Source organism: Choloepus didactylus, chromosome 21 (assembly GCF_015220235.1).
Source record: "Choloepus didactylus isolate mChoDid1 chromosome 21, mChoDid1.pri, whole genome shotgun sequence".
Classification (NCBI taxonomy): domain Eukaryota; kingdom Metazoa; phylum Chordata; class Mammalia; order Pilosa; family Megalonychidae; genus Choloepus; species Choloepus didactylus.
The window spans coordinates 7,524,726-7,596,814 of record NC_051327.1 but is presented as its reverse complement, the minus strand read 5'-3'; the positions used below and the strand labels follow the sequence as shown (position 1 = coordinate 7,596,814).

At 36.4% G+C, this 72,089-nt stretch overlaps 2 protein-coding genes and 1 pseudogene across 2 annotated transcripts; all 3 read left to right on the top strand.

Moving 5' to 3' along the window:
- Positions 1–7,856: 7,856 nt before the first annotated feature.
- On the top strand, positions 7,857–8,145 carry LOC119518029 (annotated as a pseudogene).
- Positions 8,146–14,819: 6,674 nt separating this feature from the next.
- Positions 14,820–19,015, top strand: LOC119517961 (olfactory receptor 8H1-like). The gene is made up of 2 exons (XM_037815053.1): positions 14,820–15,754; positions 18,997–19,015. The coding sequence occupies exons 1-2, from the start codon at positions 14,820–14,822 to the stop codon at positions 19,013–19,015; spliced, it is 954 nt and encodes a 317-aa protein (XP_037670981.1).
- Positions 19,016–37,302: 18,287 nt separating this feature from the next.
- On the top strand, positions 37,303–43,969 carry LOC119518075 (olfactory receptor 8H1-like). Its single transcript, XM_037815152.1, has 2 exons — positions 37,303–37,317; positions 43,001–43,969. Exon 2 carries the CDS (start codon positions 43,001–43,003, stop codon positions 43,967–43,969), a length of 969 nt encoding a protein of 322 aa, XP_037671080.1. The 5' UTR covers positions 37,303–37,317.
- Positions 43,970–72,089: the final 28,120 nt, after the last annotated feature.

The window sequence follows — 72,089 nt, the reverse complement described above, 5'->3', positions numbered from 1 at the left end:
GGATGATTACATTTTTGTGAATGAAGAGAAAAATCCTCTTAAAGAGTATTCTGAGGAAATGGAGATCTCTACTGTTTAAATGATCTGACCAATGTTTTAAAATTAGTGGATGACATAATAAAGACAATAATTTGGGGATTCAACTACACAGGCAAAAAGACTTTTTAAATATTATTCCTTTCTCCAACTTTGTTTTTCAAATTACTTGTGGTATCCTCACAGCTGCTATGTAGAGTATGATTTATATCAGTATTTTTCATTGTAAGTGTAAATCGAAAAATAAAAACCTTTAGCTTCCTCCACTATGTATTATAGCTATATGATATCTATCATGATTCCTTTGAAATACAGGGATCATCATATTTTATTTCAATTCTTTTGTCCCTTAACTCATAGATAAATTCCACTTACTACCCAGACTTATATCCTTTTTTAATCACACTAGTGCATTCCTTTGCAACAATAACAAAACACACAAAAAGCATGTAAATTCACCTTTTGTTTCCTGTGGCAATAACTCTTATGTGATTTTTATTTGCATTGAATTATTTTTCCAACCATAATTAGTGTATTATTATTCAGAAACTAAAATATATTTAATAATTTGGTGAATTTTTTAAAAAAATTTACAAAATGTAATTGGAAATGCATCTCAGTGATATTGATGGGCCTGATTTATTTTTCTTTATTTGCAGTAGTCAACCTATCCATGGACAAATTTCTTACTACTAGAATAATGCAGATTTCAGCATCCTTAAATTTTATCATGTTGGAACAAAGATGAGAATAGAACTGTGTTTCCTTTTTTTAATAGTAACATCACTCATTTTTTTTTAACACAATCCCCATAATCTGTCAACATTTTCATACTCATTCACCATCAATGGATCTTTTAATAATTAATTAAATATGATCATACCCTTTATCCTTTTTGTTGAAGGCAAATCTGGCCTTCTCTGTATCTTCAAATGGAATTTTTAAGAGTAAAAATCTAGAGGCATTCACTATCTTGGTTTCTTAAAGGGGGCTGCTTTAGTGAGAGCTACTAAATGACAATTTAAAAAGCTTGTTGAAATTTCACTTACTTAAATCTTCTTTAAAAAATAAAATCTGACTTCTGCCTTCAATTTAAGAGGCAGGAATCTAGAAAGAGATTTGCTTCCACTCTTACAGCACATAAAACTAGATATTCTACAAAATCACAAATTTACTGGGACCCATCAGATAGCTAAGGACATTAGACAACTGAACAACACAAGCAGTGAGTAACCAGTAACAGCAGGTACTTCTAGTAGAGGGTGAAGCATCTAGAGCCATATCCTCTCTTTGGTGCAGGTGAAAACTGAAGACCTAAAGTTTAGAGTGGATTAGACATTGTGAATCTTTGACAAAAAAGAGAGCATCTTGGGAGAAAAACTGGAAGTTTAATGTCATACTTTGACCTAAAAGAATTTATATATGAAACCAAAAAAGGCAAAAAGCCTAGCCATGATTTAAGGCCCTTTGACTGAAGAATTAAATATTAAAGAAGGTCTCATGAAGAACAATATATCCAAGTTTTACCTTTGTTTTGGGTACACAGGTTTTTACTCATGGAGGTTACCACCATATATAGGCTGGTTATACCTTTCCTATTTTGTAAATTTTGAAGGGGAAGGTGGGAAGGAACACCAGAATGCATTTTATGATAGATGTGAACATGAAAACTGCTTTCCTGGAAACTCCTTTTTGTTCATGTATGCATTGAAAAGTCTTTGAGTACCCTCAGGGATACACAGACATATGTTGGGATACACAGACATATGTTGGAATACTGTGGACTAGATTTACATTATAAATAAGAGCATATCTAACACAGATATTTGAGGTGGTCTCATTTAATGGCTGCCAGTATTAGGGATTCATTAGGGAAACTCAGCCCCAGCACTGGCTCCAGGCCATTTGATAGGGAAAACATGATGTTTAGACTTTGGCTTTGGCCAAGTTACACCTCTCTGGGCCTCAGTCATCTGAGACAGTGACAAACGAGAACTGACATTTTTTTCAGGCCTTATGATTATTAAACTGCTTAATCTTATATAAGATTTAAGATATTTGGGTGGGATAATAGGAAAAGTAAATGAGTGGATACTTATATAAATTTAGTATAGGTTCTAGCACATACATGCTCAGTTGTATAAGCTATTCATATAATTTTCTGGCCAGGAGGCTCATTTTCTTTCTTGTATTTGTAGGAGTTCTCATGTGGCTTTAGACCCTATAGTTTGCATGAAGATAGGAGATTTTGTCATACCATTAGAAAGAGAAAGTTCATAAGAAATATGCATATAATTTCAGAATGGTAATCACATACACAGTTGGGCAATCACATACACAGTTGAGCAATCACATACACATTACTGGAATATAGAATTCCATAATGCACCAAGAAATTTGTTAGGTGCCTCCAGTGGTTTAAAATAATTGTTTCCCTGGTTAGGATTAAGAAAAGAATTTCCTGATGATATGCCATAGAGATTAATTGTTTGCATCTTGTACCTTCCATAGTTGTTTTATTTATATATTTTTTACTTTTTTTATTCCATACAGAATAATTGTTATTTGGGGAATTCAAGGTACCCATTCCCAAGAGCTTAATTAAGTTATAAAGTTTTAACTATATGTACACACTCTGAATACTTAAGGACCATAGGTTTGTTAGCTAAAACAAACCTATGTTTGTCTTAGCTGTCCATCAGTTTTATTAGCTAAAAGTAGATTCACGTTACTTGAAAATGGAAATGAATACATTTTCTGAGCAAAATGTATTCTAAAAGTAGGTCTAACTCAGCTCTTCTAATTAGAGAACTCTTAGAGTCCAAATTGTGGTGCACTTATGGCATGAAATACTTCTTTTGGCATTAAGAGATAATCTGTGGAAAATTGGGACAATATCATCTGAACACCACACATTAGAGAACATCTATCACTGTGAGAAAGAATACAGACTAAAAATGAAGGTATATCTTTTCTTATTCTTTCCGTCTTTCTGCCCCTTTCCTCCTTCTTCCACATCAATTTTTTTCTTGAAATCTAGTAAAATTGACCATGGAGATGCTCCCTAAATGCCATCTTAATTCTGAAGGTTGAAGTAATATATACATGAACTGGTCATGGGGAGTCAGGCCCATGTGAACTCTCACTGCTTGAGAAAGGAAATGTATTCTCTTGAGCTTTCTATTGTGTTTACCACAAATTAGTTCCCTACTATTGGCCTAGAAATTTGTAAGATTAGTTTCAAAGTTTATATTCCTCTTTTATCTCTGGGGCAGGGAAATAATGCACATACATTTTGATTAAGTAGAAGAGAAAACCTAACATAAGACCACTCTTTATTCCCATTTCTTTAAATTTAGTCCAATATATGGGAAAAAAATTCCATGTTGCATGACTTCAAGTCAAGTTTTTCTTCACTCCACTTTCATTGCACACATGTATGAACCAGTTGTGTAATCATCTTGCAATCTAAGATATCACACTCCCCAACAATGGGATTGCAGAGAACCTCACCTGGGTAAATTTATGTTACCATTAGAATCAACTAAAACAAAGTGTGTATTATATAGTATCACAAGAGGTGTAGCACTGATTGGACAGAGCTTATTAAGTTTACCAGGGAACAGGTGTCAATTTCCATGTGGCCATAAAGCATGTCATTGACTATATTTCTTGTCCATCAAACTGCCTAACATAATAGAATATTTCAATTAATTCTATTGTGGTAGTAATTGTGGAATCCCATGTAAAGTTTTTCTTGATGCTAAAATTATTTTTGATCAGTGAGCTGCACTGAGGTATTTCACATTTGGAATAACTTGAAAATTGTATTTTTTTTATAACTCATAAAAACAGGGTTTAGTATCAATATTACATTTCCTGAAGTTAATATAAAATCACCTTTTCTCCATTAGCTTTTCCCTAGGTGATAGGCAAAAAATTTTGTGTTTTTCCTGAACCTGAAATATAGTAGCAAATGGAGAAAGGAAACTGCAGCATTCTGTCAGAGTTCATTCTCCGGGATTATCAGAGCTCCTCAAACTGAGCGCCTTCCTCTCCCTGGTGTTCCTTTTCATCTATGGAGTCACAGTGATGGGCAATCTGGGAATGATCACAGTGATCCAGGTCAGCTCTCAGCTTCATGCCCATCATCTCTGCAATCCTGAGGATCCAGTCTGCAGTGGGCAGGCAGAAATCTGTCTTCATCTGTGCATCCCACCTCCTGGGTGGAACTGTTTTCTAAGAGTCCCTGATTTTCATGTATCTACAGCCTGATAACATGTCTCCCTGATCCAGGCACAGGTGGCATCTGTGTTCTACACCATTGTAATGCCAATGCTGAATCCACTGATCTATATTTTGAGGAACAAAGATGTGAGAAATACTCTCCTGAGAGTCATACCTAGAAAAGTATTTCCATGACATCTATGCATCTTACAATTAAAACAAATCTGGATGGCTTTATGCCTTCAATTACTCCAATAAATGGGGAAATATTACAGTAACTTCACACGGCAAAAGAAATTAAATGATTACTTAGCAACCTCCAATTTGGTATACAATCTTATTGATGTGTATTGAACACTGAATCACTATAATAGGAAGTCATTTAGGCACATCAATTATTTAGAGCATGGCTATATGGATGTAAGTAAATGGGCATATTAGCAGGTTGGATCACTTCAGTGAGGTACAAACCATTGAATAATACAGAGACGTCTCTTGATAATGTGAGGTCATTTTGCTAAGACAGTTAAAATTTTGATCATTTATCTGTGATTAAACATGATTTTGTTTTTTAATTACATAGAAAAACAATCTGTTTAAAAAGTAGTGTATGTTCTCCATTAAAAGCAGCAGAGCTTAATTTCTGAGTAAATATACTATGTCTCTCTAACTTTAAACTTAACTAACAAATATGTAGGTGTGCGTGCCTGTGTGTAGATAAATGAAGCACTAGCTATAGCACATTTCCTTCAGTAGTTTAGAAATAGATAGATAGTTGTTTTCCAAATTTGGCAGAAGGCTTCTGGCAATAATAAATCTACAGCATGAAAAAAACTAAAAAAGGATATTTGCAGGGCTTAATAAATACTTTTAAATGTAAACCCAGATGATTAACTCTCCTACATATTGTTAGAAAATCTTTCAGTACTGTGTTTACTATGCATGAATCATTTGTAGCAAAAGAATGAGTTGAGACAGTATATTTAAGATGTAAATTTAAAAGAATCAAAGATTAATTTGATGTGGTTCTTTTAAAATCAAATGAGTCTATGTAGAATGTTTCTTTCTCTACAATAAAACTATTAAGAGAAGGGTTTGTTTATTCTTATCTATTCTTCAGAGCATCTAGCAAAGTATCACACATAAATATGCAAATAAATATTGATTGTATTTTGGCATCATGAGGAGGTACTTATAGATGCATACATTTATACCTACCTGCTAATTAACAATAGTTTTCTTTGTTTTTTCCTAGCTTGTGGAAGCACAGTGATAATGGATTAAGGCCAAAGACTCTATTGATTCATGTTTATATTTTTCATTGGTATTTGGACAACCATATACATATTGGGATTTAGAAGATACTAGTTCAGATGAAAATTTTATTTCTAGAATTGTCTTCCAAACATTCATTGTGTACATATTAAACATGGCATAGTGATTTACAGATATATCTCCTCTCAAATGGTGCATTTTCTAAAGGATTTAGTTAGGGAAACAAGACAAAACAAAATTATACTTTGTATGTACGACTTTATTTAATTGTAGTAAGCTGGGTAGGAAGTTTTCATATCTCATATTAAAACAAAACTATAAAGAGAAATCAGTCTTCAGTACCTTATATGACAAGATCTATGTTTGTGTGTGTGTGTGTGTATGTGTGTGTGTGTATCTTTTGCTTAATTGATAGGGTCAGATTTGAATAAAAGAAATAGACAGTCTCACACTACTTCAGAATTCAAAAGCTAATTTTATTTTTACTAGCAAAATTAAGAAAATATTAAAGAAATTAAATGATTACAATTAAATGACTAGCTCAAACATTAAAGCAATAGAACAAATGTAAAAGAATAAGATACATCACCATTCGGACAGCAGCATCCGCGGGTTTAAAAAGCAGGAGTCCGAGAAGCCTTTCACTCTACGGCGCTCCCTGGAGCCCTGAAAGAGAATTCATCAGCCACACAAAGTGCCTCCACCTTGCAGGAGAAGGTTTCAGGGGATCCAAGAGGGGTTTTCCCTTTTGAAGCCCAAAATACATCTGTCATAATTAAGAGTGTTGCCTTGAAGTTGAAACTGACCAGACTTCATGTCTCCAAGGCAAGACTCCCTGATGACATTGTTGGTGTTATTTAGGATGCTTTGTTTCTAAGGATATGGACTACTAGGTTTTATGTACATGTTTCCATGGACCTCTATTATTTAGATGTTATATAATACCCTTTAGGCGAGGCCACAAGGACATGCTCTGCAGCACCCCTGCTCCCCAGCATGTAAGCTCCCAGAATCCTTCACTTATGTAGCTAAATGGTATATATGTGTGTATAGTTTCTCTTATTTATATTACAGCTTCAAGCCTCATTTTACAATGTAATATTTTATATTATAAACTGTTCTAATATAGTGGACATCTTATCAAATGCTATGGCCTTATTGTAGGGATATACTGAGGCTACTCTTCATATATTAACTCACTAATTTTATAAACCTGTATTTTCTTTCCTTCCAATCATAGTGTCTGTTTAAGATTGGTTACCACGAAGACTTTTCTTCATGATTATTGAAAATCATTAAAGCAGTTATATTTTATGAATTTCTTTTTCTACAAGGTATTTTCATTTATTCTTTCTAAATATAATGTTCATTTAAAAATAATTACATAAAAATAATTAGGTAAAGCAGCATGGCTTCCACACCTTATTCCTATTTATCCTTTTTCTAATTTGTATGTGTTTTGCTTTTTGCAATTGCATTGAATATGTATTCATCTATAGATAATTTCTAGTAGCTTGCACAGTTGTATACTTTATATTAATACAGTGATATATTTAGTTGTTCTTTTAAAATTATTAATGTCTATAGTTATTTGCCCATAATAAGATTTAGTACTATAATTTATTCATCCAAATTATGTCCATATTTACTCCTCTCAGTGTACCCTTATACTTGTCTCTAGTCTACCACTCATTATCTTTTCTAGCTGCTTTCTCTGCACTTTACCTCTTGCCCCCAGGAATATACATCTTCCTAGTATGAGTCATGAGTTTCTTTGCCACTCCTATTTCTCTCACCTGATTTCCTGAAGGCTCTTGCTCTTTCTCACACAATTGACCAAATCTGTAATATTTGGGACTATGTTCACAGCAATAAATATCATGTTTGATATATGACAGATGTATTTTCTTTTTTAACATGTTGAGGAAAGGCACTCACCTTAAAACATGTTTGATGTAACAGGCTTTAAAATTAAGACAATTATTTTTGTTCAGTTTAAGATATATTTTATATCAACTAAAAAAAACAAAGATTACTTCTCTTAACTAGTAAAATTTTTTTGAAAATTTTTTTGAAAATTATTAAAGGAATTCCCCCAAAACAAGAATCTAATGAAAATAAAATAAATGAAATGAAATTAACTTTTTGATATCATGTGGATGCAGACTTACTCTTAAATCCATACACAACAATCAGAGGTCCATTTAAAAATGAATTCAAGGGAGTTGTAGGTGTCTTCTAGTCCAAGTGCCCCAGCCTCGGGCGTCTTCTTCTGAATCCCCTCCCCTCTCTTGGTGCTACAAGCAGCAGACCATTCATCAGGGGTTTTGTATCTGAGACCTAAAAGGTTTTTACCCAAGATGATGAATACTGACACGGGTGCCATTGGCTGAAAATCAGGTGGAACTGGAGGAAAAAACATGACTTATTAATCAAGTGTTGAAACTCCAACACACACTTGAAGTTCTCTCAGCAAGAGTAGATGCAATTAAGGAAGAAAATCTGAAGCTAAAATCAGAAAACCAAGTTCTTGGACAATATATAGAAAACCTCCTGTCAGCTTCTAGTGTTTTTCAAACAACTAATACAAAAAGCAAAAGAAAGTAAGGGATTGATATCCTTTCTGTTGTATGGAATCGCTGCTGATTTTTTTTCTTTAAAATTTGAATAGATTCCAAAAGTTGTAGTACCTTTGTTTGTGGTTTCATTGAATATTTATGAAGATAATGGCAAATCTAGGCAAAAATTAAGAGCTCTAAAAGTATAAATGGAGACTTCTATGAGTTTGTATGTTATCTTAGGTCTATGAAAATGCATAAATGTATTGATTATAGAGACTTTATAATTAGAATTGCATATATGAATGAAAACTTGAAAATGAGTGCTTTATCAAATTTGCTTTGATTTATAAGTTTAACACTGTCTTTTATTAAAGGCTTTGTAAAAAATGATACAAAAATAGCTACCATTTTGTAAAAAAGTGACCAAAATTATGCATTGAATACACAGTGTTATATACCCTGCTCACCATCTTGTGCCTCTTTTCCATTTGCCTTTTCCTTCCCAGTTCCCCTCTCCTAAGGATAAAAAGTTGGTTCCACATTTGTAAAAGTAATTTGAGTAATTAATGATTTATGAATTTAACCTGAACTCATTGTTGAGCTTAACCAAAATAAGTTTCTCAACTAGGACCTGTCATTTGTTATATTTAGTAACAAGATAGGACTGTTAGTTCCTCTTTGCTGAATTGAAAACAGAGGCTATAAAAATGATTGTTCTTTGAAACTGTGAAGTTTCAAATTGGGATATTTGTTGTTCAAAACTTCCTTCTGCACAAAATGACCACTTGATATCTACAAAGATGAGCTCTGGTTGTGTGTGTGTTTGTGTGTGTGTGTGTTTGTTTGAAATAGAAAATCTCAGGGAACATAGAAATACAATGAAAAAAGTACTTGATAAACAGTAACCAACTCCAAATGTTTTCACTCCAGATTTGTTAATACCTGACATAGATTAGGACTTTTGGGGAATATATATGAAAGTGGATTAAGGCTGACTAACTTCCTGTAAGACAAATTTGGAAGAGAACAGTTACAAAGTGTTTGGTCTCTTAAGGTTTATTTATGGTGCCCAGAAGATCAAGTTTGCAAAAACCCTTAAGAGTATGTTAGGATCAGAATAATGAATAAAATGGGAGGATTTTATATATGTACTGTCTGATAATTTTTCTCAGTATTTAATCTCATTAGTTCTTGAATTTTCTGTAAATCCAACTACTTGATTTTTAGAATTTTGGGCATCCTTTTATTAGCATTTTTTTTTTGTTAAGGGAATTTTGCAGAAGTAATGTTAAAATGTTAGTTATAATAGGAAGACAGATTCTAATACAGCTTGTGGTTTTAGATTTGGGCCACTTTTAATCATGGGATAATAATCTTATGTTTGTATTGGTGCAAGTAAAATTCAATAAATGACTTTAGCTGTATGAATATTTAATAATCATACTACAAACATTTTGCATCTCTTTTGTGACCTAATTTACAAACATTTGAAAATTGTGTTGTGATTCTGCTTTGTTGTTTAATAAAAAGCTGTTTCAGAGAAAAAAATGAACTCAAGAATAATAGCTGATAATAAGAAAAAGTAGTACAGAAAAATGAAGATTTTGCATTGGATATTTGCCTTGCAAGATATGGAAAGGGTGGGGAGGGTGGATAGAGAGCTATCTAAAAATAGCTAAAGATACCATATAAGAAAGGAGGCACAAGAAGGAAAAATATATTTTAATAAAGAAAGTAGAAATATTTATTCAAATGAAATATAAATAAATTATAGAAAATATAACTTTTTTAAGTGGAACAAATTCCTCTAAAAAGTTAAGTATTATCAGAGTAAATCAAAATACAAAATCCAATATAAAATAATTCTTAACACAATTTTTACTAAGATATAGTGATGCAAATCATAGGGTCAAATGGCACAAAGTAACTAATTGTATAGAATGTTGTTTTAACTGTTCCATTTACCTGAGCCTCATTTCCTTTGGGTAATTTTATGGATCTCTACTTCATTTCTTCCAGGTTGCCAAAATGTGACCTATCACTGAAAAGTCTCTGAAAATTATTTTTTAACAGAATAAGCCCAAATGTCTGCATGTGCACCCTCCCCTTAGTTTTTCTCCTTAGCACTTATTCTCAACATACATATTCTTCATCACTTACCACCACCCCCTTCCCCTGACACCTAATATAACATCACTCTTGTTAGACCTCACTGTTACTCACCTGCACAGCACACACCTTGCCCAGGGCATTTGCACTGGTGTCCCCCTTGTCTGGAAAACTTTCCTCCCATGTACAAGAGTTAGGGGACAAACTCTTCCCCTTTCATGTCTTTGATCAAATGCTATCTATTTTATTGAGGCATGCCCTGGACACTCTATTTCCATTTGCTTCCTCATGCCCTTGTGCTAGAACTTCTTATCCACTCTCCTATCTTAAAATTTCTTTCTCTTTCTAAGTAGTACTTTTCACACTCAAACGTGGCATACCACTTGTTTCTGTGTATTTTTCTGTTTCTCTCAGATAGAATATAGCCCTGTGGACAATGCCCTGTACATTGCAGGCATTCAGTAAAATGTTTTCTGAATAAACAAATAACATGCAATGACATGTTTGTACATAATTTTTCTAGTGTGTAATTAATCCAACAAATAAAACACATTTTGGGATTATAATCTCTGAATAATATACGTGAGAAGGCTGAAATTGCATATCAACATTTAAACCTTACTTTCTCAGCATCTGTGAGTTTCTTATACAAATTTATTTCAAATAATTCATGTATTTCAGTAAGTTTCCAAAGTTTAATATAAAGGAATCATATTTTCTAACAATGTATTTTAATTCTCAATTAATTTTCAAAATATAAAAACTGAAATTCTGTTCAACTTGATAATTAAAAACACTTAAAGCTAAAAACACAATCCTAAGTTATACTTGATCAAATGTAAAATAAAAATTTGATTCTAGACTATTTATATAATGGATAACAATAAAAGTAATACATAACACTGAACATACAATAAAAATTAAGTGGTGCTCAGATGAATAATGGAAACATTAAATTCCTGTATTCTTAAACAGGAAACATAAATAAATCACATAATTAATTATATGATGATGCTAGAGAAAGAAAAAGGAGTTAAATCTTAAAAAGTAGAGAAAATAAAGTGATGAAACTAAAATAGCATTAATGAATTAGAAAGCCAAAAACTGATTACATTTATCAAACAAAGAAACAAATTCAATAGAACCATAGAACCATTCTTTAATAACCACCCCCAACCCCCAAGGGGCGGAAAAAAAAAAAAAACAGGATGTATTCTATGAGAGGAGGGAGAAACAGACAGAGACAAAAACTTCAGAAATAGATGTAGGGACCTAGGATATGAAACTATATCATCATTTAAATCAGAAGAGATTGACAATCTGTGGCCAAACTTTTGCTTCTGCCCTGACAGAGTAAGTGGCACAAGAATTTCCATGATATTGTAGCTAATTCTAAACCTGGACAAAACGCATATAAATTTTGCTTTCAGGCATCAGACAACAGGCCAGAAAGTTCAGTTATTCATGAGATTCTGGAATTATATGAGAAGAGACTTATGTTTAACTTGTCTTTCTAGATAGCTGAGCAAGGAAGTAAAGAGTACAAGCAGAGTATAAAGGTCTAGTCTTGTAAAACTAAGCAGACAGAAATTGGAGTTTCCAGCACTTGAAGAAGTAGAACATTCAAGACAGGGAACCAGAAGGAAGTGCCCCAAATGTCTGTGTAGGGTTTCCCTGTAGGTCCTAGGCTGAAGAATGGGCTGCATATGTGCAGGTGGGGCTGAAAAGGCTTAGCCAAGAGACACTGCCACAGGGCCAAGAGCAGAATACAACTACAGAGCTCATTAAGTACTTGGAGAAGTTGGAGTTACAACCAGCCATTATGAAGAATATCTCTATATAATTGACTCAGGCATGAAACTGAGAAAAAAAAAGCCATAAATTAGAAGGACCATGCCCTGGAGTGAGGGTCATATACTAAGTATAAGGAGAAAACCAAACATATCTTCCTTATCAAAAAGAAAATAAATCTGAGATGTTTAAAAAATACACTATTAGTAATTTATGGCTTGCCAGAATAAAACTGAAGAAACTTTAAAGGAAGACAACATAGTCAAAACAGTTAATAAGAAATCACTCCCAAAATACAGTATATAATTAAAAAATTCACTAAACATACAACAAAGCAAAAAAAAAAAAGAGATATAAAACATTTGAATAAAGGTGTTTATAATAACATATTTTAAGATGATTGAGAATGGAAAGGTAACATACCTGAAATGAAAAGTTATCTGTGAGAACTAAATATCCATTCATCACCTGGTGCACACTCCTAGAGGAAAGTTTGTGATGGGGCAACATCCAATGCTTAATACATGAAACTGTGAGGTTTTACAAAAGGCTGATTTAACTTAGGTCAAGTAGTATTATAATTACTTAGTGATAATGTCAGGATAAAGTTACTGAAAATACTGTAGGATAAAATTATGCAAATATGTAAGTAGACATATAAATAAGCATCTGTTCCAGTTTGCTAATGCTGCCGGAATGCAAAATACAAGAAACGGATTAGCTTTTATAAAGGGTGTTTATTTGGTTACAAAGGCACAGTCTTAAGGCCATAAATTGTCCAAGCTAGGGGATAAACATGAATATACCTTCACTAGAGAAAAGGGTTGGCATCCGGAAAACCTCTGTTGCCTGGAAAGGCATGTGGCTGGCATCTGCTCTGGGGTCTGCTTTCAAAATGGCTTTCTTCTCTCAGCTTCAGCAATGTGCTCCTTCTGTCTGAGCTCTAGTAAATCAATCAAGGTACACCCTGAATGGGTGGGGCCACACCTCCATGAAAATTATCTAATCAGTGTTATCACCTACAGTTGGGTGGGTCACATTCCATGGAAACAAGGTTCTGACCTAATCTACATGAATATGTCTTTTGGCAGGACATAATACATCCAAACTAGCACAGCATCATATACATAAAGGAAAATAATTGGAGGAAAATACATGTAAAGATTAACAGTTATGAATTATTTTCATTTTCTTTCTTGAATTTTGTTGTACTCTAATTTTTGTGTAATAAACTAGTTTTGCTCCTATGATAGTGTTACACCTTTTAAAAAAATGTTTCATTGTGAAAAATGTGCTAATCCCTCCTTGTGGTTAACAATCTGGCCTTTCAGTCACAGAGTAATTAAGTATTTCTCTAGAAATACCTTCCTTGTTACCCAGACAACAAATTAGAGCATCACAAAGGAATAGCAAACAATCATGCTCAAAATTATGAGGTGCCTAAGGAATAAGGAACTCTGGTACAAACCTAACATGGATACATTAGTCCTTGAGCTTTTATCCTTGGAAACATGCCTAGCAATAATTCTTGGAAATTAGTTCCCAGAGATGACCAAAGGTTTCATCAGCAGTCCGCAATATAAAAGGTGCCATGGCTTTGTCAGGATGAAAGGCAAGGGTTACTTTACCCTACTTTTATACACAGTAGCTCCGTGGTATACTGCTGAGACATAATTTCCAGGTAAGCTTTCCATTCAAGAAGAACCTGAACAAAATTTTTAGGTTGATTTATTTTATGTCAGGTTAAAACAAAAATGCATGCAAGAAAAATTAAAATTCATTTATTTTAAAGGGACCAAACATTCTGACCTAGGAATTTGGTTCTCTGTATATAAATTACATATTTTATTTGTGTGAAAAATTTGAGGTTGACAAATTTCTAGACAGATGATTTTGGAAGAAACTTTTCCACCACCTTTTGCTCATGGTTAGTATTATTGTCAAAATTAAAGGGTTTTATTTCAAATCAAATAAAATGGGTGTGTTATTAAAAGAACATACATATGCATATACATATCATTTAGACCTAAGGAAAGCCAGGACTTGTAGAAATGGAAATACAGAATTGATGGAATCTGGGTCCACAAGCAGTGTACATAAATTGGAAGTATAATTTTGGAAGAATTTTTATTTTGAATGGTCAATTTTGGAAAACAACTTATCTTTCAGAAATTAAAATGTGTGATCTTAATTTTAACACAATCAAATAAAGCCCTATAAGGTTGATATCTATGATTAGAGATTTGTGTTAAATAAAATTGGATACAAAATAAAAGTAAATGACTCATTAAAACTTTTCCTGTCATTGGGTATTATAAAACAAATATTTTCTCAGTTTTGTTGAAATTAACTGTACACAGTTAGATAATGTTATGAACATGTTCTCTGAACTCCACATATCTCTGTAGAATGACAGAATCAACATTTAATGGCTTTGACTCTCTGGATAAGTTACTTAAACATTTTCTGCCCTTTTTCTCATCTAAAAATGAGGATAATAGTAACACCTATGGTATAATATTTTCAGGTGAGTTAAATGTATTAATGAAGGCAAGCATTTATAACCCTGACAGTTCAGTCCAATTATGTAATATACATGGACTTCTATTACAGAATATTCAAATGATGACTTATAGCTATTTATATTAACATTAAGATTTTTTCAGAGATATTTTGAAAATTATACTTTGTTAACAATTTCTAGAAGAACTAAATAATTTTTTTAAATGCCAGGTCATTCATATAAACAAAAAACTTTTTCAAGCCATTCATGCTAAATATCAGCTTTGACTTCCGAACAGTTTACAACAGTTGAACACTATGCGAAGTAGGAATAACACAAATGTGCTTGATTTCATTCTTGTGGGATTGACAGACTCTGAGGTGATCCAGCAGGTCCTCTTTATGTTATTTCTCTTGATATACTTGATTACCATGTTGGGAAATGCAGGGATGATACTGATAATTCGCCTGGATCTCCAGCTTCACACCCCCATGTATTTTTTCCTCAGTCACCTGTCATTCCTTGACCTCTGTTACTCTACGGCCATCACACCTAAAACCCTAGAGAATTTATTGAATTCTAACAAGTATATTTCATTCATGGGCTGCTTCACCCAGATGTCTTTTTTTTTCTTCCTGGGTGTCACTGAATTTTTCCTTCTCTCTTCAATGGCCTATGACCGCTATGTAGCTATCTGCAATCCTCTGACTTACCCAGTTGTCATGTCCAGGAGATTCTGCGGAGCCCTCATCACTGGGTCCTATGTGATTGGCTTTACTGAATCATTAGTCAATGTTGTTTACATGAACAGTTTGCATTTCTGTAAATCCACTGTAATCCACCACTTTTTCTGTGACACAATCCCAATTTTAGCCCTGTCCTGCACTGACACTCGTGACACTGAAATTATGATACTCATTTTTAGTTGTTTCAATGTTATGGTGTCTCTTATCACAATCTCTGTGTCCTATGGGTCCATTCTGTCTACTATCATGAAAATTAATTCCACTTCAGGAAAACGCAAAGCCTTCTCTACTTGTGCCTCCCACTTCCTGGGAGTCACTATCTTTTACAGCACTACGATTTTTACTTATTTAAAACCAAAGCAGTCCTACTCCTTGGGAAGGGATCAAGTGGCCTCTGTGTTTTATACAATAGTGATCCCCATGCTGAATCCACTCATTTACAGTCTTAGGAACAAAGAGGTGAAAAATGCTCTCATTAGAATCATGCAGAAGAGAGAAGGCTCCAGGCAATTCAAAGGACAGTGATGCTGTTCATTTAACCTCATCTTTTCTTTCTGTCATATTTGCATATTTACTTGGACTCTGTCTAAGATAAATTAATATTTTAGTTTATATTTCTGTTGAGCCATCTTTTACTTGGCCAAACATGATCTTGAATATTTTCAGGAAAATGGTTTTGGAAATCCATTTTGAAATTGGAAATCATGCTTTATGTTTTAAACTAGGTGTTTAAATACATGTGTTTTATAAAGAACAACTAATATACAAAATAAGAAAATGTCATATCACCTTTTAAATAATATCATGTAAATCCCCATGGATGTTCCAATTTCAGATACATTTATTATAGAAAACAGCTATTTTTTGACACATTTATAGTTCCCAAACTCAATCCATTTAATATATAGGGAAGAAACAAGTATAGAGTTTGAAACCACTTACTTTGAAATCAGACATTCCAAGGTTTTGATTCTAGATCTGCAACCATTTTTGCTATATAATCTTTAATAACTCACTGATAATTCAAGACTCAGTGTCCTCAATTGTACAAGATAAATAAAAATTCCAGGTCTGTGAGTTACTGTGAAGATTGAATCAGCAGAAGAATGTAAAGCACTTGATGCAGTACAAATAAATTGTGGCCGTTATTATCAGAAAACCTATATTTTGCAATATTTTGAATACACAATGGCTCTTGTTTTGAGGAATATTCACTGGTGTTCTATAAATTACTTTCAGTTCACTTAAACTAATAAACTGTTAAAAGTTAAAATGCAGTGTTTCAATCATCCAGACCTAGAGCTAAGTATAATATTGTGAAATAATTAAGCTATAGAACATGTTATATATTAATAGTGAAGAAAACTTGGAAATAGTGAAAAATATTAAATAAAATGGAAATGCCCTAAAGAGTACTGAATAATCAGTAAGAGATTAATTTTATTATTCTAAAGTAACCATTATGTATATGTATGTATATATTACATAAGTATTGTTTTTTTTACATAATCTTTTGCAGTTTTCAGTTACTACTTATAAGTAAAACTTTTGGTATTTACTTTGTCATTTAAACCTATGAGATGACTGTGTTCTTGGTAACTTGTCAAAATAAAGACTCTTGCAAAGCTTTAGGATCTGAAATTTTGTAAATTTTCCATGTTAAGTTTCTGCATGCAGTAATATCTGTTTGGTGTCTAATTGCTAAATATTTGAAAAACTTACCTTTCTGTAATGTGTCTACAAAGCACTTTGCTGAAATACTGTGTACTTCATAAAATAAATCCCTTTATCCTGATTTCAAATTTTTCTTTAAGTTCCTTAAAAATAAATAAATTCTTCAGTTAATGCTTCACTCATTTATTTTGAAATTTTTAATAGAGAAATGGTGTAAAGCTAAGAATTTTCAAGGAATGATTATTTTCTTGTACTTCAAATTTTTGTAAGGTAGAGTATTTGTTTCATTTTTATAGAAAATATCCTCTACCTAATCTGAAAATTCAATTTTATTTGCCTTTGCAATTTGAAGGTCTTTAAGGAAGTATGTTTTCATTTCCCAAGTACTTGATTTTTTGTTTATTTAAACTTTTGTATTTGTAATTAGACACATTGTCTTCAAGCACTAGAATTATAACATTTGATTTTCTTTTCAAATTATGTTAAGATTTTCTTTGTAAAATTAAATCTGCTTATATTCTTAAAATTTTTTTGAATGTTTAAAGTTCAACCTCTATTTCAGGAATAAAATATTTAACAACAGTCTGCTAATAAAAGAAAACATGTAATTAAAATCTTTAAAATCTGCATTATACTTTCTGAATTTATTTTTATATTGGGTCTTATAATCCATCAATTACAAATAAAATTAATTTACCATGAATTTTTTTGCTTTGAAATACATGTATATATAATTTTTCTTTCTTTCTCCTCCTCTTTTTTTTACTTTTATTTACAATTAGAGGTAAATCCTTCATAAGCATTTATATTTTCACTGTATGCCTTTTTCAGTAACTTCTCATCTTGTAAATGCATTTCTCTTTTCTTATATTTACAGGCTCTTTCCATCCTTCTGAACTTTTTTATTAACTATGCTTTCTTTGAGCTATTTTTGTCATAATCTTTACTTTTATTTATAGCTCAAGCCACACAATGCCTAAAACTAGTTTTCCTTCAGTCAACTAGTTTTAGAACAACAAAATGTTCAAAATTCCAATACCTGATATATTTTCTTTCAATTCTACATATTTAGTATTATTTCTTTGAGGCAATACAAGTTTCCATCTGAGGTTTTAATCCTTCTGCCTGGAAAAGTTTTGAAGCACAAATCTGTAGGCTATAAATTATTTCTTTGTGTGGGTTTGTGTATGTGCATGTTAATTTTCCTGAAAAAAATCTTAATTTGTTTTTATATTTGAATGATATTTAAGGAGTATTGGATTCTGCAATGACAGTTATCTTTCAATAATTTAAACACATATCTCTATTATGTTCCAGCTTGCATCATTTTTAATGCAAAAATCTGATATAATTCTTGTGGTTTGTCTTCTGTATGTGATATGTATTTTCCCCTTAAGTGATTTCATAATCTTCTACTTATGTTTGTTTTTCAACAGTGAGACCAATGATTATATGTATTGTTTTCTTCTTGTTTTGCTATTGGTAGTTATCATTCCTGGTGTCTTTTGACATATGAGGACCTGTGACTTAATGGCTTTCCTTATTTTTAGAAAAGTTTTCATCATTTCCTCTAAGATTTTTTTCTGATAAACTCTATATTCTCATTGTAGTACTCTAGCTATATGTATATTAAATGTTTACTATTGTCACACAGCACTTGGGTTTTATTATCCCAACTTTTTTTTTTCTTTAATGTCTTTTCTAGGTCAATTCTTACTGGCTTATCTTCAAGTTCCCTAATTCTTTCATCAGTTGTATCAACTCTACTGATTAACCTGTTGATGGAATTCTTCATTTCTTATATTTTATGTGTATGTGTGTTTTAAAATTTCTATTTCTAGCATTTCTTTGACACTACCTAATAGATTCCATATGTATGATAAAATTTCTCATTTATGAATACATGTTTTTTCTTCCCCATTAGATCTTTTAACCTGGTAAGTATAAACACTCTTTAGCTGCAGACCACCAGCAACAATTGTGGTTGAACAATTTGGTTATATTTCTCATTGAAGTGAGAATCAACACATGCTATGGGAAATGTATAGTTTCTACGTAAGAGAGATTTAGGAAGAATGTATTATAGGATTTAGGCTTTGAGTGGATAACTAGGGAGACAGTATTAGGAAGGAAAGTTTTACCATTTGATTGGATGCTGTAAGAAAACAGGAGCAATCCTATGAGTATCTCAAGAAATTGTATCTATCTCTAGGGCAGACTAAAATAAAAATAATGCTGTTGTTGGTAAAGTAATAGTAGTCCTTCATTTAGAATGAGGTATGGTAAGATGAGGGGAGGGGGATATTTGGTATTTGTAGATTTCACAGTGACTAACAGCCTGCCCCATCTCTTTCTTGAACCTGTAGAAAAGACCTGCAGTGGAGATATTGAGAATGAATGCAAATTCCTTGATTCTAGGGCTTACTGCTTTTTCCAACTGACATTCTAGCCTAACTTGGCTTTAACAATACTTTAAAACTTATCTGTATTTTCCTATTTTCTTTACAGTGGTCACATCCTTCTCCCAACCTCTACCAAAGGAGAAACAATATATTTGGCCTATCTTTTCTCTTAGGAGTTTGTCTCTCTTTGCATTCTGATTTCTTGTGTTTCCAACCTCATCTTTTGTCAAAGAATATTCAGTATGGGGCAGCTGAATATTCAATATGGGTCAGTTTCAATATAGTCATGAGTATAAAGCTGGCACAATTTATCTACATTTGTAAAATGCTGCATTGGTGATATGATTAATGCTTTCTTTGGAAGTATTATAACATATGTAAGCAATATTAACTAAAAACAGGACATTTTCTTCCCTACTTTCTGACCACAGAGATATGGACTTACAACATTCTTTTTCAGTTTTACCCAATGCTAAATATGCACTTTATTTTTTAAATAATCTTACATATCATTTTAATGTATTCTTCTATATTAGTATTTATACATCCTATTTTGATATACACATGATTTATTTATATCACTTAGCTTTTTATTGTGTGTAGCCATTTACAATGAAATGCACAAAAGTAAGGAAAATGCATAGCTGAGCATTTCCATTGGAGGTGTATCCCAGGCATATTAAGAAAATACCTTGGCATACAATTAAAGTACAAATCTCAAGAAATTAAAGATGTTAAGAAAATACCTTGGCATAAAACTAAAGTGCAAATCTCAAGAGATTAAAGGTCAATTCCTTTATGAGATGAATTTGGGACTTTGAGGATAGTAGATTTGAGGATAGTAGTATAAGATTGTGTAGCAACCTAAATTTCAGAAGAAAAATTCTTTTTATGGGACTGCTTTAGAAATACACTAAGTACAGAATTAATCCTGAATACAAATTTAGGTATGAGCTAAAAAGTAATAGGTATTTATTTCTCAAAGGTTACATTTAGGTAAACAATTATCATTAATTTTTTTTAATTTCTACCCTATCAATGGATGAGAATATACAGGATACCCAGTACTGACATCAAACATGCTGATATTTTCTTCATCAACATCATAATATTTATATGGATTCATTATTATAAGAAATAAGAAACAGCTAAACAATAGCAGTAGCATTTCTAGCAACAATAACAACAGATCTGGGTTATTATATTGACAATTCACAGGATTCAGAATCACATCTGCTTTCATCACCTATTTTTTCCACAACTGTGAGTGTTTGTGTGTTTCCCACACAGAGAAACTTATTCTTTGTACTTATCTGCATCTTATAGCAGGTATTAATAAAACTGATGAGGAAATGGGGCAAGATAGCAGCATAAAGAGTTGTGGAATTTAGTTCTTTCTCTAAGGCAGCTGGTAAATTGCCAGGGACTACTTGAAACAACTGTTTGGGGGACTTTGGTGAACAGAAACACATCATACACCAGCCTGGAATTGTTGGAGGGGTCAAGATCACAGCACAGAATTTTAAACAGTATCTCCCAAGCTGTGAAGGCTGATGCCCCTTCTCCACTGGCATGGCAAACTGTTGTGTAGTCACTTCCACAAGGGAAACAGAAGCAGTCTCTACTAGGAACAAAGGAAGGAGTGCTCAACCAAGGTCCATTTGCAGAACTGATTAACAAATTCAGACTGCTGATTACAATCTCTGAACACAGGTAAAAATAAAAGGCAAGTTTGAAAAAAACCCAGAGATCTCTTTGTAGCAGAGAGGAGGAAGGGCTGACTATAGATAGATAGATAGATATATGGGATTTTAGAGTTGGTAGAGCTCAGAATATTGGGAAAGGCCTGTGACCAAAGAAAAGGGGAACATAGAGCCAGGTACCAACTCCAGCTCTCAATTGGTGAATATGCGGGACTGGGGACTGGCTCTGAAAATGACATTATATGTATTTTATTTTTTATCAGACCATTAAAGAAAGCAGCAGGAATTTTCCATTGCCAACACTGCCACAATCAAGGGCAGAGTTAAGGTATGTTTGAGAGAAAAAGTAACTAGTCCACTGAAGGAGATAATTTCCTAAAGTGTGTATCTTCCCCAAGAAAAGGGGGAAGGCAGGACCCAGAACAAGTGGCAGCTCTCACTCAGAGAATTAAGATCCCAGGGCCTGGAAAACAGAAACAGTTTAAGCACACCCTCAGCCTCAACCTCTATCACAACCACACCACTGAAAGGGACAGGGTCTGCTGAGATTAAAGGCATAATATAACTTTATACTTGTGATAAAGCAGGCTAACAGGCACTACCAGGTGAGCAGGATAGGGAAAGCACAGAATCAAGAGGCCTCACAGGAAAGACTGGAAGCCTGCTGGGTCTCATACCCAGGGAAACTTGATACTGATTATACCCTCTTCCTAATTCCTGGGCATGTCCTGTATGAGAATATTTGGTAAGGGTAGATCTTATCTGGGGAGACTCTTTTCAAAAAAGAAAAAAAAAATCCATATAGGCAGGATAAGAAACAGAAATAACAAGAGCTGAAAGATTCTGATCAGTTCAACAGAAGCTATGCTAGAGGTCTGAATGTCAAAGAACAGAGAGAGAACAAAGCCTACCATCATGAAAACCTGGGGTAAAAGAGGGAAAATGACCTCTGAAATAAACTAATCAAGGACATCGGATGCCTAGACACTAGCAAAAAATAGTAAGTCATACTAAGAAGAACAAAGATATGGCCCAGTCAAAGGGACAAACTAGTACTCCAAATGAGATACAGCAGGTGAAACAACTAATTAAAAGTGTTCAAGCAAACATAGTAAGTCAAATCAAAAAGTTGAATGAAAATATGGCAAAAGAGATGAAGGCTGTAAAGAAAGCCTTCATACAGAAGAATTTGAAAGCTTGGAGAAACAAATGCAAAAAATTATGGGAATGAAAGGCACAAAAAAGACATGAACAGCAGATTTGAAGAAGCAGAAGAAAGGATTAGTGAACTAGAGGACAGTATAATTGAAGTCCTACACACAAAAATACATACAAGGAAGCAATGGAAAAATTTGAGCAGAGTCTCAAGGAATTGAATGAAGACATGAAGCACATGAATATACATGTTATGGGTGTCTCCCAAGGAGAAGAGAAGGGAAAATGGGTGGAAAGAATAATGGAGGAAAGAATCACCACAAATTTCCCAACTCTTATGAAAGACATAAAATTACAGAATCAAGAAGTGCTGCATACCCCAAAGAGAATATATCCAAATAGACCTAATCCAAGATGTTATTAACCAGATTGTCAAATTTCAAAGATAAAGAGGGAATTCTGAAAGCAGCAGAAAAAAAGGATCATCACATACAAGGCAAGCTGGATCATACTATGTGTGGATTGCTCAGTAGAAACAAAGGAGGTGAGAAGGCATTGGTAGGATATATTTAAGATACTGAAAAACAAAAAGTACCAACCAAGAACTCTGTATTCAACATAACTGTCCTTCAAAAATGAGGGCAATTATAAAATATTTTTAGGCACTGAGTTTGTGAACAAGAGACCTGCTCTACAACAAATATTACAGTATACATTATAGGTAGATAGGAATGACAGGAGGTTGAGATTTGGAGAACAGTGAGGAAATGAAAATTATCTGAAATGGTAAAAAGAGAGAAAAAATAAGATATAACATAAAAAATTCAAATGATAAAATGGTAGAAGAAAGTGCTGCCTTTTCAATAACAACATTAATGTTAATGGATTAAACTCCCCAATCAAAAGACATACATTGGCAGAATGGATTAAAAAAGATGACCATCTATATGCTATCTACAAGAGACTCACTATAGACACAAGTACAAAAATAGGTCAAAAGTGAAAGGGTGGAAAAACATAATTCACTCAAACAACCAGAAAAGAGTGGAGTAGCTATACTAATATAAGACAAATTACATTTCAAATGTAAAACAATTAAAAGACACAAAGCAAGACACTATGTATTAATAAAAGGGACAATTCATCAAGATGAAATAACAATCAATATTTATGCATCAAGTGAGGGTGCCCCATAATACATGAGTCAAACATTTACAACAAGAAGGGAGAAGTAAACACCTCTATAATAATAGTTGGAGATTTTAATAAGCCAGATTTTAATAAGCCACTCTCATCACTGGATAGAACATCTAGACAGAGGATCACTAAAGAAACAATGATCTTGAATAGCATGATACATGAAATAGATTTACAGACATTTACAGAACATTGCACCCCACAACAGCAGGATACAAATTTTTTGAAAGTGCTCATGGATCATTCTCCAGGATAGATCACATCTTGTGTCACAAATCAAGTCTCAATAAATTTAAAAACATTGAAATTATACAACAATTTGTTGGATCATAATGGAATTAAGAGTGAAACCAATAATAGGCACAATGCTGGAAAATGCACAAATATGTGGGAGCTAAGCAAAAGACTTTTAAACAATCAGTGGGTTAAAGAAGAAATTAAATAAATCAGTAAATATCTTGAGGCAAATGGAAATGAGAACGCAACATATCAAAAGTTGCAGGATGCAGCAAAGGCAGTGCTGAGATAGATATTTATTACCAGAAATGCCTATATAAAAAGGATGAATGAGCAAACATTGAAGACTTAAATGCACACCTGGATGAAGTAGAAAAAGAACAGTTAAGGGTTTAATGTCCAGAATATACAGAGACCCTACAATTCAACAACAAAAATATTAAAAACAAAAATTAAAAATTGGCCAAAGACATTGTCAGAAACTTTTCCAAAGAGGAACTACAAATGGATTAAAAACATATCAAAAGATGCTGAATTTCATTAGCTATTAGGGAAATGCAAATCAAAACCACAATGAGGTACCATCTCATGCCTTCTAGAACAACCATTGCAGACAAACAAACAAAGAAAATTACAAGTGCTGGATAGAATGTCAAGAAAGAAGTACAATTATTCACCATTCTTTGGAATGTAGAATGGTACAACCATTCTGGATGGCCATTTTGTGGTTCCTCAGGAAGCTAAGAATAGAATTGCCATATGATACAGCAATTCCATTACTAGGTATATACTTGGAGGAACTGAATGTATATTTGCATACTTATATTTAAAGTGACATATATATTTAAAGTGACATATATTTAAAGTGACATTATTCACAATTGTCAAGGGAATGGAAACAGCCCAAATGACCATCAATGGATGAGTGGAGAAACAAACTGTGGTACATACATACAAAGGATTATTATGCAACTGTCAGATGGAATAAAATCATTATATATGCAACAATGTGGATGAACCTTGAGAATATAATATTCAATGAAATTATTCAGAAACAAAAGGACAAATAATGTATGACATCAGTAATATGAACTAACTATAATGAGCAAACAATGGGAGTTAAGGATGAGAACACAGGTTATTAGGAGATAGAAAGAGGGTAGAGGTTAGGTATTTGATACTGAAGAGATACAGAATGATCAACAGGATTGATTGTAAGGGTCCAAAAAATAAATGCAAAATGCTGGGTGATGGTAACACAAAATTTTAAGTATAATGAACTAAGCTAAGTGTGAGTATGCTTGAAAAAGGAAGGCTAGGGGCATGTATGACATCAGAAGGAAAGATAGAAGATACAAACTGGGACTGTATAACTGAAAAACCTAGACTGGACAATGACAGTGATTAAAGGTACAACTATAAGAAAGTTTTTACATGAGGGAGAACAAATGGATGTCACTATTGCAGGATGTTACAAATGGGATGGTATATGGAAAAATATGATCAATGCAAACTAGGGTCTATAGTTAAAAGTAACATTGTAATATTCTTCCATTATTTGTAACAAAGACCATATATCAAAGCTAAATGTCAATAAGGGGGGATTTAAGGTATGGGTATGGGATTCTTGTCTTTCTTTCTCCTTTTTATTAGCTTTTATTCTTTATTTTTTCTTACTTTTTTTCCTCTTCTTTCTTTGTGGAAGAAATGGAAATGTTCTCATGTAGATTGTGGTGGTGAATGCATAATATGTAATTCTACTGTGAGCCATTGACTGTTGACATATGATCCTGCAATAATTATTAAATATATGCTTGAAATAATTTGAAATCACATTAATAGACATTTGCACACTGGTGTTTATGGTGGCATCATTCACAATTTGCAGCGGATAGAGGTGACCTAAGGGTACATTAACTTATGAAGGGAAGTGGGAACTGTAGTGAATATTAAGTGGATGACAAAAGGAGTAAAGCTGGGATGCATGCAACTAGGTGAATGAACATTGAGAACATTAAGTTGAATGAAATAAACCAGAAATGAAAGGACAAATATTTTATGGTTTCACTAATATAAAATAACTGTAATGAGCAAACACTGAGAATTTAATTCAAGAGCATAGGTTCTTAGTGAATAGAATGTGTTTAGAGATTGGCCAATCCATGATTTAGGAGTACAGAATGTTCAATAAGTATGGGTATAGGATTGTAAAAGTTCCTAGATTGTTAGTTCTTACAGCAGTCACATTTATTCCTGAGTTTTAACTGTCATTTCTAAATTCTGTGATGCTGAGTACTTTGTGTTTAATCTGGAAGTTCCCTGGAACTTTGGGTGTCTGTGTGACAACTGAGACTCAGAACTGAAGTTCTGCAGCTCTGAAAGTCAGCATTGCTCCATACAGCAACTGCTAAAGAAGCTGAAAAAGAGATTAAACTTCAAATAGAGATATGAATGAAACATGTTTTGTTACAACTAAGGTAAATCTGAATACAGAATAAAGGATGATATTAACTGTATTTTAAGACTTCAACTTCTGTGTGAGACCAAAGGAAGAGATGTTTATTTGGTATAAAATTTAAATTTTCTGTATCACAATATTTTAACATGTATGGTCAGTTTATTTAAACATCATAATTATATGGAGCCTATAATAGGGAATGACATCCTGTTATTCAGAATGGTTTAATGTAATATCACAATAAATCCCAGAGTATTTTGGGCAGAAAATAAAAAAGCATTTGCAAAGTGCCCTTGAGGGACTGGGGGAAAATGTGACAATAATGAGCTTCCCCACCTGGAGAATTCTCACAAGCATTTATGAATCACAATTTAATAATTCAGTCCCTTGGTCTGAGGCTTGCCCTTAAGAAACTTATTGCTGCAAAGGAGTAGCTAACCTACTTATTATTCTGCCTGAGTCACCCCAAAAGAACCTCTTTTGTTGCACAGATGTGGCCTCTCTCTCCCATTCAACTCTGCAAATAAAATCACTACCCTTTCCTCTTTGTGGGACATGATTCCCAGGAGTGTGTCTCACTCAGAATGTGGGACGTGTCGCCCAGGGATGAGACTGGCCCTGACATCATATGATTGAGAATGCCTTCTTCATCAAAGGGGGGAAAAGAAATGAAACAAAGTAAAGTTTCAGTGTTTAAGAGATTTCACATAGAGTTATTGTGATTTTTTGTTATGTATTATATAGATACATATATGTTTTGTTATATACTATATATATAATTTTTCTATCAACCTTGAAAAGGGCAATTTTCTTAACTAGCTTTATTTCAAAAGATGTATAAGGGATTCCTCCAAAAGAAAATATTTAATGAAAATAAAACAAGTGGAATGGTTTTTATGTATATCCAGACTCATTGTTATATCCATACACAAAAATTAGAGGTCATTTAAAAATGAAATCATGTGTATTAGCTAATAATTAAACAAAATATTATGGAATAAGTTAGGATTCTGCATAGTGTATTTGAATTTTAAATGAAGGAAGGGATGGCATGTGGATAGAGCAGAAATTTAAAAATACCTAAAGACAGCAAGTAAGAGAGGGTTATGAGAAAGAAAAAAATATATTTTAATGAATATAGTAGACACATTGATGCAATAAAATATAGCTATATTGGGAATGTCTAAGTTTACATTTTTTATACCTATTAAGTGGAAAACTTTTCTCTAAAATGACAAGCAATATGAGAGTGAATTGAAATACTAAATCCAATATAAGGTTTTTCTTATGCAGTTTTTACAAAGATACAGTGATGCAAATCATTAGGATAAAAAAGCACAAAGTAACTAATTTTATAGAACACCGTTTTTACTATTCCATTTACCTCAGCCTCACTACCTCCAGGTATCTTTATGGAGCTCTACTTAACTTTTTTCAGGTTTCAAAATGTGACTTTATCACTGAAGATTATCTAAAAGTTACTTTTTAAGACAGCAAGCCCAACTGCATCCATGCACACCTGCCACTTAGTTTTACTCCATAGCACTTATCGCTATCAACATACATACACTTCATCTTTTATCCTCTCCACCTATCCAATGAAATATCCCCCTATGTCACTCATGTTAAACCTCCTTGGTGTTCCTCACCTGCACAGCCCAGCTCCTGCCCAGGGCCTTTGCACTGGTGTCCTCCATCCCTGGCTGGAACAATTTCTTCTCATGTACCTGTATGATTAACTCTTCCCTCCTTCAAGTCTTTGATAAAATGCCAAATTTTTTTTATTGAGGTCTGCCCATCACACTTTTCCACTGGCTTCCTCATGGCCTTGTGCCAGAATTTCTTATCCATTATCCTGTCTTCAAATTTATCAATTTTTGAATAGTACTTTTCACATTCTAACATGACATAAGACTTATTTCTGTATATATATATTTTTTCTGTTTCTTCAAGATAGAACCAAGAAAACAAAGACCTTTTATTCTTTTGCTATGATGTGTAGACAGTGCCTGGTACATTTCATGTTTTAAATAGAATGTTTACTGAATAAATGAATAAAATGCAGTGGCTTGTTTGAATATGACTCATTCAGTGTATAATTAATCCAACAAGTAAGACAGACTTCAGAATTTTTATATCTTAATAAGATAATTGAGAAGGTTAAAATGCATGTCAACATACAAACCTTAATTTCTTGGCATCTATGAATCATTTATAAAAATTGATTACAGCTAATCAATGTATTTCAATAAATTTTCCATGAATATGGAGTCAAATTTTCTGACAATATGTATTTTAATTTAAAAATAATGTTAAAAATATAGACCCTAAAAGACTGTTCAATGTGAAAATAAGAAATAAATAAATCTAAACACAGTCTTATCCTTGGTCAAATGGGAAATGACAATTTGATTCTAGACTCTTTATATAATGGATAACAATATAAATCATGCATATCACTGAGCATAAGATAAAAATAAAGTGGTGCTTGGGTAAATAATAGAATCATTAAATTCCCATACAATGGTACCTTGGTGCTTGAGTGCTATGAAACTCATCAAATTTGGTACTCAACAAATTTTGATGTGAAAATTTTGTCCCTGTACTCATCATTTGTTTTGTACTCAATGCACAGGCTTTGGTTGCCTCATGACTGACTACACTGTCTAGCCAAAACAAAGGGTCACTCATTAGTCATGCAGTAGCTCTCACTCTGGGCACATCCCCTTGCATTCATATTAGTTTTTGTGGTCATTTTCAGTATGTTTTCACTTTATTCTCATCATAAGCCCTAAAAAATGAGTAATGAGAGTGCTAAGCAGAAAAGAAAATTATCTCACACCGCCAATGAGCAAAAAACAAACAAACAAACAAACAAAAAACAAATAATAGGCAAATGTGAGAGCAGTATTCTCATTACTGAACTTGCAGGGGAATATGGTATGGTATACCTAGAACAATGATCTCCACCATCATTAAGAATAAAGAAGTGATAGGAGGCGGGGCAAGATGGCAGACTGGTGAGCTGTATGTTTTAGTTACTCCTCCAGGAAAGTAGGTAAAAAGCCAGGAACTGCGTGGACTGGACACCACAGAGCAATCTGTCTTTGGGCATACTTCATACAACACTCATGAAAACGTGGAACTGCTGAGATCACCGAAATCTATAGACTGAGGCCAGACACCAGAGACTCTGAGAGCAGCCAGCCCAGCAGAGAGGAGACGGGCATAGAAGGAAAGCAACACGAGAAGCTCCAAAGTAAAAGCAGAGGATTTTTGGAGTTCTGGTGAACACAGAAAGGGGAAGGGCGGAGATCAGGCCTTGAGGCGCATATGCAAATCCCGAAGCAAGGCTGATCTCTCTGCCCAGGGCACCTTTCCTTAATGGCCCTGGTTGCTTTGTCTATTAGCATTTCAATAACCCATTAGATCTCTGAGGAGGGCCGTTTTTTTTTTGTTTTTGTTTTTTTTTTTTTTTAAATCCTTTTTGCTTTTTCTAAAACAATTACTCTAAGAAGCTCAATACAGAAAGCTTCAAAGAATTGAAATTTGGGCACGTCAAGTCAAGAGGAGAAATAAGAGAGCTCTGAGACAAAAGGCAATAATCCAGTGGCTGAGAAAATTCACTAAACAACACAACTTCCCAAGAACAGGGGGGTGTCCGCTCACAGCCACCATCCTGGTGGACAGGAAACACTCCTGCCCATCGCCAGCCCCATAGCCCAGAGCTGCCCCAGACAACCCAGTGTGACGGAAGTGCTTCAAATAACAGGCACACACCACAAAACTGGGCGTGGACATTAGCCTTCCCTGCAACCTCAGCTGAATGTCCCAGAGCTGGGAAGGGGGAGCAGTGTGAATTAACAGAGCCCCATTCAGCCATCATTTGAGCAGACTGGGAGCCTCCCAACACAGCCCAGCAGCCCAGAACTGCCCTGGGGGGACGGCACTCACCTGTGACATAGCACAGTCATCCCTCAACAGAGGACCCGGGGTGCACAGCCTGGAAGAGGGGCCCACTTGCAAGTCTCAGGAGCCATACGCCAATACCAAAGACTTGTGGGTCAGTGGCAGAGACAAACTGTGGCAGGACTGAACTGAAGGATTAGACTATTGCAGTAGCTTTAAAACTCTAGGATCATCAGGGAGATTTGATTGTTAGGGCCACCCCCCCTCCCCGACTGCCCAGAAACACGCCCCACATACAGGGCAGGCAACACCAACTACACACGCAAGCTTGGGACACCAATTGGGCCCCACAAGACTCACTCCCCCACTCACCAAAAAGGCTAAGCAGGGGAGATCTGGCTTGTGGAGAACAGGTGGCTCGTGGACGCCACCTGCTGGTTAGTTAGAGAAAGTGTACTCCACGAAGCTGTAGATCTGATAAATTAGAGATAAGGACTTCAACTGGTCTACAAACCCTAAAAGAACCCTATCAAGGACAGCAAATGCCACGAGGCCAAAAACAACAGAAAATTATAAAGCATATGAAAAAACCAGACGATATGGATAACCCAAGCCCAAGCACCCAAATCAAAAGACCAGAAGAGACACACCTAGAGCAGCTACTCAAAGAACTAAAGATGAACAATGAGACCCTAGTACGGGATATGAAGGAAATCAAGAAGACCCTAGAAGAGCATAAAGAAGACATTGCAAGACTAAATAAAAAAATGGATGATCTTATGGAAATTAAAGAAACTGTTGACCAAATTAAAAAGATTCTGGACACTCATAGTACAAGACTAGAGGAAGTTGAACAACGAATCAGTGACCTGGAAGATGACAGAATGGAAAATGAAAGCATAAAAGAAAGAATGGGGAAAAAAATTGAAAAACTCGAAATGGACCTCAGGGATATGATAGATAATATGAAGCGTCCGAATATAAGACTCATTGGTGTCCCAGAAGGGGAAGAAAAGGGTAAAGGTCTAGGAAGAGTATTCAAAGAAATTGTTGGGGAAAACTTCCCAAATCTTCTAAACAACATAAATACACAAATCATAAATGCTCAGCGAACTCCAAATAGAATAAATCCAAAAAAACCCACTCCGAGACATATACTGATCACACTGTCAAACATAGAAGAGAAGGAGCAAGTTCTGAAAGCAGCAAGAGAAAAGCAATTCACCACATACAAAGGAAACAGCATAAGACTAAGTAGTGACTACTCAGCAGCCACCATGGAGGTGAGAAGGCAATGGCACGATATATTTAAAATTCTGAGAGAGAGGAATTTCCAGCCAAGAATACTTTATCCAGCAAAGCTCTCCTTCAAATTTGAGGGAGAGCTTAAATTTTTCACAGACAAAGAAATGCTGAGAGAATTTGCTAACAAGAGACCTGCCCTACTGGAGATACTAAAGGGAGCCCTACAGACAGAGAAACAAAGACAGGACAGAGAGACTTGGAGAAAGGTTCAGTACTAAAGAGATTCGGTATGGGTACAATAAAGGATATTAATAGAGAGAGGGAAAAATATGGCAAACATAATCCAAAGGATAAGATGGCCGATTCAAGAAATGCCTTCACGGTTTTAACGTTGAATGTAAATGGATTAAACTCCCCAATTAAAAGATATAGATTCGCAGAATGGATCAAAAAAAATGAACCATCAATATGTTGCATACAAGAGACTCATCTTAGACACAGGGACACAAAGAAATTGAAAGTGAAAGGATGGAAAAAAATATTTCATGCAAGCTACAGCCAAAAGAAAGCAGGTGTAGCAATATTAATCTCAGATAAAATAGACTTCAAATGCAGGGATGTTTTGAGAGACAAAGAAGGCCACTACATACTAATAAAAGGGGCAATTCAGCAAGAAGAAATAACAATCGTAAATGTCTATGCACCCAATCAAGGTGCCACAAAATACATGAGAGAAACATTGGCAAAACTAAAGGAAGCAATTGATGTTTCCACAATAATTGTGGGAGACTTCAACACATCACTCTCTCCTATAGATAGATCAACCAGACAGAAGACCAATAAGGAAATTGAAAACCTAAACAATCTGATAAATGAATTAGATTTAACAGACATCTACAGGACATTACATCCCAAATCACCAGGATACACATACTTTTCTAGTGCTCACGGAACTTTCTCCAGAATAGATCATATGCTGGGACATAAAACAAGCCTCAATAAATTTAAAAAGATTGAAATCATTCAAAGCACATTCTCTGACCACAATGGAATACAATTAGAAGTCAATAACCATCAGAGACTTAGAAAATTCACAAATACCTGGAGGTTAAACAACACACTCCTAAACAATCAGTGGGTTAAAGAAGAAATAGCAAGAGAAATTGCTAAATATATAGAGACGAATGAAAATGAGAACACAACATACCAAAACCTATGGGATGCAGCAAAAGCAGTGCTAAGGGGGAAATTTATAGCACTAAACGCATATATTAAAAAGGAAGAAAGAGCCAAAATCAAAGAACTAATGGATCAACTGAAGAAGCTAGAAAATGAACAGCAAACCAATCCTAAACCAAGTAGAAGAAAAGAAATAACAAGGATTAAAGCAGAAATAAATGACATAGAGAACAAAAAAACAATAGAAAGGATAAATATCACCAAAAGTTGGTTCTTTGAGAAGATCAACAAGATTGACAAGCCCCTAGCTAGACTGACAAAATCAAAAAGAGAGAAGACCCATATAAACAAAATAATGAATGAAAAAGGTGACATAACTGCAGATCCTGAAGAAATTAAAAAAATTATAAGAGGATATTATGAACAACTGTATGGCAACAAACTGGATAATGTAGAAGAAATGGACAATTTCCTGGAAACATATGAACAACCTAGACTGACCAGAGAAGAAATAGAAGACCTCAACCAACCCATCACAAGCAAAGAGATCCAATCAGTCATCAAAAATCTTCCCACAAATAAATGCCCAGGGCCAGATGGCTTCACAGGGGAATTCTACCAAACTTTCCAGAAAGAACTGACACCAATCTTACTCAAACTCTTTCAAAACATTGAAAAAAATGGAACACTACCTAACTCATTTTATGAAGCTAACATCAATCTAATACCAAAACCAGGCAAAGATGCTACAAAAAAGGAAAACTACCGGCCAATCTCCCTAATGAATATAGATGCAAAAATCCTCAACAAAATACTTGCAAATCGAATCCAAAGACACATTAAAAAAATCATACACCATGACCAAGTGGGGTTCATTCCAGGCATGCAAGGATGGTTCAACATCAGAAAAACAATCAATGTATTACAACACATTAAAAACTCAAAAGGGAAAAATCAATTGATCATCTCAATAGATGCTGAAAAAGCATTTGACAAAATCCAACATCCCTTTTTGATAAAAACACTTCAAAAGGTAGGAATTGAAGGAAACTTCCTCAACATGATAAAGAGCATATATGAAAAACCCACAGCCAGCATAGTACTCAATGGTGAGAGACTGAAAGCCTTCCCTCTAAGATCAGGAACAAGACAAGGATGCCCGCTGTCACCACTGTTATTCAACATTGTGCTGGAAGTGCTAGCCAGGGCAATCCGGCAAGACAAAGAAATAAAAGGCATCCAAATTGGAAAAGAAGAAGTAAAACTGTCATTGTTTGCAGATGATATGATCTTATATCTAGAAAACCCTGAGAAATCAACGATACACCTACTAGAGCTAATAAACAAATTTAGCAAAGTAGCGGGATACAAGATTAATGCACATAAGTCAGTAATGTTTCTATATGCTAGAAATGAACAAACTGAAGAGACACTCAAGAAAAAGATACCATTTTCAATAGCAACTAAAAAAATCAAGTACCTAGGAATAAACTTAACCAAAGACGTAAAAGACCTATACAAAGAAAACTACATAACTCTACTAAAAGAAATAGAAGGGGACCTTAAAAGATGGAAAAATATTCCATGTTCATGGATAGGAAGGCTAAATGTCATTAAGATGTCAATTCTACCCAAACTCATCTACAGATTCAATGCAATCCCAATCAAAATTCCAACAACCTACTTTGCAGACTTGGAAAAGCTAGTTATCAAATTTATTTGGAAAGGGAAGATGCCTCGAATTGCTAAAGACACTCTAAAAAAGAAAAACGAAGTGGGAGGACTTACACTCCCTGACTTTGAAGCTTATTATAAAGCCACAGTTGCCAAGACAGCATGGTACTGGCACAAAGATAGACATATAGATCAATGGAATCGAATTGAGAATTCAGAGATAGACCCTCAGATCTATGGCTGACTGATCTTTGATAAGGCCCCCCAAAGTCACCGAACTGAGCCATAATGGTCTTTTCAACAAATGGAGCTGGGAGAGTTGGATATCCATATCCAAAAGAATGAAAGAGGACCCCTACCTCACCCCCTACACAAAAATTAACTCAAAATGGACCAAAGATCTCAATATAAAAGAAAGTACCATAAAACTCCTAGAAGATAATGTAGGAAAACATCTTCAAGACCTTGTATTAGGAGGCCACTTCCTAGACTTTACACCCAAAGCACAAGCAACAAAAGAGAAAATAGATAAATGGGAACTCCTCAAGCTTAGAAGTTTCTGCACCTCAAAGGAATTTCTCAAAAAGGTAAAGAGGCAGCCAACTCAATGGGAAAAAATTTTTGGAAACCATGTATCTGACAAAAGACTGATATCTTGCATATACAAAGAAATCCTACAACTCAATGACAATAGTACAGACAGCCCAATTATAAAATGGGCAAAAGATATGAAAAGACAGTTCTCTGAAGAGGAAATACAAATGACCAAGAAACACATGAAAAAATGTTCAGCTTCACTAGCTATTAGAGAGATGCAAATTAAGACCACAATGAGATACCATCTAACACCGGTTAGAATGGCTGCCATTAAACAAACAGGAAACTACAAATGCTGGAGGGGATGTGGAGAAATTGGAACTCTTATTCATTGTTGGTGGGACTGTATAATGGTTCAGCCACTCTGGAAGTCAGTCTGGCAGTTCCTTAGAAAACTAGATATAGAGCTACCATTCGATCCAGCGATTGCACTCCTCGGTATATACCCGGAAGATCGGAAAGCAGTGACACGAACAGATATCTGCACGCCAATGTTCATAGCAGCATTATTCACAATTGCCAAGAGATGGAAACAACCCAAATGTCCTTCAACAGATGAGTGGATAAATAAAATGTGGTATATACACACGATGGAATACTACGCGGCAGTAAGAAGGAACGATCTGGTGAAACATATGACAACATGGATGAACCTTGAAGACATAATGCTGAGCGAAATAAGCCAGGCACAAAAAGAGAAATATTATATGCTACCACTAATGTGAACTTTGAAAAATGTAAAACAAATGGTTTATAATGTAGAATGTAGGGGAACTAGCAGTAGAGAGCAATTAAGGAAGGGGGAACAATAATCCAGGAAGAACAGATAAGCTATTTAACGTTCTGGGGATGCCCAGAAATGACTATGGTCTGTTAATTTCTGATGGTTGTAGTAGGAACAAGTTCACTGAAATGTTGCTATATTATGTAACTTTCTTGGGGTAAAGTAGGAACATGTTGGAAGTTAAGCAGTTATCTTAGGTTAGTTGTCTTTTTCTTACTCCCTTGCTATGGTCTCTTTGAAATGCTCTTTTATTGTATGTTTGTTTTCTTTTTAACTTTTTTTTTCATACAGGTGATTTGAAAAAAGAAGGGAAAGTTAAAAAAAAAAAAAAAAAAAAAAGAAAAAAGAAAAAAGACAAACAAGGGGAAAAAAAAAAAAAAAAAAGATGTAGTGCCCCCTCGAGGAGCCTGTGGAGAATGCAGGGGTATTCGCCTACCCCACCTCCATGGTTGCTAACATGACCACAGACATAGGGGACTGGTGGTTTGATGAGTTGAGCCCTCTACCATAAGTTTTACCCTTGGGAAGACGGTTGCTGCAAAGGAGAGGCTAGGCCTCCCTGTATTTGTGCCTAAGAGTCTCCTCCTGAATGCCTCTTTGTTGCTCAGATGTGGCCCTCTCTCTCTGGCTAAGCCAACTTGAAAGGTGAAATCACTGCCCTCCCCCCTACGTGGGATCAGACACCCAGGGAAGTGAATCTCCCTGGCAACGTGGAATATGACTCCCAGGGAGGAATGTAGACCTGGCACCGTGGGACGGAGAACATCTTCTTGACCAAAAGGGGGATGTGAAAGGAAATGAAATAAGCTTCAGTGGCAGAGAGATTCCAAAAGGAGCCGAGAGGTCACTCTGGTGGGCACTCTTATGCACACTTTAGACAACCCTTTTTAGGTTCTAAAGAATTGGGGTAGCTGGTGGTGGATACCTGAAACTATCAAACTACAACCCAGAACCCATGAATCTCGAAGACAGTTGTATAAAAATGTAGCTTATGAGGGGTGACAATGGGATTGGGAAAGCCATAAGGACCAAACACCACTTTGTCTAGTTTATGGATGGATGTGTAGAAAAGTAGGGGAGGGAAACAGACAGACAAAGGTACCCAGTGTTCTTTTTTACTTCAATTGCTCTTTTTCACTCTAATTATTATTCTTGTTATTTTTGTGTGTGTGCTAATGAAGGTGTCAGGGATTGATTTAGGTGATGAATGTACAACTATGTAATGGTACTGTAAACAATCGAAAGTACAATTTGTTTTGTATGACTGCGTGGTATGTGAATATATCTCAATAAAATGATGATTTAAAAAAAAAAAAAAAAAAAAAAAAAAAGAAGTGATAAAAAGCTGGTGTTGAGAAATTAGTGGAGGAAGATCATGAAGAGCTCAGCAATGAGGGGCTGCAGGAGCTACAGCAGGAACAGCAATAAGAGGTGGTTGAAGAGATTTCTTCAGGTGAGGAAGAGATAAAGGAGATGTCCCCAGTTCCTTGATGAAAGAAATATGTGCAAAATGTGCAGAAGTTCAAAACTTTGTTGAGAAGTGCCATCTGGGCAAAGCTCTGACAAACAGAAATGTGAATTTATTGAGTGACCGAAGAATTTCACATTTTCAAGGAATTCTGAAAAGACAGAAGCCATCCTCATTGGATACATTTTTAGTGAAAGTGACAAAGAGTGTGTCAGAGCCTATGGTGCAAGTTGAATAAAAGCAGAAAAGAGAAAGAACACATTAATTGCAGGTGCCTCATGTTCTATTGGAAGGGGACTCTCTTTTGAAGCAACATGCCATACCAACTCTCCTTCCCACCAGTCACCTCCCACAACCCCATCAGGCCATGGACTCTTCTCAGTACAGGTAAAGTGAAGTTTTGATTTTATTTAATCTAAGTATTTAATAATTTTAGGTGTATTTCTCATGAAAAGTAATGATGTACAACCATATCATTTACATTTTGCCTTAAAAAATGTGCACTGTCTTTGGTTTGGGAACACATTAAATTTATTTACATTATTCCTTATGGGAAACATTTGTTTGGTACTTCTCATTTTTGGTACTCATTGCACCTCCTGAAACCAATTAATGAGGAGTACCAAGTTACCACTGTATTCTTAATCAGGCAACAAAAATTGAAAACATAATTAGCTATATGAAATTGTGAGAAAAATAGCAGCAAGTTCATTCTAAAAAAGTAGAGGAAATAAAAATGATGAAACTAAAATAGACTTAATAAACTAGAGAGCCAAAAATTGAATTAAATTTATCAAAAAGAAAGAAATAGAATAAAAGAACCATTCTTTATTAACTGCCCCCCCCCAAAAAAAACAGGAAGAATATGAGAACAGAGAGAATAAAAGAGGCAGACAAAAACATTAGAAAAGATGTAGTGATTTAGGGGATGAAACTGCATCATTTAAATCAGAAGAGATTAATATCTCTAGTCAGAGTTTGGCTTCTCCTATGACAGAGTAAGTGGCACAAGAATTTCCAAGACGTGACAAATAATCTTCCTTATCAAAGAATGAAATCAGTCTGATAGGTTTCAAAGGTACTGTCAGTAATTAACCTACCAGAACAAAACTGAATAACCTTTAAAGGAAGGCAACATAATCCAAACCCTCTATAATATAGCATTCACAAAATACAGTATATAAAAGTCTAAATGCATGACAAAGCAAGAAATTGTGAACCATATTAGTATATAAAGAATTTAATAGAATCATTTTTCATGATGACCTAGAATGGAAAGGTAGAATACCTAAGATGAAAAATTATCTGGAAGGACTAAACTGAAGATTGAAAGCACACAGGAGTATATCAGTAAACTGAAAGCCTGACCAGTAAAATGTTTTCAAACTGAGAAACTAAGAAAACAAGAACTTAGGCTAACTGAATCAGTAAAAATTGAAGAAAAAGTGGATGAAATTTTATTAAAAATTGGAAACTTCAATTTACAAATTCAAGAAGTTCTGAACAACCAAAGCAGGTTAAATCCAATGGCAACACACACACACACACACACACACACACACACACACACACACACACACACAAACTGGCATGCATCAAGGCACATAATACTCAAGCTACAAAATATGAAAGTTACAAAGAAATATTTAAAAGCTGCCAAGTGGGGCAGGGAGAACACAATACTTGCAGGAGAAAAAGATAATAAATTACGGCTTGTTTCTTATCAGAAACCACATGGCTAGAAGACAAAAAAATATCTGAAATGTGTTAAAGGCAAAAAGAAAAAAAATAATTCCATAGGAAAATTTTCTTAAAAAGCCAGGGTGAAAAAAAAGCAAGGGAGACTAGAGACTTTTAAGATAAATGAAAGTTCAGAAAATTAACTGCCAAAATTCTTCAGTACAAGAAAAGTCAGCAGAAGTTCTTCAGGATGAAAGAAAAATGATATAGGAAGAAAAAAATGATATATAAATAGAAATGATATTCAGAAGAAAAATTTATGAAAATCATCAGAAAAAAAATTGTCAAAAGAAATGAGGAGCACCAAGCATGAGAAATATTTTCCAATTCTGCAAAAGATGACTAAAATACAACTAAAAGACAACATTCTTTATGACAAAAAAATAATATTGTATTTTCAGGTTTGTAATTTATATGAGAGAAAAATAAATGGCACATTGTCCAAACTGACAAGGACTAAATGAAGTTAGAATGTTTTAGAGTCTTTGTACTTTATGAAAATGGCTGCAATTACTTAAATACCCTGAAATAATTTAATAATGTGAATTTCAAACCTTAGAGTAATCATTAGCAATATAGTAAAAGGGGCAATGTAATTAAAAATCCAATAGGGAAAATTGCATATTATATTTTTTGTTAACCCAAAAGGAAGCTAACAGAGAACGATCAAAGGTCTAAAAATGGATGACATAAATAGAAATTAATGTGTCAATAATTATTTTAAATGTAAATAGACTCAACACTCCAATAGAAGAGAGACTTATTGAGAACTAAAATGTAAGAATGAATTATGTAACATTTATGAGAAATGAAAAGTAGGACTAATAAATATATATTTTGTGAATATACATATATAAAAACTACTGTATATATTATTTGTCAAAGAAGACCTCTATATTCCAGAGATATTACTGATAGTATAAAATAACAATTGAGCCAATTATCAGAAAAAAAATAAAAACTTTTATAGAGCTTTAAAACACATTTTTCTGGTTTGCTAATGCTGCCATTAAGCAAAATACTGGAAATGGATTGACTTTTATAAAGGGATTTTATTTGGTTACATAAAATGTCCAAGGTAAGGAATCAATAATAGGATACTTTCACCAAAGGATGGCCAATGGCATTAAAAACCTCTGTTATCTGGGAAGGCACATGGCTTTCATCTGCTCCCAGGTTGCATTTCAAAATGGCATTCTCCAAAATGTTAGTCAGTGTAAGCTTCCAACATCCATCTTCAAAATGTGTCTCTCAGCTGCAGCAAATGTCTGGGCCTGCATGGCTCTTTTTAAAATATACCAGTGATTTAATTAAGACCTGTGCTGAATGAGTGGGGCCACACCTCCATGGAAACATTCAGTCAGAGGTCACATCCTAACCAAAGGTGTCATTCACAGTTGGGTGGGTCACATCTCCATGGAAACAACCTAATCCCAATGTTCCAAGCTAATCAACACTAATACGTCTATCCAGACAGATTGCATCTGCCCCCCCCAAGATTGCATGAAAAAACATGGCATTTGGGGGGACATCCAAACAAGCACACAAATGAATTAAAAAATTGACAAAAATAAATGGAGAAATAGAAATTTTAAAAAATATTAATCAAACTGAATAATTATCAGGGATAAAATGCTAACTTTTTGTTGTCATCTGGGACAAGTAAGTTAAGTCCCCCTACTGTTTCTCACTCCTGATCTTCCACCAAAATTATTTTACTATTAGAAGTGTTTCTTTTGGAATTCAGACAATAAAGATTAAGTAATAAAACTTAAAAAGTCATAAAATTAGTTTTGTAAATTATACTTCTCCAACAATTACATTTTTAAGATTATGATTAATGGCTACAAAAATTGATTTCAGCATTGGGAAGAAAAACTTACTCATGGTGATTTTGCAAGAAGTAAGCAGTGCCTTTTAAGGTGGCATGAACTTCAAAAATCACCTTTGACTCTCATTTTTCTTAAACCAAGGTTATCTCTCTCAAATAAATTGATGCTGTTATTTTAGTTTCCAAAGAAACCTGTCTCAGCATCACTAAATTTTGATGAAAAGAAAAACTGCATTTCCAAAAGTTTATCATAGATATTTTATTTTCTAACTTCTTTAACCATACCAACATTTTTTCTCCTGAAATTCTAGAGTGTGAACAGTTTTTGCTGTAAGTTACATCTAAATCTATAAGAAAGTTGATTTCATTACTTTTAATTAATGCAAAATTCACAAGACAATATTTGCACTGGATATGTTTAGAGAAACTAAGTTTTAGCTTTTTAATAAATTAAAAATTACAAGTCTCAAATTATTATTACTTTCCCTTCTCATTTTTCTTTTAATAAAATAAAAACCAAGTACACTACAATTATTTTAAAAGTTGCAAAAATATTGTTATAGATGAATAAAAATATATGTCTGCTATGTAGATGAATTAAATGGTTCAGCCAAACCAGAATAAACAGACTGGGCCATGTTCTCCAGGTGAGGCCTCAGCACACTCCTTCTGGGGCAGGAACCCAGTGCAAAATACACAAAACCGTGGGTTTTACAAAAGGCTAATTTAACTTAGATCAAAGTGTAACATAATTATTTTAGGATAACAGAATGTTACTGAAAACACAGTATGATAAAATTATGCAAATACATAAGTAAACATTATATAAGGGTCATAAAGTAATTGGAAGAAAATATGTGTAAAGATTAACAACATTTATGAATGATTTTCATTTTCTTCTTTGGATTTTCTTTTATTAAATTTTTGTTTGAGAAATATTGTTTACTTCCATAATAGTGTCATAGTTTTGATTATAAAACAGTTCATTGTGAAAAATGTGCTGTTCTATCCCTGGTGGTTAAAGATATGAACTTTCTGCCACATCATAACTAAGTATTTCTCTAGAAATACCTTCCATGTTACACAGTCAAAAAATTAGAGCATCACAAAGACATCATGCTCAAAATAATGTGCTCTTAGGGGGAAGGAAACTCTCTGTTACACACCTAACATGGATGCATTGGTCCTTGAACTGTTATCCTGGGAATCATACCAAACAATCTTCCTTGGTAATTGGTCCCCAGGTATGACCAAATGTTTCATTATTAGCAATCTTCAATATAAAGGTGTTGTGGCATTATCAGAGTGAAAGGCAAGGGGTAATATTTTCTGCTTATATTCACAGGAGCTCCTTGGAATATTTGTGGGACATAATTTCCAGGAGACTTTCCATTTGAACAAGGCCTGAGAAAATTATTAGGTTTGATTTATTTTACCTCAGGGTACAACAAAAATGTATGAACAAAAAATTAAAACTAATGTATCTAAAAGGGAACAAATATTTCGTCTCAGTAATTTTCAGGTCCTTATTTTGTTTACATATTTTATTTATGAAAAAATATGAGGGTGACAAATTTCTAGTAGATTCTATTGGAAGAAACATTTTCACCACCTTTTGCTTATGGTAAGTATCATTATCAAAACTCAAGAGTTTTATTCAGATCAAATGAATTGGAGACATTATTAGAAGAATATGATTTACACATACATATCACATAGGCCTCACCTAAATAATTCCAGGATTTATAGGAATAGAAATATAGAATTGGTGGAATTCAAGTCCAAAATCAATGTACATATATTGGAAATATGATTTTGGAAGAAATTTGATTTTTAACGATCAATTTAGGAAAATAAATAATCTTCCAAAAATTAAAATATTTGTCATCTCTAATTTTAATGCATTCAAGTAAGATTGAAATTTATGATTAATCATTTGTGTTAAATAATGTTGGATACAAAATAAAAGAAAATAACTCCTTAAAACTGTTTTTCTATTGTTTACCATATATCTAACATTCATTTCAGTTTTTCTGAAATTAAATATACACAGGCATATAGTGCTCCTGGAATGCTCTCTAAACTCCACCTATCTTGGTAGAATTCCAGAGTCAATATTTAATAGATTTACCTCTGGAAATGTTATTTAAAATGTTTCTGCCTTTTTCTCATATAAATAGAGATAATAGTAACACATAATGTATAGTATTTTCAGGAGAGTTAAATGTGTTAATAAATTAATAAAAGTGTCAGGTTCATTCTAATTATGCAATATATGTGAACTTATATTATAACCAAATGATTATTTAAGTCCAATTTATGTTTGGCAATAATGATAAGATTTTTTTAGTCATATTTTGCAAACTATGCTTTGTATATGAATTCTGGAAGCACTAAACAAATATTTTTAAAATGCCAGATCATTCATATAAATAAAAACCTAGATTTCAAGTCATTCATGCTAAGTATCACTTTTGGTTTCCCAACATTTGAAAATAGATGAATCCTATGGGAAGTAGGAATAACACAAATGTGCCTGACTTCATCCTTATGGGATTGACAGACTCTGAAGAGATGCGGCAGGTCCTCTTTATGCTATTTCTCCTGATATACCTGATAACCATGCTGGGGAATGCAGGGATGATACTGATAATTCGCCTGGATCTCCAGCTTCACACCCCCATGTATTTATTCCTCAGTCAGCTCTCATTCATTGATCTCTGTTACTCAACGGTCATCACACCTAAAACCTTAGAGAACTTGCTGACTTCCAAGAAAATTATTTCATTCATGGCCTGCTTCACCCAGATGTCCTTTTTTATCTTCTTGGGTGCCACTGAGTGTTTCCTTCTGTCTTCAATGGCCTATGACCGCTATGTAGCTATCTGCAACCCTCTTCATTACCCAGTTGTTATGTCCACAAGACTCTGCTCTGCCCTCATCACTGGGTCCTATGTGATTGGCTGTACAGAGTCCTTGGTCAATATTCTTTACATGAGCAGTTTGCAATTCTGTAAATCCCATGTAATTCACCACTTTTACTGTGACACAACCCCAATTTTACCCCTTTCCTGCACTGACACTCATGATACTGAAATCATGATATTCATTGTGGCTGGCTCCACTTTAATTGTATCTCTTACCACAATCTGTGTGTCCTACATGTCCATTCTTTCTGCTATCTTGAAAATTAATTCTGCTTCAGGAAAGCACAAAGCCTTCTCTAACTGTGCCTCCCACCTCCTGGTAGTCACTATCTTTTATGGCACTATGATTTTTACCCATTTAAAGCCAAAGAATTCTAACTCCTTGGGAAAGGATCAAGTGGCCTCTGTGTTTTATACTATAGTGATCCCCATGCTGAATCCACTCATTTATAGTCTTAGGAACAAAGAGGTGAAAAATGCTCTCATTAGAATCATGCAGAAGAGAGAAGGCTCCAGGCATTTGAAAAGACAGCAACACTGAACATCCAGGCACATTTTTTTTTGTTATTTTTTTTTTGTATTTTTGGGAAATTACTTGGATTCTCTCTAAAATACATGGATCATTGTTTTGTTTGTATTTCTGTTGAGCCATTCTTTATTTGGCCAAACATGATCTTGCATATGTCCAGGAATATGGTTTTAGAAATCCATTTTGAAAACTGGAAACATGTTATCTAAATATATGTTTTTAAAGTTGAACTTTGTGCAAAATAACAAAATGTAATGTATTTCAAATTATAGAAAATAAATCTCCATGCATGTTCCAATTTGAAAGAATTTTATTACGGAAAATAGCTACATTTTGGCACAATGATAGTTCACAAACAGAAGTCATATACTATATAGAGAAAATATATAGCAGAGTGGTTTAAAGCACATACCTTGGAATCAGACATTCCAGGTTTAGATTCTAGATCTGCTCCTATTTTTTGCTATGTATCCCTAATAAGTCACTGATACTTTAAGCCTCATTTTCCTCAAGTATACAAGATAAGCACTAATTCCAAATCCCTAGAATTATTGTAAACATTTAATCAGATGAGGAATGTAAAGCACTTTATGCAGTAAAAATAAATGATGGCTAATAATACTAGAAAACTTTGAAATATTGAAAAATATTGAAGAAAATAGAAATGCCCCAACAATTACTGGAAGTTATGTGCATATTCTCCTAGACTTACAATTTTGTATGTGCATGTATATGTTACATATATGAACAAATTTTGGTTATTTTCTTTGTAATCTTTTGTAGCTCTCTCTTTTCATTTACCAGTACAAACTTTGGGTATTTCTTTGCCATTTAAACCTGTGAGATGATTATATTCTTGTCTAAATTAGCAAAACAAAGACTGCCTCACAAAGCTTTTCTGTACCTGAAATTTTGCAAATTTGCTAGGTTAAAAATTTGGATGCAGCCATATCTGTTTGATGTCTATTTGCTAAATATTTGTAAAACCTTATTTTCTGTGATGAGTGAATAAGCTGCATAAACTACTCTGTTGAATTTTAAATTATATGTATTTCATGAAATCATTTCCTTTATCCTGATTTCTGTAGCTTTTTTAAAGTTCCTTAAGAATAAACAAATTTTTAAAGTAATGTTTGGTGCTGTTAAAAGAATTAAAGCAAAAGAGAGTTTCTACAGCTGAGAGAATTCACATGGATTCAGGAGGTCATTCTCAAGGTACAATTATGCAGATTTCTCAAACTGACGCAGTATTCAAAGGCTCAAGCAACAGCATTCCAAAAAACCCTAAAGATATCTGGACACCAGAAACAAATCCCAAAATAAAGAATTAAATTAATTATCTAATCTGAAAGATAATTGGAGTGCAGCAAATATCCACCAATCACAAACAACTTCTGTAGTCTTCTTTTCCTTTAAAAATCCTTGCCTGGAAATATCAAGGTGGAACGTGATTTGGGTTGCTACCTGAATCTGTGCTCTCAGAATTGAAATTCTGTGACCCCAAAGATATACCCTTATTACTCTGCACATAGTTTGTTATTTCTCAGATGACAGCTCATTTGTTTTAAAAAAATTTTTAGAGAAAAATTTAAAAACTGGAATTAATAGGAATTAATATTGTAACCAAGAAGTTAGGATTTAACAAATGATTATGGTTATTGAAGCAATGTATAGATATTTCACTTTTACTTTCTAGTGTATTACAATAGTCAGAGGGAAATACCCAAAATTTCTGAACTGTAACCCAGCTGCCTTGATTTTTGAAATGATTGTATAACTGCATAGTCTTTATCTTGTAATTTAAAAAATCTAGTGACTGGCCCTCATTTGTACTCCCAAACCCAGTTTTCCAACTTTAGAATCTTATGATCACAGAAGATAGCCCCTAATATTTATTAATGAAAGAAATTGCATCAGCCCAGAACTAAAACCCATCTCAATCCCTAAATTATCTTGCTAAGCATTTAATCAGTCTGCATAAGCTCAGTGATTAGATCACCTCTGATTACATCACTTTAAGTCATTGTGCTCATTATCCTAAATCCTGCCCATCTTTTGATACTATAAGACCATCAGAGTTACTGCAGCCATGGGAGACAGATTTTAAGGCAAATAGGACATCTGATCTACTGCTTTGTGCTTAGCAATAAACTCTTTGAAACCCCAGTGTCTCGGGGATTGGTCATGTGAGCACATCAGGCAGAGAACCTACTACTTTTGATCAGTATCAATATTTTCTGGCATCTCTTAAGTTTTAGAAAGGTAGAGTGTTAAAGTTTCTTCTATAAGAATATATCCTCTATATAATCTGACAATGCAATTTTAGTTGTCTGAACTTCAAGGATTATTATAAAAAGTATTTCTCAGTTTTCAAGAATTAGATTTTTTGCATATTTAAACTTTTGTAGTTTTAATTAGATTTATTGTTTGCCTCCAAGCAATAGGTTTACAAAATTTGTTCTTTTTTTTAAATTTATATTAAGGCTTTCTCTGTAAAATTAAATCTTATTATTTTTTCTAAAGGTTTTTGGAAAGTTTAAAATAAAGTTCAACACTATTTCAGGAGTAAGGTGTTTAAAAATATTCTGCTAATTAAGAACTATTTAATTTATTCAAATCTTTTAAATCTGCCTCATATTTATGCTTTCTCAATTTATTTTTTAAAATTGTGCCATATAATATGTCAATAGCAAGTAAAATTACTTTAGTGTGGCATATTTTCTTTTGAAATAAATGTTTATATAATCTTTATTTGTTGCTATTCTTCTTTGTTTCTGTTTACAATGAGAGGTAAATCCTTCAAAAGTATTTATTTTTTAATTGAATGCCTTTTTGTGTTATCATTCATCATGAAAGTGCATTTGTCTTTTCTAATGTTTATAGGCTCTTTCCATCTTTTTGGTCTTTTTAATTAGCTATGCTTTATTTGTGCTAATTATGTCATAAACTTTTCTTCTATATATGGTTGAAGTCCCACAATGCATCAACATAGTTTCATTAGTTATTTAATTTTAGAGCAATTAAATTTTTAAAAATCCTATTCTTGCTTTTATCCTTTGACTTCTTCATTTTCACTGTTATTTCTTTCAGCCAATGACAGGTTATTTCTATTATCTTATTCCTTCTGCCTGGAAAATTTGGGAGCACAAGTCTGCTGGCTATAAATAAATTGTTTCTTTGTGTGGTGGTAAATTCCTTATTTTTTAAATTATGCTTTTACATGTAAAAGAGATTTCAGTGTGTATTGGATTTTGCAATGACAGTTATAGTCTGTCAGTATTTTAAGCGTATTTCCCATTATTGTCTGACTTGTAACATTTTTGATGACAAGATTGAGATACCTTGCATGGTTTTTATTTTCTATATAGTACACATTTTTCTCTAATGGCCTTCAAAATTTTCTACTTCTCTTAGATATTTCCACAGCAAGACAAAATGTGTATCTTGCTTGTTGGTTGATTTGTTATTTGTAGTTTGTCTTTCATGGAGTCTTCTAACATATGTAGACCTGTGGTTTGATGTGTTTCCTTATTTTTAGGAAACTTTGGTCATTATCTCCTCTAATATGTATATTTTTTTAATTCACTGCCTCTCTATTCTTATTATAGTACTTCAACTATATGTATATGAGAAGTTTGATATTTGTCCCACAGCACTTGGATATTATTCCCTACACTTAAAAAAAAATCTTCTCTGTTTGGTTAACTTCTATTGGCTTTTCTTCAAGTTCACAAATTCTTTGCTAGTTGTACTGGCTCTATTGATGATCCTGTTCATGAAGTTCTTTGTTTCTTGTACTGTGGGTGTGTATGTGTGTGTGTGTGCTTTTAAAAATTATATTTCTAGCATTTCATTGGACGCTACATAATAGATTCAATTTCTCATGTATCCATACTTGCTTTTATCCTCTATGTTAGATCTTTAAACCTAGTAATTGTCAATTCTCATTTGCCAAAGACCACTAGCAACACCTGTTGTTGAACCATTTCTCACTGCAGTGAGGAAGAACGTAGGCAATGAGAAAATGTGCAATTTCTAAGAAGGTTTTAGAAAAGCACTATTATAGGATTTAAAATTCGGTGGGTTACCTAGGGAGATGGTATAAGAAAACAAAGTTTGCTATTTGATTGGATTCTGCCAGAAAGCATGAACAATTCTATGACTCAGTATCTCAATTTTTATCAATCATTTCAGGCAGACTAAAGTAAGAATAAATCTCTAATTTGTAAAGTAAAAGCAGTTCCTGATTTAGAAGAAAGGAGGAGGATATTTCTATTTTTAGGTTGCACAGTGCCATTGTCTGAAGAACTCCCAGCCTGCTCCCTGTCTTTTCCATGAGCACTTAGAGAAGACCTGTAGTGAAGATATTGAAAATGAATGCAAATCTCTTGATTTTAGAACTCGCTGCTTTTCCCAGCTGACACTCTTGCCTTCTCCTGGCTTTAACTACTCTTTATTATTTATCTGATTTTTTTCTGTGTGCTTGTATGATGGCCATGTCTTTCTCTAGCATGTGTCAAAAATCAAAACTGCTCATTTGCCCCAACTCCTCTTTGAGGGGTTGTCTTTCTTTGGTATTCTGATTCCTTAGCTGTTTCCATCTCACCTTTCTGGTAGGTTCCTGAAAAGTTATATTCTTTTCCAGTTTCTGCATCTCAAATAGAAGAAATTCCTTTAAAATCTTATTCACTGATGTGTTTCCAAATATCTGCTTTCTGGATACCTACACACTTGCCAGGACAAGATCTATCTGGGTTTATAGTTCTCACTTTTAATGTGCAATGAAACTTCAAAATTTCTGCAGGTGTAACAGAAATAATTAGATGACATTTAAAGTCTGCTTTCTAAATGTTCAGCTTCACTAGCTATTAGATAGATGCAAATTAAGACAACAATGAGATACTATCTCACACCAATTAGAATGGCTGTCATTAAGCAAACAGGAAACTACAAATGTTGGAGAGGATGTGGAGAAATTGAAACTCTTATTCATTGTTGGTGGGACTGTATAATGGTTCAGCCACTCTGGAAATCAGTCTGGCACTTCCTTAAAAAACTAGATATAGATTTATCCCTCAATCCAGTTATTGCATTTCTTGGTATATACCCGGAAGGTCCGAAAGCAGTGGCACAAACAGATATCTGCATGCCAATATTCATAGCAGTGTTATTCACAATTGCCAAGAGATTAAAACAACCCAAATGTCCCTGAACAGATGAGTGAATGAATAAAATGTGGTATATACACATGGGCAGACTAAAGTAAGAATAAATCTCTAATTTGTTATGCAGCAGTAAGAAGGAATGATATCATGAAACATATGACAACATGGATGAATCTTGAAGACATAATGTTGAGTGAAATGCTGAGTGAAATAAGCCAGGCACAAAAAGAGAAATATTATATGCTACCACTAATGTGAACATTGAAAAAATGTAAAATAAATGGTTTATAATGTAGAACGTAGGAGGACTAGCTATAGAGGGCCATTAAGGAAGGGGGAACAATAACCCATTAAGAACAGATAATCTATCATGGGTAAATTTAACATTCTGGGAATGCCCAGGAATGACTATGGTTTGTAAATTTCTGATGGGTATGGCAGGAACAAGTTCACAGAAATGTTGCTATACTAGGTTATTTTCTTGGGGAAGAGTAGGAACGTGTTGGAAGTAAATGTTATTTTAGGTTAGATGTCTTTTTCTTACTACCTTGTTATGGTTTGTTTGAAATGATTTTTATTGTATTTTTTATTTTTTTGATGTAGCTAAGTTAAAAAAAAGTTAATTAAAAAATAAAACAATGAAAAAATATGCAGAGCCTCCTTGAGGAGCTGGTGGAGAATGCAGGGGTGTTGGGCATACCCCCTTGATGTTTGCTGATGTGTTCACATAGGGGACTGGTGGTTTGATGGATTGAGCCCTTTACCACAGGACTTTCCCTTGGAAGGACTGTTGCTGCAAAGGAGAGGCTAGGCCTGCCTATAATTGTGCCTAAGAGCCTCCTCCTGATTTCCTTTTTGTTGCTCAGATGTGGCCCCTCTCTCTCTAGCTAAGCCAACTTGGCAGGTGAGACCATTGCCCTTCCCGCTATGTGGGATCTGACACCCAGGGGAGTAAATCTCCCTGGCAACATGGAATATGACTCTCAGGGAGGAATCTAGACCTGACATCATGGGATGGAGAACATCTTCTTGACCAAAAGGCAGATGTGAAAGAAAATGAAATAAGCTTCAGTGGCAGAGAGATTCCAAAAGGAGCCAAGAGGTCACTCTGGTGGGCACTCTTACACACAATATAGACAACCCTTTTTAGGTTCTAATGAATTGGAATAGCTAGCAGTAAATACAAGAAACTTCAAACAACAACCCAGAACCCATGAATCTTGAATATGATTGTATAAAAATGTAACTTATGAGGGGTGACAATGTGACTGGGAAAGCCCTATGGACCACATTCCCCTTTGTCCAGTGTATGGATGGATGAGTAGAAAAATGGGGGGTGGGGGGTGAAGGAACCCAGTGTTCTTTATAACTTCAATTGTTCTTTTTCACTTTAATTTTTATTCTTATTATTTTTGTGTGTGTGGTAATGAAAATGTTCAAAAATTAATTTTGGTGATGAACACAGAGCTATATAATGGTACTGTGAACAACTGAATGTATGTTTTGTATGACTGCATGGTATGTGAATATATCTCAATAAAAATGAATTTTAACACAACTCTCATTTCTTCCAATCATCTCTTCACCCTCATCCTCCACACTACTTGCCTCTCCTTCCCCATCTTTCCTCCTCTTCATCTCCTCCTCATCTTCTGCTCATTTACTCCTTTCCCCTTCTTCTTCTACTACAACAACTACTAAATCTTCTTCTTTTCCTTATTGTCTTCAATTTATTGGTCACACAGGCTCAAAACTGCAAATTCAATATTAACATTCAGTTGAATGATTTCTCTAATGTCATGGAAACATTTCTCCAGTATTTATTACATCATTTCCTATTTCTCTTTTGTTTCTACCATGACAGAATATAGACTTTTCTACTTAATGTGATATTTTCTGAAGGTCTGATAGTGGAGTTAGTAAAGTAGAAAAAATCAGTTCATTCTTTCATTCTGTGTACTAATGGGTTGAATGGGAGGGACTCTATAGTTCTTTAGCTTGTTCTAATGGGATCAATATAGTGGAATCATAGGCCAGGTGTTTTGGTTTGCTAAAGCTGTTAAAATGCAATGTACATAAATGGATTGGCTTTTAGAATAGGGGTTAATTAACTGACAAATTTACAATTCTAGGTCCATGAAAATGTTCCCAATTAAGGCATCAACAAGATGATACATTCTTTGAAGAAAGGCTGATGGCATCTGGGGATCCTCTATCACATGGGATGTCACAGACAGGCTCTGCTGATCCTTCTCTCCCAGGTTTAGCTTCTGGCTCCAGTGGCTTTCTCCAAAATGTCTCTGGACTTCTCTCTCAGCTTCTCTCAACTCTCCACAAAATGTCACTGCATTTTGTCATCTCAAAGAGGACTCCAGCAGAGAGACTAAGATCCACCTTTAATGGGTGGTGTAATATCTACATTGTTACATCCTAATTGAATGTCCCAACCAAACATAAGTCTGCTCCCACAAGATTGGATAAAGAGAATATAGGCTTTTCTGGGGTATATTACAGATCCAAACCAGCACACTCCACCCTCAGAACCCCAAAAGGCATGTTCTTTCCATATGCAAAATATATTCATTCTATCATAATATCACAAAAGACTTAACTTATTTCAGTACAATATTAAGTACAAAGTCATCAAAATAATTTACATATGGTTTATCCTAAGGCAAAATTCTGCTCTGTTTGTGAAACTTAGAACAAGTTATCTGTTTCCAATGTACAAAGGAGGTCAATCATAGGATTAACATTCCCATTGCCATAGGGAGAGATTGGAAGGAAAGCAGGGCCACAGGACTCAAAGGGTTCCCAAAACTTGCAGGGCAAAACTGCATCAGATTTCAAAGATTGAGAGTCATTTATAGAATTTTTTCCTCAGAGCTTGAGAGAATGGCAGTCTCACCCCTTCCAAGGGCTTGCACAGTGGCCCTGTTCTCTCCAAATGCTGAGGTATTTGCTCCAACATATCCAAGCATTGGGGAAACTACCTGTTCTCAATCCCAGCCTTCTCAAGCATTGGGGCAGCACCCGGATTCTCTGTCATCTCTGAGGCACAGGCTCTCCCCTTTCCAAACAGTGGGATTGTGACCAGACTCTCCCCAAGCCCCAGGGGATTTGCTCCATCCTCTTTGAACTCTGGAACAAACTCAACCTCCCTATGTGCATGGGTGGCTTTGCTCTCCTGACCTTGGCTTCCATGATTCTGTCTTTCAGGTCATTTTTTTTCCTTCAATCTGTCCCTTTTCTGTACGTTTATGTGCAGACTGGCAGTGGTTCCATTTATACAGATCTTGCAAAAAATTTATTGTCTTGACATGCAGCATACAGGGACTCCTGCAAGGGGATTGAGATCCACCTTAAATGGGCAAGATCCCATCTTCATGGAAACAATCTAATCAAAAGGTACCACTCACAATATTTCTGTCCACTGCAAGATGGGATTAAAAACATAGGCTTCTCTGGGGTACATAACAGAATCAAACCAGCACAAGTATCCCTGCTGGTAAACAGTGAGTTTAATGGAAAGAAAAGCAAGTTAGTCAATATTGTTTACATGAACAATTTACATTTTCACAAATCCAGCTATATCTCTCACTGTTTTTATGAAAACTTTTAGCACTTTCCTGCACTGACACTCATGACCCCAAAATCATGATATTCATTCTCACAAATTTAAGCCTAATTGTTCCTCTTATCACAAACTCTTTGTCCCATGGGTCTATTTTGACTACTATCTTGAAAATTAATTCCTCTTTAGGAGAGTGCAAAGCCTTCTGTACTCATGCCTCACACCTCTAGATAGTCACCATATATTATGGCACTACAATTTCCATCTATTTAAAACCTCAGAATTTCTACTCCTTGGGAAGGGATCAAGTGGATTCTGTGTTTTAGACAATAGTGATCTCATGCTGAAGCCACTCATTTGTAGTCTTAGGAAGAAAGAAGTGAAAATGCTCTTGTTAGACTCATGCAAAACAGAGCTGTAAGCAATTGAAATGAGAGTGATGCACAATATTCAAGGTTATATTTTCTTTCTTTCCTGTTGGGTAATTACTTGGTTACTGTCTAAGTATACTAAAATCCTGTAATTAGTTTGAATTTCTGTTGAGACATCCTCTACTTGATCACACATGATCTGGAACATTTCCAAGAATTTTTTTTAGAAATCTGCATACCAAATGGTAGCCATGAAATATGTGTTAAACTTGTGGTTGAAATATACATAGATTTTAGGGTAATTAACTTGTGGTTGAAATATACATAGATTTTAAGGTAATTAATGTGCAACAAAAAATATGTGGTGTTAGTTTTCAAATTGTGTAATAGATACCCCCTTGCATGTTCCACTGTCAGAGAATTTTATCATGGAGTACACTTTTAGAAGTCAAATCCAGTGGAGTGGTAGAGCTAGTTATTAATCAAATATTCTCAACAATAAACAGCAAACAAAGACTGTACTAAATGATAAAAAAAAGAGAGGTTCCCTAGGGCCAGGGAAATCAATGAACTCATACTTGGTATAAAGATAATTGGCTGAGATATGGATGGTGAAACATTATTAATTTAAGGGTTGAATATGCCATTATTCCATGATGAACTTTGAAATGAAATCATGGGAGACTGATAGTTCTCATGACTTGGATTCTACTTTTAGCATATAGAGGAAGAATTTCAAGCATCTTAACATGACATCTATTTTTGTATTATTTGTTGATTTAATTATTGACCAGATATTTTCAGACATACATGAATGAATCCTTGTTCTTAGGATTCTTCTCTAACTTTCCCAGACAAAGATTATATTTTTTAATTTGAAATAAACTGATAAACCAGGGAATCAACTTGTTTGAGACTTCATCTTAAGAAGATGAAACTCTTATTTGAATGGTCAAAGCTATAAAAATTATCCTGTTATAATGCAAATATTTAAATTATTGTAAGAAATGGATATTCAGAAATGATTTTGAATTATTTTTTTGTTCTTTATTCCAGAAAAATCATCTAAAGAGATCCAAATAAGGAAAGTAATTTTTAATATGATTTGGCTTCAAGTAGATTAATTTCTTTGTAACACAAGATGTTATCACAGAAGTCAGTGTTATGTCTTTGAATTTTTTGTATTTTTTGCTTTTATAGGAATTTTGAGCATATATTTAAACAATAACCTGATATCAAACATGTGGTGGTTCCAATAGAATGATCTGAGTTCTTTTTGCATAATTGATGAGACATTGATGTCCTGAAAATCATTGGATTTTTTTGTTTGTTTTATTATCTCTTTTATTAGTTTGTTCCATTGGGATTTATTTGGTGGAGACATAGAACAATATTCCTTGCTGGAAAACAGAGAATTTCATTGAAAGAAAAGTAAATTTCTGCTTTTAATATCCCTTCAAGTAAACAAACATTAGAACAACAACAACAACAAAAACAGAGTAAATGAGTCTGAAAAACATGTAGAAATTACATTTGTGTATTCATTTGCCTTTTCCTAATACAGTGTGATTGAAGTAGATTGAAACCATGTTGGCAAAAGTTAAAGAACTGGAGATGAACTTAGAAGATTGGTTTTTCAACATCTGAGTGGTTGAAAAGCAAAAGCAGAAAACAGTCTTGCCTGTGGATACAGGCTTCATGGTTCTGGTTTAAGTGAAGTTTATAGTACTAGGCCACTACATGACATCAGCCTTTCATTGCAGGCAAAACTGTTTGGCTACCCTCCCCCATTCAGGTCAAACATTAAGAAGATTCCTAACTCTTTTTCAAGTTAATCCAGGAGAGGGAGGCCGTCACCAACTGATGACCAACAATTCCAAGCCATATACTCTTTCTCTGAATGGTGACAACACAGAAATAAAGGGTTACATTGGTCTGGAGCTGCTTTTACCTTTGTTCTTTTTTTAACTTGAATATAGGTGGGAGATATAAGACAGGAAACAAAAGATAAAAATTTGGAGTAATAAGAAGAATAATCATTACTTTAAATTCATGTCTACTTTATACTCATTTGGTGAAATAACTTGTATACTACCAAGGAGAAAGTTTCCTTTATACCCTTGACAATATATCATACACTCTTGAAGATCCTAATAATATTATTAATGTGAATTTAAAAAAAAAAACCACAGCTTGTTAGAAATATGCTAATTTCTATGTTCTCATTGTGTGTGCTTAGCTTTTATTTGTTTTTCTATGAACAGTTAGATAGCTTTTTTCAAAGGTGATTGTAAGTCATATTTTATATAACATTTTGCTAGATAATTTGCTCTGTACTGAATTTGTACTCAATTGCCATTAGATCTTAAAATAATGTTTGACTTCAAATTTTAATAGTTCAAGTAGTTTAATTGTTTGCAAACTGTTAAAAAAACACAATGAGATATCATGTCACACATACTAGAATGGCCGTTATCAAACAAAACAAAACAAAACAAAACAAAAACAGGAAGCTACAAGTCCTGGAAGGAATGTAGACAAAAGATATATTATTCACCTTTGGAGGAAATATAGAATGGTGCATCCACTCTGAAGGCAGTTTTGTGGTTCCTCAGGAAACGAAGCATAGAACTGCTGTATGAACCAGAAATCCTTTTAATTGGTATATACCAGTAAGAACTGAGAGCAGGGACAGAAAGAGACATTTGCACACCGATGTTTATTGTGGCATTATAAACAATTGCAAATAGATAGGAACAGCCCAAATGTCTGTCAACTGATAAGTTGGTATGCAAAATGTGATATATAGATATGATGGGATATTTCACAACTGTAAGATGGAATAAAGTCATGATGCAAGCAGCATGTAGATGAACTTTGAGGACATTATGTTGAGCAAAGAAAGCCAGAACCAAAAGAACACTACTGCATATGGTCTCACTAATGTGAACTAAATATAATGATCAAATTCTGAGAGTTATATTAGAGCACTCAGGCTTTCAGGTGATAGAAAGTGAGTGGGGATTCAGTATTTGATTCTGAAGTACAGAAGGTTTAACAAGATTGATTGTAAAGATTCAGAAATGGATAGCACAATGCTGTGAGATGGTAGCACAATATTTTAAGTATAATGAACAAAGCTAAGTGTGAGTATGGCTGGAAGAGTCAGGCTGGGGGCGTGTATGACGCCAGATGGAAAGACAGAAGTTAAACCAGGGATTTCTTAACTTAGCCAAACTTAGAGTGGACAATGATGGTGATTAAATGTATAAATATAAGCATTTTTTACACTATTTTATTGGGATGTATTCACATACCATACAATCATCCAAAGTGCACAATCAATTGTTCACAGTATCATCATATAGTTGTGCATTCATGACCACAAAAAAAATTGTGAACATTTTGTTACTCCAAAAAATAAAAATAAAAATAATGAAAAATAAAAGTAAAAGTGAAAAATAACACCCAAAACATCCCAGACACCTTCTCCCCACCCATTATTCATTTAATTTTTGCCCATATTTTTCTACTCTCTTTCAATACACTGGATTAAGAAGTGTGAGTCACAAGATTTTCACAATCATAGAGTCACAGCATACAAGCTATATAGTTATATGACCGTCTTCAAGAATCAAGGATACTGGATTGCAATTCAGGTTTCAGGTATTTCATTCTAGCTATTTTAATACACTAAAAATTATGAAAGGATATCTATATAATGCATGAGAGCAACCTCCAGAATGATTTCTCAAAATCTCTCAGTCATTGAAACTTTACTTGTTTCATTTCTCTTCCCTCTTTGTGTCTAGAAAGCTTTCTCAGTTCTATGATGCTGGGTCCAGTCTCATCCCAAGGATTCATGTCCAAAGTTGCCACTTACACCCCTGAATTCATGTCCCATGTAGGGGGAAGGAAAGTGATTTTGCCTCCAAGTTGGTTTAGAGAGAGAGGTCACATCTGAGCAATAAAGGAGTTTCTCTGGGGTTGACTTATAGGCACAATCATAAGTAGACAGCCTCTGCTTTTCAGTAACAAGCTTCATAAGTCCAAGCCACAAATTCAAGGACTGTCTGCTAAACCACAATGCTTGTGAGCATATAAGGAATTCCCCAGGTGGGGAAGTTTAATATTTCCACATTTTTACCCAGTCTATAAAGGGGTCTTTTCAAATACTTTTTATTCTCTGCCCAGATTGCTCTGGGATTTAGCAGAGTTTCATGCTAATCTGTGGAGACATGGAAAGTTCCCTGGCTGGATGACTTATACAGGGAGGCTGCTCCCAACCTCCAGATGCCTGAAGGTGGGCACCAGGCTGGGGGAAGGCCAAAAGCCTTGCATTCCTGAAGGCAGGCAGCAATTTAGATAAGGGAATAGTCACTGGGCTCCTGCTGGGCTCCTTCTGTGCTCCCGTTAGGGGCATGTAGAACATCAGAAGGAAAGAAGGAAAATAAAGACTGGGACTTTTTAAATCAGTGAAACCTAGAGTGCTCAACAATTATGATAAAATGTACTAATATGTTTTTACATGGGGGAGAACAAATGAATGTCAACCTTGCATTTTAATGGATGGAGGTGGCCTAAAGGTACATTGACTGATAAATGGAATGGTGAACTGTGGTGCATGCATACAATGGAATATTGACCAGTGGCAAGAACAAATGAAATTGTGAGGTATGCAACTAGGTGTATGGACTTTGGGGAGAGCATGTTGAGGGAAATAAGCCAGAAGAAAAGGACAAATATTATAATGCCTCATTAATATGGACTAACTATAATGCACAAATTCTGAGAACTGAATCTGAGAGCATAGTCTATCAAGGGAAGAGTTATCATGAAAATACCCTAGATTGTAAGCTCTTACAGCAGTCACATCTATGCATAAGTAGTAACAGTTATTTCTAAATTCTGAGATGCTGAGCTGCTTGCGAATAACTTGGTCAGCCCCTGGAAGTTCAGGTGTCTGTGTGACAACTAGACTCAGAGCCAGAGTTTGGGAGGTATAAATATCAGCATTAACCAATATGGCAACTGTTAAATAGCTGAAAAAGATATCACACTTCAATTAGAGATATGAGCGAAATGGACTTTGTTAGGATGAAGGTAAATCAGACTAAAGGGCAAAGGATGATATTGACTGTGGTTATTTTTTTTTATTTTGTTATCATGCTATATAACATATTTGTATACAAGTTATAACACAATGTGTATACCAAATAACAGGATTGTAGGGCCATATGTCAACCCAAACTTAGCCTTCTGTGGAACATCCACACTGCCCTCCAGAGGCACTGCAACATTCTAATTCCCCACCAAAAGAAAATATGTACATCCCTCTCTCATTTATCCAGAACTTTATTCCTCTGTTTATTTTTGAAAGTTTTATTCACACACCATCCAATCCATCCTAAAGAAACAATCAATGATTCCCAGTATAATCACATATTTATGCATTCAACACCACAATCTATATGAGAACATTTCCATTTCTTCTGGGAGAAAAGAGGAAGAGGAGAAAAAAATGAAGAATAAAATAATAAAAATAGAAGAAAAAATAACATAACATAAAATACAATGGAAAGATCAGAAAATAACAACAAGATTCCCAGGCAACTCCCTTAATCTCCCTCTTTTATATATTTAGCTTTGTTATATTGTCTTTGCTACTATTAATGGAAGCATATTACAATGTTACTGATAAACTATAGACTTCAGTTGGCACTGATAGTATTTTTCCCTTATACCATCCAGTTTTCAACACCTTGCAATATTGACATTCATTTGTTCTCCCTCATGCAAAAACATTCTTATATTTGTACATTTAATCACCATCACTGACCACTCTAGGTTTTGCTAATTTATACAATCTCAGTCTTTATCTTCTGTCTTTCCTTATAGTGTCATATATGGAAGCCTTCCTCTTTCAACTGAACTCACACTCAACTTTTTTCACAGTACTTACTATATTGTGCTACAATCACACAGTAATGTATTATCAATTTCTGGATCTACACACTCAATCCTGTTGAACATTCTGTACTCCTACAGCATCAAATGCCTATTCCCTACCCTCTTTCTATTTCCTGATAACCTGTGTTCTCAATTTTAACTCTCTAATTTCATTAATTAATTTTAGTTCATATTACTGAGACCATGCGGTATTTGTCCTTATGTTTCTCATTAATTTCACTCAACATAATGTCTACTGTCTACCATTTCTCTTTTGGATTTTATGTGTCATAGCTTATTTTATTTTATTTATTTTTTATTTTATTACTCTATCTCTCTTTTTATCCTTACTGAGAGTTTCTATTCTCGGCTCCAAATGTCTCTTTCTATGACTATCTGCCTGTAGTAGTACTCCCTTTAGTATTTCTTGCAGAGCAGGTATCTTGTTCAAAACTCCCAGTGTCTGTCTGAAACTATTTTAAACTCTCCTTTATTTATGAAGGACAGTTTTGCTGGTATAGAATTCTTGGTTGGCAGTTTTTCTCTTTCAGTATCTTACACACATCATACCACTGCCTTCTTTCCTCATCATTTCTACTGAGAAGTCTTCACATAGTCTTATCAAGCTCCCCTTGTATGTGATAGACCATTTTTATTTTGCTTTCAGAATTCTGTCTTTGTCTTTGACTTTTGATAATCAGATTACATGTTCTTGGAGCAGGTCTATTCAGATCTATTCTATTTGAAGTATGCTGTGCTTCTTGGGTCTGTAATTTTATGTATCTCATAAGAGATGGGAAATTTGCAGTGATTATTTCCTCCAGTATTCTTTTTGCCCCTTTTCCCTTCTCTTCTCCTTCTGGGACACACATGACATGTATATTGATGCAATTCATGTGTCATTCTCTTCCCTGAGACCCTGTGCATATTTTTTCCATTCTTTTCCCTATCTGTTCTTTTGCATGTAAGATTTCAGATATTCTTATCTGTAGTTCATGACTCCTTTCTTCTTCCTCTACAAATCTGCTGTTGTATGTCTCCATTGTGTTTTTTTAAATCAATTTTACTGAGATTGTTTACATACTATACAATCATCCAGAGTGTACAATCAGTTGTTCACAGTACCATTATTTAGTTGTGCATTCATCACTGCAATTATTTTTTTCAATTTTTACAATATTTTCATTACCCCAGAACATAAATAAAAGTAAAAAAGGAACTCAAATCCTCCCATACCCTGAAGCACACACCTCCATTATTCACCCCTAGTACTGGTATAGTACATTAGTTACTGTTCAGAAAATAATGTCAAAACACTACTAAGTGTAGTACATCATTTGCAATAGGTATATTTTTCCTATATAACCCTCTAGTATTAACTTCTAGTTATAATGTCATACATTTGTTTCAGTTCATTAGAGAATTTTCTAATATTTGTGCAGTTGATCATGTACATTGTCCACCACAAGATTCATTGTTTTGTACATTCCCATATTTTAACCCCCAACTTTCCTCCTGGTGACATATGTGTCTCTAAACTTCCCCTTTCCACCACATTCACACACCATTCAGTTCTGTTAATTATTCTCACAATAATGTGCTACCATCACCTCTGTCCATTTACAAACACTTAAGTTCAACCTAGTTAAACATTTTGCTCAGAATAAGCAATCACTCCCCATTCTTTAGCCTCATTCTATTTCCTGGTAACCTATATTTCATGTCTGAGTTTACATATTATAATTAGTACATATCAGTGGGATCACACATTATTTGTCCTCCAGTGTCTGACCCATTTAACTCAATATAATGCCCTCAAAGTTTCTTCATCAACCCATTATTTTTTTTCTTTAAGATGGTTTTGTTCACACACCATACATTCCATCCTAAGTAAACAATATAGTTTCCTGTATATCACATATTTATGTATTTGTCAACAGCACCACTATCTATATAAGGACATTTCCATTTCTTCCACACAGAAAGAGGAACAGTCAAAGAAGGTAGAGAGATAAAAGGAAAAGAAAAAGAAAGAAAGAAATGAAAACTACTTATTAACAAAAGGAAATATAGAATAAACTAAAGTACAATAAAAGAGCTAGACAACATCACCAATACCAAGGGTCCCATACCCCTCCCTTATATATCCCACTCCTTATAGGCATTTAGCTTTGGTATATTGCCTTTTTTACATTAAGGGAAGTGTAATACAATATTTATGTCTGCATTGATTATATTTTTCCCTGGTAACACCCCATTTTTAACACCTTGCAAGGTTGACATTCATTTGTTCTCCCCCATGTAAAAACATATTTGTACATTTTTTTCATAGTTGTTGAGCACTCTAGGTTTCACTGATTTAAAAAGTCCCAGTCTTTATTTTCCTTCTTTCCTTCTGATGTTCTACATGTCCCTAACCTGCCTCTCTCAAGCATACTCAGAGCCATCTTTGTTCAGTGTATTACATTGTTGTGTTACCATCACCCAAAATTGTGTTCAGGCCTCTCACTCCTGTCTTTTCCTATCTGTCAGTAGTGCTCCCTTTAGTATTTCTTGTACAACAGGTCATTTCTTCATGAATTCTCACAGTGTCTGTTTATATGGAAATATTTTAAACTCTCCCTCTTATTTGAAGGACAGTTTTGCTGGATATAGGATTCTTGGTTGGCACGTTTACTCTTTCAGTATCTTAAATATATCATGTCACTGCCTTCTTGCCTCCATGGTTTCTATAGACATAGCTGCATATCTGCACATAGCCTTATCAGGTTTCCCTTGTATGTGATGGATCACTTTTCTCTTGCAAATTTCTGGATTCTCTCTTTGTCTTTGATGTTTGATAATCTGATTATTAAGTGTCTTGGCATAAGTCTAGTCACATCTCTTCTGTTTGGGGTGTGCTGCATTTCTTGGATCTGTAACTTTATATCTTTCATAAGAGCTGGGAAATTTTCAGTGATTATTTCCTTTACTACTGCTTCTACCCCTTTTCTCTTCTCCTTCTGGGACACCAAAGACATGTACATTCATGTGCTTCAAGTTATTCAATTCCCTGAGATGTTACTTATATTTTTCCATTCTTGTCTCCAGTTCCTGCATGTTTTCTCTGCCTCTTGAAATCTGCTGTTGTATGTCTCCATTGTGTTCTTCATCTCTTGTGTTTTGCCATTCATTTCCATAGATTCTGCCATTTTGTTCCCTTGCCTGAATCACATTTTCCTTTTGCCTAATGTGACTTGTAATTTTTTTGGCCTAGGCATCTGGTTTCCTTGATCACCCCAACCAGATTTACCCAGGCATATGTGCCCAGATCTCAGGAAGAGGGTGTAATAAGTATCAAGTTTCCCTGATGATGAGACCAGCAGCTTGTTAAGACTTTCCTGTGAGTTTTCCAGGCTCTGTGCTTTTCCTGTCCTGCCCAGCAGGTGGTGCTTTTCAGCCCACAGTGTAAAGTGTTGTGGTGCCTTTAATCCTCAGAATTCCCTTTCCCTTCTTGGGTTTGAGGATGAGACAGAAGTGAAGCTTAATCTTTTTCTGTTGTCTATTTTAACCCAGGCCATGCATTTCTGAATTCTTTGAGAGAGGGCCATCACCTGAGCTGGGCACCACACACCCCTTTTCTTAGGGAAGATGCAGCCTTAAAGGAATTTACTCCTTCACTTGGCTTCTTCCTTTGTTTCTCTGAATATCTTAATTCCACCCTTGCCTGGTTCAGAAACTGACAATTTAAAATGACTCAGGCTTTCTCTAATGAGCTACATAGAATGAGAGAAAAAGAAAGAAAAATGAAGAAATACCTTTTTCAGAGTCAATCAATCCCAGCCCTCCTGTTTCACTGGTCAAGAGATGGAGTTGGTAACTTGTTCTATGTGACCCTTTTCTTGGGACACAGAACTTTTCCAGTATTCTGAACTCAGCTGACCCCAAAAGCCTCTCTATTTACTTATTTATTTATTCACTTATTTTTCTATCCACTCCACCTCCCTTCTGCCAGGATGGATTTCAGGGATACTTTCTTGCTTTCTCTGGGTTTATCTGTGCTTATAGTTTGCATTCAGTAGTTCAAATTTGTTAGTTAAAAACACAATTGGATTTTAACTGAGCTGTCTCCCCTTGCTCCTAGTAGACACTACTTCTTTTTTCCACAGGGAAGTGTTCCAACTCAGCCTGCCATGCCAGTGGGGGAGGGGCACCAGCCTCTGTCATTTGGGGAGCTTTACTTAGAGTTCTACACCATGGTATTGGTCCTTTAACCCATTACAGGCTGGTGTATGTTGTGTACCCCAAACAGTTTTCCTGACTATTTAGTAGTTGTTCCTTGCTATTTACTAGTTGCTCTAGAGGACTAACTAAATTCCACACCTCCTTACACTGTCAAATTCCCAACCTATCCTAAAAGAAAGTTTTTACAGGAGGGAGAACAAATGAATATCACCATTGCAAGGTGTTAAAAATGGAATGGTATTTGGGAAAAAAATACAAATAATCCAAACTAGGGTGTATAGTTAACAGTAACACTGTAATATTCTTTCATTAAGTGTAACTAAGGCAATAAACCAAAGACAAATGTCAAAAAGAGGGGTATATAAGGGAGGTATGGGATTTTTGTTGTTGCTCTTGCTCCTTTTTTTTGTTTCTTTTCTTCTTTCTTTGTGGAAGAAATGGAAACAATCACATATAGATTGTGATGGTGCATGCATAACTGTTTCACCAGAAGGCATTGATTATACACTTAGGATAAATTGCATCTTGTGTCAATAAAACTGTTTAAAAAATAAACAGAAACTTACAAGTGCTGGAGAAGATTTGGACAGAGATATGCCTATTCCCTGTGAGTAGGCAGGTAGAATGGTTCAGCCCCTCTGGAGGGCAGAGTGATGGTTCCTCAGGAGGCTAAGTACAGGGTTGCCATATGTTTCTGCAATCCCCTGTTAGGAATATACTTGGAAGAACTGAAAGCAGGGACATGAATAGAAATTTGCACACTGGTGTTTGTGGAAGCATTATTCATCATGCCAATGGATGGATATGGCCTAAGTTTCCACTGACTGATTAATGGAAGTATGAACTGTGATGTAAGCATACAATGGATATTTTGTGACTGCAGAAAAGACTGAAGTCATGATTCATGCAACAAGGTGTTGGAAACTTAAGGATATTATGTTAAATGAAATAAGCCAGAAGTGAAAGGACACATATTGTATGGTCTAACTAATATAAACTATTGTGAGCAAACTCAGAATTGTATTTAAGAACATATGTTATCAGGAAGTAGAAAGTGAGCAGGTAACGTGCATCAATGATTAAGGAGTACAGAATGTTCAATAAGGCTCATTGTAAAGATTCCTAAATTGTTAGTTCTTACAGCATCATGTCTATTCTTGAGTTTAACTGTAATTTCTAAATTCTGAGAGGCTTTGCTCTTTATCTATCATCTGGTAGTTCCCTGAAACTTTAGGTATCTGTGTGACACATGAGACTCAGAGTTAGAGTTCTGCAGCTCTGAAAGTATGCATTAATCCATATAGTACCTGATAAAGAAGCTTAAAAAGAAGATCAAATTTAATTAGAGATATGAATGATGCAAATCTTGTAAGGACTAAGGTAAATTAGAATAAAAGATAAAGGATGGTATTGTCTGCATTTTAAAACTTTAACTTGTGTGTGAGACCAAAAGAAGAGATATTTATTTTGTCCAAAATTTAAATTTTCTGTAGCACACTGTCTAATTTAACCTGTCTTATCAGTGTATTTTATCAACCTTATAATCATGGAAGCTAGAATAGAGAATGAGATCTTGTTACTCCTTGCGGTCGCAGTTGATTTGTCTGGGGGGGGGGGGTGCGGCTGGTTGCTGAACCCTCGGCTCTCGGCGTTGCTCGGAGGGTACCGGCGGCGGGGGCTCTTTCCCGGAGGCGAGGGCGAGGCAGGAGACTGGGCCCGGTCCCCGGTGGAGGCGTGCAAGGTGTGGAGGGCGGCGAGAAGGAACAGGCAGGACACGGTTCTTTGAGGGTGAAGAAGCCAAGAGAGTTTATTAGGGGTGAGCACAGGTTATATAGGCTGGCATAGAGGGCGGGGGTTGTTACAAGTCAATGCTGAGGGGATAAAGGCTAGGATTGGTTCTGAGAGGGTGTGGAGGTTAGGATTGGTTCTAAGAGAGCACGGAGGTTGTTTGAAAAGGGGCGGGAGTTGCTCTGGCAACGGTGTCTGGCAACAATGTATGCGCACTGGTGGTGATGGGAGTTGCACTGGCAACGGGGAGTGTCCGGGCAAGATAAGGGGGTGGGGAAAAGGCGGTTCCCTCCGGCAAGCCTCTCCCAACAGTGGTATTTTGGGTGAGGAAATGGGGCCTGCCTCCGGCCTCACTTTCCCAGGCCCGGGGGGCTGTGAAGGGCGCTGTTCACCCGTACCCACTACCCTCCCCAGGGGTGGCCGATCCCCTGGCCCAGGCCCGCCAAGTCGAAGCACGTAATCAGTGTCCCGCATTTCCCCCTTTTTTTCTAATTAAAGGAAGAAGCTTACCGGAGAGGTCCGCTAAAGGATGAGGGAAGGGGAAGGTTGGGGAGGGGAAAAAGGGTTGACGGTGGTTCAGCAAGGCTGGAGCTCAGCGTTGGTGTGGCGCCCGGGCGCTCGACAAGGGCCTCGCTGCTAGCGGGATGGGCGAAGGTGGAAGGTTTAACTGGAGCTCGAGGTTGGTACGAGGTTCAGGCGATTGAGAAGGGCCTCGCGGTCGGCGGGTTGACCGGTGGCGGTGAGGTCGCGGAGGGTTGGTTGTCATCTTGGTGTAGGGAGCGTCAGAGGTGGCGAGTCGCTGGTACTGGACTTGCACGAACGAGGAAAAAATAGCATCCGTTTGTTTCCTTACAAGCTGGACAATTTTGCGGATAATGCAGGGTCCTAAAGTGAGAGCTAGAATGATCATTAGTAGGGGGCCGAGAAGAGGGAGGAGGTAAGGGAGGAGGGGGGTAAAGATGTGGGACTAATAGCTGGTGGCTTCACGGTCTCTGCTACGTCGTTCTAGTCCCTCTCGGACCTTGTTTAGGCTGTCCTCGGCGAGACCTGTGGAATTGGCATATACACAGCACTCTTCTCCTAGGGCGGCGCAGAGGCCTCCTTCTTTGAGGAGGAGAAGGTCGAGACCCCGGCGGTTTTGGAGCACTACCTCAGAGAGGGAGTTAACAGAATTTTTAAGATGGGAAATAGCGTTCTGTAGGTGACGGATGTCCTCGTCAACCGCCGCTCGGAGGTGAGTTAGGGCGGAGCCTTGACTGGCTAATGCAGTGATTCCGGTGCCAGCGCCTGCAAGACCTAGGAGGGAGGCAATTGTGAGGGCGGTGATGGGCTCTCGCTTTTGCAGAAGGGCGGGATCTGCAGTTCTTTCCAGGCGGAGGAAGAAGTCTTCCTCGCTGTGGTATAAGACCCTAGGGATAAGGACAATTAGGAGGCAAGTTTCATTAGTGGTATTGAGGGTTTGCACATTAAGGCAGGGGGTAAGTCCTGTAGAGGAGCACAGCCATTGGGAGGAGTTGTGGGGAATAAGAAACTTGGCAGAGCTGCTGGGAGAGGAGTAGTTGGCACAAGCTGTGAGGCTGGGAGAGTTGCTTGAGCGAGGACGGATGCACTTTCCTGTAAAGGAGACTGAGTGAAAAGTTAGAGGGACGGCAGAGGTATTCCAATTGCATTCCGAAGGGCTGTCCTCTGTGTTTTCCGAAAAGGAGAGGTTGGAGGCAACTGGCTCATATAGGGGGAAGGAGGTGGAGAGGCAAAGCCAACAAGAAGAGGTAAGATTAGGGCTGGAGAAATTCACCGAGGTGAAGGCTGCTTGGATAAGGCCGAGGAGGGGAGAGGAGTAACGAGAGGGGGGTAAGAAAGGTTGGGGTGATGGGGTTGGCGATGCGTTGTTTGCAGCTGAGGTGCGACTGGTTGGAGCTGAGGTGCGGCTTGAGGGCTGTGGAAAAAGGGGGTTCACTCGGACTGGGGTCCAGGCCCAGGTGTACTGTTGTCATCTGGTGCACTAGGTTGCGGAGACGACGGCATTCTCGTCTCGTTAGACGCGTGGTTGCTGGTGGCAGGCCGGATTGCCCTTCCTGGGATCCAGATTGGTTGTGCTGCATCATCTGGGAAAACACAAGCAAACCCGCGCCCCTGGGCGAGGAGTGGGGAGGGACCCTTCCAGGCATTATTCTCTGGGTCCTTCCAGTAAACCATCGGGGCCTGGGTGGGCCTATACGAGGGCCCCCAATGTTTATGTAGGGGCGAAAGCCCTTCTTTATTGAATGTGAGTAGATTAAGGTGAATAAGGGCTGCTATGATAAGGTCCCCTGGAGTTGCCTGGGGGAGCATTGCCCTTTCTTTTTCAATTTGTGTTTTTAAGCGGCGATGGACTGCTTCCACAATGGCTTGCCCCTGTGGATTATAGGGGATGCCGAAATGATGGGTGATGTTATATAACTGAAGGAAGGCCGCAAAGGAGGCACTGCGATAGGCAGGCCCATTGTCTGTTTTTAGGTCCCAGGGAACTTCCATGAAGAGAATTCCTTGTCTTAGGGCCTTGATACAGTGTTTGGCCGTTTCCCCGGCAAGGGGGACTGCATAACACATGGCCGAGAAGGTGTCAATTATTACATGCACATATTTGAGGCACCCAAAGGACGGAACGTGAGTTACGTCCATATGCCATCTAGAATTGGGTTTTAGGCCTCGTGGGTTGACTCCCTGAGGTTGCAGGGGGCCAAGCGGCGCAAAGGGCGCACAAGTTGCACAATTGCGGACAAGATGTTTACAGGTATCTAGGGGGAGGCCACATAGATGATGTAACGACGTAGCCGAAAAGTGAAACCTGGAATGCAATAACTTGGCCTGATTAACAGCGTCCCCTGGAGGGGCTGCCATGTGGGTTAGCATAGCTTGGGTATTCTGAGTTGAGACCGCTTGGTCTACTATATTATTGCCATTAGCCAGGGGCCCCGGAAGGCCTGAATGACTACGAATGTGGCTAATGAACCAAGGATCCTGTCGATGCTCCAGGATGCTTCTGAGGTTAGAAAGTGCTTTATCAATGGCCGAGTCTCCCGGGAAAAAGGTGGAAAACGCGAGGACTCGGCAGACCTGATACGTGTAGAGGCTATCTGTGAAAAGGTTTACTGGGTGGTTGCAGTGGGCTTTTATTGCATATGATACCGCCAGAATTTCCCCCACTTGGACTGAATGAAGGTTGACATAACTGAATAGGCGGGGTTTTGGGTGGTCCTGAGAATAAGAGAGGAAGGCGAAACGGGTTTTGGAGGCATCAGTGAAGACGGTAGTGGCACCCGGGATGGGTACAGAGGAAGGGAAAGGATGGAAGGGGCTGCGGAAGGGAAGCTTGGCGAGCCCCTGTAACAGTCGATGGCTAGGATAATGGCAGCTGAATTCCCCCTGAAATCCTTCCAAGAGGATTTGCATGTCCGGGTTATCACGGATAAGTAGGCGGGTTTGGCCTGCGTCCAGGGGCCAGATAATTTTTTCCGGCGGCTCTCCAAATACATGAACAGCTAGAGTGACTAGATCTGAAGTTAGGCTGATCCAGAGCCGCACTGCGGGGCAAATTTTCCTAAGCCGGCTTTTAGCAGGGTGCACTCAAAGTAGAGGGCCTGGCACGGGAGTGGGGGTAGGGGCAGCGCTGTTCTAAGGGTTGCCTTGAGGTGTAGAAGGCAGCCAGGGGTTGTTAGTCGGCAGGGTGGGAGGGGCGGCGGCAGCTGCCGGCAGCGGCTCCGAGGGGGAGCTTGTCGAAGGGGGAGGTGGAAGTGGGAGGCCCCAAGCGTCGCAAGAGGGCGGCGCGGTAGGCGTGGCCAAGACACAAGATGGCGGACCAGCCCCGCCCTGGGAAAGGGCGGGGTCCAAGGCACAAGATGGCGGACTAGCTCCGCCCTGCGAAAGGGCGGGGTCTAAGGCATAAGATGGTGGACTAACTCTGCCCTGTGAAAGGGCGGGGCTTAAGGCATAAGATGGCGGACTAGCTCCGCCCTGTGAAAGGGCGGGGCCTAAGGCGTAAGATGGCGGACTAGCTCCGCCCTGTGAAAGGGCGGGGTCTAAGGCATAAGATGGCGGACTAGCTCCGCCCTGTGAAAGGGCGGGGTAAAGTGCATGCGGTTTCCGGTCTGGCTTAGGGCTGACGTCATCACTAGAGCACTTCCTCCCCTCAGTAGAAGAAGAAGGAGGAAGTTCGCCATTTTGGAGCAGTTTGGGGGGGCAGTTGCAAAGAGGTACACGGCGCCAAACAAAGAAAGAAACACACAAAGGACTACAGCAAAGTAATGGAGGGAAAGAGGGAGAGTGTTAGGAGGAATGGGGGTTATAGAAGAAAAGGACGAGAGGTAGACGGAAGAATGGGTAGTGGGGAAGGGAGGAGCGGCTCCGGAGCGGCGAGGGAGAGGCGGCCCCTGACGCGGAGCGGCGAGGGAGAGGCGGCTCCTGACGCGGAGCGGCGAGGGAGAGGCGGCTCCGGGAGCGGCGAGGGAGAGGCGGCCCTTACCTTGCAGGCGAGGAGAAGGAGAGCTGGAGAGGCGTCCGGGCGAGCGAGTGGCTTCACTGGACCGCTGCGTGGAGAGGACTTCCAAGTGCAGGTGCCCCACGTTGGGCGCCAGTTGCGGTCGCAGTTGATTTGTCTGGGGGGGGGGTGCGGCTGGTTGCTGAACCCTCGGCTCTCGGCGTTGCTCGGAGGGTACCGGTGGCGGGGGCTCTTTCCCGGAGGCAAGGGCGAGGCGGGAGACTGGGCCCGGTCCCCGGCGGAGGTGTGCAAGCTGTGGAGGGCAGCGAGAAGGAACAGGCAGGACACGGTTCTTTGAGGGTGAAGAAGCCAAGAGAGTTTATTAGGGGTGAGCACAGGTTATATAGGCTGGCATAGAGGGCGGGGTTTGTTACAAGTCAATGCTGAGGGGATAAAGGCTAGGATTGGTTCTGAGAGGGTGCGGAGGTTAGGATTGGTTCTAAGAGAGCACGGAGGTTGTTTGAAAAGGGGCGGGAGTTGCTCTGGCAACGGTGTCTGGCAACAATGTATGCGCACTGGTGGTGATGGGAGTTGCACTGGCAACGGGGAGTGTCCGGGCAAGATAAGGGGGTGGGGAAAAGGCGGTTCCCTCCGGCAAGCCTCTCCCAACAGTGGTATTTTGGGTGAGGAAATGGGGCCTGCCTCCGGCCTCACTTTCCCAGGCCCGGGGGGCTGTGAAGGGCGCTGTTCACCCGTACCCACTACCCTCCCCAGGGGTGGCCGATCCCCTGGCCCAGGCCCGCCAAGTCGAAGCACGTAATCAGTGTCCCGCAACTCCTTACTAGATAATATAATACCCTGATTTATTCATGAGTATTTGGGGCAGAAAATAAAAAAAAGAAAGTATTTGCAAAATCCCTTTGAGAGACTTTAGAAAAAAATGTGCAGTTATTAACCTCACCCACCAGTGGAATTTCTGATATTTGCTCAAGAATTAGTGACTCCCGATTTAATAAGTTAAGCCTTTGTTCCTGAGGCTTGACCATATGAAACACTTCTGCAATGGTGAAGCTAAGCCTACTTTTAATTATGATTGTTACCCACAAAGAGCCTCTTTTTTGCTCAAATGTGTCCTCTCTAAGCCAACTCTGACAGAAGGAAATACCTGAAGTTGTTGAACTGTAACCTACTAGCCTTAATCTTTTATAATAATTGTATAAAAATGTAGATTTCATCATGTTATCATGTGATTTTAGAAACCATGTGACTGAGACTGCCTTTATCCAGAGTATGGGTAGATGAGTAATAAAATGAAGACATGAATAAAAAATAATGACACTTTAAGAACCACTGGTAGGAGGCGGGGCAAGATGGCAGACTGGTGAGCTGTAAGTTTTAGTTACTCCTCCAGGAAAGTAGGTAAAAAGCCAGGAACTGCGTGGACTGGACACCACAGAGCAATCTGTCTTTGGGCATACTTCACACAACACTCATGAAAACGTGGAACTGCTGAGATCAGTGAAATCTGTAAGTTTTTGCGGCCAGGGGACCCGCGCCCCTCCCTGCCAGGCTCAGTCCCGGGGGAGGAGGGGTTGTCAGCACCGGGAAGGAGAAGGGAGAACTGCAGTGGCTGCTCTTATCAGAAATTCATTCTACTGATTCAAACTCCAACCATAGATAGACTGAGACCAGACACCAGAGACTCTGAGAGCAGCCAGCCCAGCAGAGAGGAGACAGGCATAGAAAAAAAACAACACGAAAAACTCCAAAATAAAAGCAGAGGATTTTTGGAGTTCTGGTGAACACAGAAAGGGGAAGGGCGGAGCTCAGGCCTTGAGGCGCATATGCAAATCCCGAAGAAAAGCTGATCTCTCTGCCCTGTGGACCTTTCCTTAATGGCCCTGGTTGCTTTGTCTATTAGCATTTCAATAACCCATTAGATCTCTGAGGAGGGCCGTTTTTTTTTTTTTGTTTGTTTTTTTTGTTTTTTTTTTTTAAATCCTTTTTTCTTTTTCTAAAACAATTACTCTAAGAAGCCCAATACAGAAAGCTTCAAAGAATTGCAATTTGGGCACGTCAAGTCAAGAGCAGAGCTAAGAGAGCTCTGAGACAAAAGGCAATAATCCAGTGGCTGAGAAAATTCACTAAACAACACAACTTCCCAAGAAAAGGGGGGTGTCCGCTCACAGCCACCATCCTGGTGGACAGGAAACACTCCTGCCCATCGCCAGCCCCATAGCCCAGAGCTGCCCCAGACAACCCAGTGTGACGGAAGGGCTTCAAATAACAGGCACACACCACAAAACTGGGCGTGGATATTAGCCTTCCCTGCAACCTCAGCTGAATGTTCCAGAGCTGGGAAGGTGGAGCAGTGTGAATTAACAAAGCCCCATTCAGCCATCATTTCAGCAGACTGGGAGCCTCCCTACACAGCCCAGCAGCCCAGAACTGCCCTGGGGGGACGGCACTCACCTGTGACATAGCACAGTCATCCCTCAACAGAGGACCCGGGGTGCACAGCCTGGAAGAGGGACCCACTTGCAAGTCTCAGGAGCCATACGCCAATACCAAGGACTTGTGGGTCAGTGGCAGAGACAAACTGTGG

Bases quoted from the DNA above. Each gene is read 5' to 3' on its own strand.
- LOC119517961 (XM_037815053.1), top strand. From the start codon at position 14,820: ATGCGAAGTAGGAATAACACAAATGTGCTTGATTTCATTCTTGTGGGA.
- LOC119518075 (XM_037815152.1), top strand. From the start codon at position 43,001: ATGAATCCTATGGGAAGTAGGAATAACACAAATGTGCCTGACTTCATC.